General features: G+C 33.5%; 4 protein-coding genes and 3 pseudogenes across 4 annotated transcripts; 6 read left to right on the plus strand and 1 right to left on the minus strand.

Moving 5' to 3' along the window:
* Positions 1-3,447: 3,447 nt before the first annotated feature.
* On the plus strand, positions 3,448-5,016 carry LOC146906742 (uncharacterized). Its single transcript, XM_085727318.1, has one exon. It carries the CDS (start codon positions 3,700-3,702, stop codon positions 4,480-4,482), a length of 783 nt encoding a protein of 260 aa, XP_085583444.1. The 5' UTR covers positions 3,448-3,699; the 3' UTR covers positions 4,483-5,016.
* A 2,958-nt stretch (positions 5,017-7,974) lies between these two features.
* LOC146906743 (serpin-ZX-like) lies at positions 7,975-10,852 on the plus strand. The gene is made up of 2 exons (XM_085726698.1): positions 7,975-8,379; positions 9,928-10,852. Exons 1-2 carry the CDS (start codon positions 7,978-7,980, stop codon positions 10,714-10,716), a joined length of 1,191 nt encoding a protein of 396 aa, XP_085582824.1. The 5' UTR covers positions 7,975-7,977; the 3' UTR covers positions 10,717-10,852.
* A 601-nt stretch (positions 10,853-11,453) lies between these two features.
* On the plus strand, positions 11,454-18,254 carry LOC146906744 (protein FAR-RED IMPAIRED RESPONSE 1-like; annotated as a pseudogene).
* A 3,497-nt stretch (positions 18,255-21,751) lies between these two features.
* Positions 21,752-23,983, plus strand: LOC146906745 (serpin-ZX-like). Its single transcript, XM_085724812.1, has 2 exons — positions 21,752-22,152; positions 22,886-23,983. Exons 1-2 carry the CDS (start codon positions 21,752-21,754, stop codon positions 23,673-23,675), a joined length of 1,191 nt encoding a protein of 396 aa, XP_085580938.1. The 3' UTR covers positions 23,676-23,983.
* Positions 23,984-24,215: 232 nt separating this feature from the next.
* Positions 24,216-24,332, plus strand: LOC146906746 (U2 spliceosomal RNA; annotated as a pseudogene).
* Positions 24,333-44,668: 20,336 nt separating this feature from the next.
* LOC146906747 (serpin-ZX-like) lies at positions 44,669-47,022 on the plus strand. Its single transcript, XM_085726437.1, has 2 exons — positions 44,669-45,124; positions 46,072-47,022. The coding sequence occupies exons 1-2, from the start codon at positions 44,702-44,704 to the stop codon at positions 46,819-46,821; spliced, it is 1,173 nt and encodes a 390-aa protein (XP_085582563.1). The 5' UTR covers positions 44,669-44,701; the 3' UTR covers positions 46,822-47,022.
* A 23,277-nt stretch (positions 47,023-70,299) lies between these two features.
* The window catches only part of LOC146906748 (disease resistance protein At4g27190-like), a 6,212-nt pseudogene continuing 4,422 nt past the window's right edge, over positions 70,300-72,089 (minus strand).

A 72,089-nucleotide genomic window follows, 5' to 3' on the forward strand; every position in this document is an offset into this window, starting at 1 on the left:
CGAGCATTGCCTTAGAATTCTTGGCAAATGCATTTGTTCAGAAAAATGGGTACACTTATGTGCGTGGGAAGAAGGTTAGTTATTGTAAGAGGAACATTCAGCGAGTGCTGGGTTTGAGGGACGTGGAGAAGTGTGATGTTGAGTATCGGAAGGAGGTCTATGGTACTTTCCGAAGTCGAAGTGATTGGGATGGGTTGCTTGAAGGGTTGATGAGAGACGGGAAGGGATGGATAGGACCGGTGGTTAGACCTCAGAGGATTAACACTGTTGATTTGCTGCCAGAGTACAAGGCGTGGGCTTCGTTTATCTTGACTGTCATTGAGCAAACTTCGTCAACAGCTGAGATGATACGAGACCGGGTAATTATTTTACTTGCTATGATTGCTGATGATGAGATAGATGTTGCTGGATTGATGACTAATAGTTTGTGGAAGCTGATTAGCACTGATAAGAATACTTTAGGACATTGTTGTTTGATTAATAGACTATGTCAGGAAGCTCAGGTTCCGGTCGAACCGACTGATGTGTATGTGAGGTCTTTGAGGCCTATATCTGATCCTGTGTTAGAAGGCTTTGAGAAAGAACAGGAAGCTTATGATCGGAAGTTTAGGGAGGCGGAAGCTTATGATCGGAAGTTTAGGGAGGCGGAAGAGCATCAGGCTATGGAGCAAGATCACATCCCACAGGTGCCTCCACAACAGGTGCCACTACCACAGATGCAGCAGCAGGGTCTTCCACCTTATTTCATGGAGTATACCTATGCCATGGCCAACTGGGCCCAAGACATTTCTTCCAGAGATAGGATGCCGCCACCCGCATTCCCTCAGCCTTTCTACGAGGCAGCTGAGCTTTACCGCCAGAATGCTACTGCAAGAACTAATGCTTATGACAGGTTTGCTAGCCCACTAGAGATGGAGAATTATTTTGCTGAAGAGAGGCAGCGGGGACTCAGAGCGGAGGAGCGAATTAGAGCGGAGTACTTTCGGATTCAAGCTGAGAGGAATCCGGGGGCAGAATCACAGCCTCTCTACTATCCATTTCCACCTTCAGGACCAGGAGGGTCCTCAGGAGCACGACAGTGATTTGGGCACCTTGTCTAGCCCAAACAGTTACTATTTTATCGCTTTCAGTATTTCTATTTTTGTTATGTCATTTAGTACTTTGTTTCAGTTGTATTTTGATTTGAACATGAGTAGTGTCCCTTATTTGTACTTGTTCTTGAACTTGTTTATTATCAACGAATTTGTTTGTTTCAGGTGACCTATTCCAGTTTAGTAACAGTGAGTTGATGAAATGATATTCTGAAAGTTCAAACGGGGGAGTGACTTGGTTTTTAAAGGCGAAGTGTACGGCGTTGCTAGGTAGTCACAACTCCCAGAAATCTCAGCCATAAGGTTCATTGCCAAACTTTGTTTTTCAATTTACTTATATGATAGATTAGATTTCCATGCAACTACATTTCTAGAACTTGCATTGCTTCTCTACTGTTGATTGGTCTTTGTCATTTACACACTGAGGCAAAAGTGCTTGGTCCTGTGAGCCTTTTTGAAGCCTACCCTATTTTGTTTACTTTTGCTTTATCCATTTTAAGCCAATTTGAGCCGGTAGGTTTAGAACTTTTTGTACGGTGACAAACTACAAATGAAGCCTAGAGCCTTTTAGGATGATTAACCCGAAATTTTATTTTTGAGTTAGGCTATGTAGAATGTTGCTAAATGATAAGTTTGGGGTTGCCTTTGGAATTTGCAACCTAATAAGTTTGGGGTGGGGTACTAGAGAACAAGAAAGAAAGAAAAGAATGAAAAATACACACAAAATGGTGTATCTAAAAGTTTGAAAAAAAAAATGAAATGAGAAAAAAAGAAGAAGAATGAAATTGAAAAAAGGGACACACATTGCTATATCCGAGTAAACTTCAAACTCGAAGTGTCCCAAGTTTTGAAAATGTTCTCTAGGTACCTAGAATCGTTATTTCAAAGGGGAATTGGGGGATTGAATTTTGTTTATCACTTGTAGGAATGCCTAACTCAAATTTTGTGTAGCCTACTTATCCAAATATATCCCACCTTTTACCTAAGCCCCGTTACAACCCTAAAGACCTCGAAAGTGTGTAATGACTTTGACTTTGATTGATGTTTAGAAACTTTTCAAGCGTATGGTAATATGTAGACCTGCATGTCGACTGGTAGAACCCTATTTCATATGTTTGCGTGGAGTTGTGAATCGGTGGATGCGAACAAGTCAAACTAGCTCATCTTTAGCTAGAGGAGATTGAACTTTTGGGTACTATCATTTCATCAGGTACCTGTTATTTTACTGTCGTTTGTCACTGTTGCAAGTAAATTCCTTGAGGACAAGGAATAGTTCAAGTTTGGGGTTGTGATGACACTCTGTCATCCTAGTTTTTCTTAGGCATTTTTATGTCATTTTGGGTCATATTCATTGCAATGTATGGAGTTACAAGCTACAAAAGGAAAGAAAATGAAGATTTTGAAAACTGAAAATCGGCCACCGATTTGTAAAATCGGCCACCGATTTTTGCTGCAGTTTTAGGCCATCAGCTTCGAAAAAAATCGGCCACCGATAAGAGAAAATCGGCCACCGATTTTGGCACTTCTGGCACGCGTTTTGGAAAATCGGCCACCGATTTCTGGAGCACGGTGGCCGATTTTTAGCTTCTTATAAATAGAAAAGAGGTGTTTCTGAAGAAGGTATCACGATTTTTGGAGATCAAAAGGCCTAGAAACACATAGGAGAGCGATTTGGAGCAACTTGGAACATCATTGAAGGAGTTTTAACATGGTTTATTCATGAATTCATCTTGTAATTCTTCTTTTATTGTGTATTGCTCAATTATGTGTAACTAAACCCTCCATTGTTGGGGATGAATAGACCTAGATGAACATGTTTGTTATGACCTAGTTTATTTTATTGATTGAAATTCACATGATTGTTTCTCTTATTTCCGTTCTTAATGCTTTTTATTGTGTCGGCCGCCTTTAAATTGATTTACGGTTTATTTTGTGATACGGAAGTGGAATTGATAAATGCTTTGAAATAAGAGATCCTTGCCTTTGTAATCTAGGAATAGATACAAACCCTTGGAATCATTAAGAGAATTCTTGTTCGTTAATGCTTAACCCTAATCTTCAAAGTCACTAAGGAATTAGGTCTTTAGTTTAGGTTTAAAGTTTTTGTCACTAAGGAATTAGGGCAAGAATAAATTAGATAATTCGGTAACAATCATATGAGTCGATTCAATAGTTGAGACTAAGTTATTAGCGTTTCATGGTCATCTAGTGAAATTCATCCCTAGCATCTTTCTCCAATTAACCTTAATCATATTTACTTGTTTAATTTTTCATTATTGCATTGAAAACAAATCTCGTACCTTTTTGTTCAATTAAGTCTTAAATACAATTCGATAGTATAACGCGATCCTCGAGTTCGACACTCGGTCTTACCGTTTTAACTTTACTACTTGAACGGTTTCGTACACTTGCGAAATACGCCATCAAGTTTTTGGCGCCGTTGCCGGGGATTGCTAAATCACTGTTGAATTTTATTTTTGCTTAATTGAAATTTTTTGCTCTGCAATAAAATTTTTGTTTTTATTTTATTTTTATTTGTTAAGTTTTCTAATGTCGAGTTCTAGTGATTTTTTTTCTTCTCCGTTGAGATAACTAACCACCGCATAGTATGGAAGAATTTGATGATTATCTTCTTCTACAACTTTCGGAAGAAACTGAAACTTGTCTTCTAACTGCACAATGTCGTATATTGGAGGGGCAGATCATGAGAGATACATTTGAAAAGGACCTCCTTCGGTTTTTACCTCATAGATTTGATTTTTGTATAGAAGGGCATAAGAGTGACACTTTTGATTGTTATGTCTCACCACCAGAAGGTGAAGATCTATTGGTTTTGGAAGCACAAGATGAGTTTCTCATGGAAAAAAATAATTGGGAGCAAATTCTACCTATTCAAATTCTTCCCAACGAATCATATGACATAAATTTTCACATCAAGAATGTTTTGATTGAATTCATGAATAATAATCAAGGTTCAATTGAAAGATTTGAGAGTCAATGTGAAAGGTTATTTGAGCAAGTGGTTGAGTTTGAGAAGTTCAAGATTGTAGATAAATTCAGCGTTGTGGAAAAGAAAGAAGATGAGGGGGAATCAATAAACATTATGGATGGTCTTGTTGGTAAGGAAACTCAAAAGTCCCAACTCTGGAGAGATTTAGATGTCCAACCAGAAATTCCTCAACAAAACATTCCTCCAAATTTTTTTAGCGACAAGGCAGGGAAAAAGGAAGAGATTGATGAAGTCCTAGATGCCATTTATGCCTTGTTCATTGTTGTCCACTTGAAAAGGATATGGAAGCAACATCATCTATTTTTCAAGTTCATGGAGTTCTTACCCAACAAAAGGAAGAAGAAGGATGATGCGTTCTTTGTATCATATTTTCCACCTTAACAGTGGTTAATGCGTCAAGCTTAATGACGTAAAAGAAAGCGCTTGATGGGAGGCAACCCATCCATTTCCCTGCTTTGTTATTTGTCTCTGTTATTTCTATTTGTATTGAGTCAGACTTGAGAAGTGTCTTGATTATGATTATATGATCCCCCTATCTGTAATTGCATCTGAACTCGTTTGATTTTAATGAATTTACTTTTCTTGAATTTTACCAGTTCAGTAACAAAGATTTCACCAAAGGTTTGTCAAAAGTTCAAAGGAGGTGGTTGCTTGCATGATTCTTTGAGGGAAGTGTACGGCATGAAAGATGCTTAGGTAGCCACAACTTCCAGAAACCTCAGCTTGTAAGGTTATGGCCTAAATTTATTTTTCAATTTTTACAAATATGAGTGTTTCCATGTAGATGCTATTTCTGAGATTTGCGATTTTTCTTTGTAATTGATTGGTCATATATTGTACACACTAAGGCAAATTGCTTGTACCTTGAGCCTTTGTAGCCCACCTTTGTTTATATTGAATTATCCTTTGTTTAAACCAAGTTGAGCCACTAGGATTTAGACCCTCTTGTTTCAGTGACTAACCACATTACAAGCCTAGAGACCTTAGGAATGTACCCAAAATTTTGTTGGAGTTAGGCATGTTTATGTGTGTTATATTTGAAAAGTTTAAGTTTGGGGTTGCTTTTGGAACTAGCAACATTCTAAGTTTGGGGTAGGAGTACTAGAGAAAAGAAAAAAAAAAAAGAGATCACTTTGTGCTAAAAAAAATATAAGCATGATAAAAATAAGCTGAATTGTCAAATTTGCAGCTCAAAAAAAAATGCTTCAAGATAAGTGATCGGTTGTTCAAGTTATTAATAGTTCTCTCTAGTCCCGGATTTAGTTGTGAATTGGTGTTATGGTGTGTGGTGTGTTTTAGACTCGTAGGATGATGTCTAACTCCGTGTTTTTCTTAAACCTACTTTCCAAATTATCCCACCCTTAACCTAAGCCCCGTTATAACCTGAAAAGTTCTTAAAAGTGTGTACAAAATATTGACTTTGATTGATTCTTAGAAATTTTTCAAGTTTTGGTAATATAGTAGTTCTACATGTCGACTGAGTGAACCATATTACATTCAAAATTGTTGCGGGAAGTTGTGGAATGGATGTGTTACCAAGCAAGTTAGCTCATCATATTGCTAACAAGGAAGATGAACTTTTGACATGATCATTGGTGGGGTAAGTGTTACTTTTCTGTTATTTTTCATTTTTAGTTGGTTCCTTGAGGACAACTAACGATGCAAGTTTGGGGTTGTGATGACACTCTGTCATTATTACTTTTGTAGACACTTTTCCATGTATTTTTAAGGTAATTCATCAAGATATTCAAGCTGAAAGCACTCAAAAACGAAGATTTCAAGACACTGGAACACTGGAAAAATCGGGCCCCGATTTCATGAGTTCGGGCGCCGATTTTCGCAACAATGGAATGGCCAACTTTCTGGAAAAATCGGGCCCCGATTTGGTAAAATCGGGCCCCGATTTCAGGTTCGTCTGGACGCGTTTTTCTCATTTCGGGCCCCGATTTTGAGACTTGGTGGCCGATTTTTGGTTGCCTATTTATAGAAAAGTGCGTTTCTGAATTAAGGGTTCACGTTTTTGGAGATCTAAAGGCACAAAAACACATAGGAAGCGATCGGGAGCACAATTGGGAGAGATTCTTCAAGAAAAGTTCATGAATTATTCTTGTAATCTCTCTTTTACTCTTTCTTCTTGTTTAATTGCTATGTGTAACTAAACCCTCCATTGTTGGGGATGAGTAAACCTAGATGAATACCTTTGCCATGTAATTTGATTATGACTTTTGATGAAACTTATTGAATTGTTTTTCTTATCTCCATGCTTAATGCTTTTATTGATTGATCACCTTTAAATTGATTTACGGTTTATATTTTGAAACGGAAGTGGAATATATAAACGCTTGAGATAAGAAATCCTTGCCTTTGCAATTTAGGAATAGATGCAAACCCTTGGAACCGTTTGAGAATTCTTGTTTGTTCATGCTTAATTCTAATCTTCAAATTCACTAAGGAATTAGGTTTTTATTTTAGGATTAATGGTTCTGTCACTAAGGAATTAGGGCACGAATTTTGTAGAGAATTCGGTAACAATTAAATAAGTCGATTCAATTGTGATAATCAGGTTAATAGGTCTAGGTAATAATCCTGTGAAACTCATCCCCAACGCTTTTCTCTTATTAATTTGAACCAGTTTACTTTGTTTAATTTTCAATATTGCGATAAAACAAACCAACTTCGTAACCTTTTGTTTGATTAAGTTATAAATACAATTCAATAGTATAACGCGATCCTCGAGTTCGACACTCGGTCTTACCGATTTAAATTTACTACTTGAACGATTTCGTACACTTGCGAAATACGCCATCAATAATAATTCAAAAGAAATAACTATTAAAATTCTCACTCGATTCTCAAACCATAGTATCCCAAATAATCATAATTGTTAAAATCATTAAAATTAATACAAACAATTCTAATCCCAGTAGTTTCCATGAAGAAAGAAGAAGTTGAAGGCTGATTTACTACCAATTGAAATTGAAGTTCCAGGTTGATGAACATGGTGAGTGAACGAATGAAATTGTGGAGATGAACAGAGTTATGGAGAATTGATAGAATAAGGGAGGCGTGTGTTTTTTTTTTTTACAAGAAGGGAGGCGTGTGTTGTGTGTTCTTTAATGAGATTTGAATATTAATTTAATTTCTTTTAGCTATGATTGTGGGGAGAAGAAGATGAAATAGGAAATGAGTTTATGAGAATTGATATAATAAAGTGAGGTAAATATGCGACTTTTTAATCTCAACCATTTATTTTTGATCTAGTGGTTGATGATCATTCTCATCATTCTCATATAAAATAGGCATTCTCATAATAAACATCCTCTCTCTCTCTCTCTCTATATATATATATATATATATATATATATATATATATATATATATATATATATATATATATATATATATATTTTGAGAGCATTTGTGAAATATTTATTTATAACCAACTTTTTACCCCGTGCATTGCACGGGCTCTACACAATAAATTGAATAATAAAGATCTAATTTGATCCTTTACATTATCCTTGCGCTCCGGTTGATTATTGGACAAGAAATAATTCTCAAATTTGTCCTTATAAAATGTCATATACTAATCCAAAACGGGTGATTATTTTTATGATGAGGTGAATTGAACCACAGAGAAATTGTGAGATCTAAAACGGGTGTAAAGTGAGAATGGATACAAATCCAAACAAATCCTTATAAATTCAACGTCACACAGTCTCTCAAAGTCCTAAACCCTAACCCTAGCTACTACTCTATTTCTCTCTATCCCTCTTTGTTGGTTAGGTCTTCCATAGTCTATTAGAATTCTCTATCCCTCTTTGTTGGTTAGGTCTTCCATAGTCTATTAGAATTCAAATTCAAACAAGAAGAAGAATGGTGATGCAGAATCTCATCGGAAAATCATTCACAAACCTAACCAACGTTTCCATGAACATCACCAAACACTTGTTATCCAATCAAAATCTCAAAGAAAAGAACGTTGTGTTTTCACCATTATCGCTCAACACCGTGCTCAGTATGATCGCTACCGGGTCCGAGGGTCCCACTCAAAAACAACTTCTCTCCTTTCTCCAGTCTGAATCCACCGGTGATCTCAAATCCTTATGCTCTCAGCTTGTTTCTTCTGTGCTCTCCGGGGCTCGCACTAGTGGCCCTTGCATGTCTTACGTCAATGGTGTGTGGGTTGAACAGACAATTCCTCTTCAACCTTCCTTCAAACAACTTATGACTACTGATTTCAAAGCTGCTTTTGCTGCAGTTGATTTCGTCAACAAGGTACTCATGCTTTTATTTGTTCTCACAAGTTAGGGTTTGAAGTTTAGTGTTATCATATTTTATTTTTTTAGTAGAGGAAATGATAAGAAACTCACACACAACTTCTGGTGTTAGCGTGGTGTCTGCGTGTCTGTGACGTGCTGTTTTGTGTCCGTTTTTGTGCTGTCTTTCATTCATAGGTGTTAAAACAATTATTTATGAATTATTATAGAAATATAATATGGTCAATTGTTATTAAAACACAAATCATCGATGAATAGTCTGATTGTTATTTTTGAACAGACCATGATAGGTTGATCCATAATGTTAAATCTAACGAGTTCAATATGCTCATTCTATTAAAATAATGTTAAATCTAACCTGTTCAATATGCTCAATATGTAGGTCTGATTGTTACCGACTTACAAACTTTGTGTTGAAGATTTTAATCCTCTTTCTCAGTTGCTTGATTAATTGGTTAAAGAGTGACCTAAATATCAATATGCTCATTCTATTAAAATAATAGGAAATGCTAACTTGTGCCCTTAGGGCACATGTTAAGATACCAAAGAATTTTTGCATTGAAAATTGTGCCAATTTATTTCTCAAAAGATTGAAATTTAATTTTTCTCAATAAATACTTTCTTTTTTAGAAACCTTAACATGTGCTCTTAGGACAGAAGTTAACATGACCCTAAAATAAATTGTTACTAATAATGTCGGTTAGTACTATTTTTTTTCATAGCCATATTGAGCTTAAACCCATAGTACAATTACATACAAGTGTGCCTTTAAAGCACAATAATGGACTGATCTACCTATTAACATTACAATCCAATCATGTTTCTCCCTTACCAATTTCTAGATCAATCCTTTTACATATAACCTTGTTTCCAAACAGAAAAATTTAAGTTTTACAATTCCATATACCAAAAAGAATGCAGGTTCAGACTTCACCCTTTCCATGCTTTCATTTTGCGTGGGACATAAGTTAGTTTTCAGTGTTGGATCAATAAACCTAACTACTGGATAAAGTGAGATATTATTGATCCAATTGTGAAAAACAAACTTGTGTATATATAGTGCAAGGCTATCTTGTGCACATTAGAAAAAAATCAATAATGTGACTTTGGAATGTTTTACCACTTGTTTGAAAACTGTAGTTAGTAGCACATGCGAGGGAGTGACTTTAGTATTAATGTATTATGAATTGATTTTTTATTTTGAACATACAAACTTGCTACTGTCTACAAAATATGACAAGGATAATTAGGGCCTGTAATTGGTATAACCATTTTCTGAGACATTTAACCTTGGACTCATTTTGAATACAATCTCGTCATCAAACTCTCTAGCGCTAAAGATTACCTAATGTCTTGCCAATTAGCTGGATAGGTTTATTTTGCAACTCTGTTTCACCTAACTCTCTCCATATGTGGTGTATGGAAGCAACAAAATCAATGCGAAAAATATCAACAAAATGTTTAATTCTTCTGTTATAATGCCCATGAAAAAATTCAAATAATTTATTTTAACATGGTTAATTTTACAATTGATACTGATTTGAAGGCTGATGAAGTGAGAAAAGAAGTGAATTTATGGGCCGAAAAGAAGACAAAAGGGCTTATTCAAGATCTTCTTCCATGCGGGTCAGTTCACAGCTTAACGAGGCTAATCTTTTCAAATGCACTATACTTCAAAGGAGTGTGGGAACAACAGTTTGATACTTCGAAAACAAAGGACTATGATTTTGACCTTCTCAATGGAAAGTCAGTAAAGGTTCCCTTTATGACCAGCAAGAATAAACAGTTCGTGACTTCTTTTGATGGTTTTAAAGTCCTTGGTCTTCCTTATAAACAAGGCAAAGATGGACGTGCATTCTCTATTTACATTTTTCTTCCAGATGCAAAAGATGGGTTGTCAGCTTTGATTGATAAGGTAGCTTCCAATTCTGAGTTTTTGGAACACAATCTTCCTCATGAACAAGTCAAAGTAGGCAAGTTCAGGATTCCAAGATTCAATATTTCTTCTGAGATTGAAGCATCTGAGTTACTAAAGAAATTAGGATTGACTTTACCTTTTTCTATGGGAGGTTTGACAAAAATGGTGGACTCTCCTATAAGTAAAGAACTTTATGTTTCCGGCATATTTCAGAAGTCTTTCATTGAAGTAAATGAAGAAGGTACGAAAGCTGCAGCGGTGACTGTTGGCATGGCATGCGGGTGTGCTCCGTATAGACCCCCTCCGGTACCTCCAATCGACTTTGTAGCGGACCACCCTTTTTTATTTCTGATCAGAGAAGATTTTAGTGGAACCATACTCTTTGTTGGAAAGGTGGTCAATCCTCTTGATGGGTGATTGTTGAATTCCATAGTATTTTAAATATGTTTTCTAAGCAACCCATTTTTACGTCCAATTTCTTATTCTTATACTATCTGAAATATATTTTGTTTGACAATTTTTATATTAATTCATTATCTGCGTAGTTTTATAATTGTTCATATATGAAAATTTACTTTATTGATGAAAAATTTATTTATTCTGAAAATTCACTAGCTAGTAACATTTGTTATATGGTCATTTACTCTGTTTTGTACATGATGTGAAACAAATCAACCTTGTGAATCAAAAGAAAACATTGAATAGAGCATAAGTTTATTCATTGTTATTTTTACAAGAAAAGAAAGGAAGAACACAAATATAGTTACTTAATATCAAAAGCATCAGGGTTGAGTTTGAATTGATTTCAAATTTATGCATATTGATTAGAATTTAGCACAAGTACTTCTTCCGAGTTATTACCAAATCTTGCTTAGTGTTGCGTTCTTCCTTGAATGTGTAAAGTGTGAGCATACTTTGCCTTTTGACTAAGATCAAGTGTAATATCTAATATGTAGGCTATTAGCTTGAGTGATAACTGATTGGGGGGACAGAATGATTAAAGTCTCCCAATTTCTAACCTGAATTCTTGCCGCCAAATTTTTCGAGGGTCCTCTTTTGCAAGTTTGTTAATCTAGAAAAAAAATTATGCTGCTGAATAATTCACTCCATATGTGTATACATAAATAAATAGGATAATGATGCTGTGTGACGATATGGCAAAGAATTCACCAAATACTGTAAGTTAGTTAGTATAATACTATAAGAATTTAATCTGTGTAAAGAAACTTACAGTTTTAATAAATTAGAATCAATTTTGTGTAGTTTTAAAAAAAGAAAATAATAAAGTATGGGATTTTTAATGACATAACGATCATGATTGATGGATAGCATATAAAAACAAGGAAGCCTCTATAACTACATAAGCTATTAAGATCTAACTAGTTTAAATGGGGGAGGCAAACAACATTTGAAACATCTCAAATTCTCAAAACCATTGCATCAAAAATAAAGCATATTCTTTATCCACATAACACCATTTCCCTTATTTGATTTGCGTGTGTGTACTAACAGAAACTAAGGCAATTTATAAGGATTGATTCTGCATAGTAACAAGAAACTGAGCAATGTTCATGATATTGGTGGGACTTACAAGCTGCAGCATGTGTCCTACAACGGATAATAAAGAAAGAAACAAAATACATGTCAGATATAAAAACATGATCCACTTAAATAATCATATCTTTCTTTGCACTTATTAAGATCAAGTTTTGTATACGTTCTTATCAATTTAATTTATGATCAGTTTAATATTTGATATGTGGACTATTATTTCACAGAAGTGTGAGAGTCTGTATCTCGCTATTGGGATTCTGATGTGTTGCACTACATAGGCCTAGGCCTATGTAGTTCAAATGTTTTCTAACTTTTAGTCTCTGTGTTTTTTTCAATTTATTTCCCTAAAGAAGGTTATTTTCTTTGTATGTATTTTGAGCAATCTATCATTCTTGTAATTAAGCAAGTTTTGCTACCAGTTATGCTATATGGTGCGACAAGCACCCCACGAATTGCACGAAAGAATGACTGTCCCCACCATCGATTTTCCTTTTTATATTATTTTTTGATATTAACATTAAAATAAATAAATAAATAAATATTTGGAAGAGACAATCATGACACGTTTTGATTTTGGACAATCAAGGCACAAACTTCCTTCTCCATAATCTTATGTTCTAATTTTGTTCAACAACACAAACTCACCGTTACAGACATTCACCGTCGTTTTCAAAACTGAAGTCCGTCGCTACCATCGACTTGTTAGTTCGATTGTCGCTATTGTCGTATCGTTATTCTCTCAGTTGGTATTATCGCTCTCTTATCTCTATTGTCGTCCTTGTTGTCTCCATTCCGCAATCGTTGTCGTCATTCTCGTTGTGTTTGTCATCGCACAACTATCTCTGCATATCAACCTGCTACTGCCTCTGCTTATCAGCATTGCTACTCTAGCCTCAACTATCAATTGAAATTTGATTTTCCCTATTTTAGCATCCAGTTCAAGAGACAATAGTAAGTCTAATTTATCTATTTATTTATTGTTTTAGAATTAATCATGTTGCCTTTACTCTTAATTCAGTTGATTAATTTAAGTTTCTTTTTTAAAAAATTTGCTGCATTAGTGGAGAAAAGATTTACATCTTGTGAAGAAGAAGAAGAAGTGAGTGATCACATAAATGAAAATTGTGAGGATAATTTAACAGAAAATGAAGATGGTGAACCTAAGGTTGGCATGAAATTTAATTCTGCAGAGATGGTGGTGAACCTAAGGTTGGCATGAAATTTAATTCTGCAGAAGAAGTTGACAAATATTACAAGAATTATGCTAGATGTATAGGTTTTGGAGTTAGCAAAATCAGTACAAAAAATGGAGATGATGGAAAAAAGTTTTTTACTCTAGGGTGTAACCGTGCAAGAAGCTATGTGAGTAATTCCAAAAATATTTTAAAGCCAAATCCTAGCATGAAAACACACTGTAAGGCTAGAATAAATGTATGTGTGTCTTTAGATGGAACAATTACTATTTCTAAGGTTGCTCTTGAACATAATCATGACTTAATAAGTCCAAGCAAATCAAGATATTTTAGATGCAACAAGAATATAGAGCCTAGTATCAAAAGGAGAAATGTAAGTAGAAATTTTCGGTATATGGTTGTTGAAGCAAGTGGATACAATAATCTTACATTCGGGGAAAAAGATGTTAGAAACTACATAGACAAAGTGAGGCGGCTTCGACTTGGGACAGGAGACGCTGAAGCCATTCAAAATTATTTTGTTAGAATGCAAAAAAAAAAAAAGGTCAATTTTTTTATGTAATGGATGTGGATGACACAAGTTGTTTACGAAATGTTTTTTGGGCAGATGCGAGATGTAGGGCTGCTTATGAGTATTTTGGTGAAGTAATAACCTTTGACACCACTTACTTAACAAATAAATATGACATGCCTTTTGCTCCTTTTGTTGGAGTAAATCATCATGGCCAGTCAGTTCTGTTAGGTTGCGCCCTATTGTCGAAGGAGGATACTAAAACTTTTTCTTGGTTCTTCACTACTTAGTTAGAATGTATGCGTGGGTGTGCACCACAAGCCATAATTACTGACCAGGATGGAGCAATGAAGAATGCAGTTGAGGCCGTCTTCCCGGAAGCTCGCCATCGGTGGTGCTTGTGGCATATAATGAAAAAGGTTCCAGAAAAATTGAGTAGACTCTCTAACTATGAGTCTATCAAAATACTTTTGCATGATGCGGTGTATGATTCTTTGAGCATAAGTGAGTTCATGGAGAAGTGGGAAAAAATGATTAAATGTTATGAACTTCATGATAATGAATGGTTGAAAGGGTTGTTTGATAAGCGTCATCGTTGGGTTCCTGTGTATGTGAGACACATTTTGGGCTGGAATGTCCACTACACAAAGAAGTGAAAGTATGAACGCATTTTTTGATGGATATGTGAACTCATAGACAACATTGAAGCAATTTGTTGAACAATATGATAATGCATTGAAAGATAAAATTGAAAAGGAAAATATGGCTGATTTTAGTTCATTCAATAGAATTATTGCTTGTATAAGTCATTTTGGATTTGAATCTCAATTTCAAAAGGCATATACCAATGCAAAGTTCAAAGAGTTTCAAGTAGAAGTGGCTTCTATGATGTACTGTCATGCTTTCTTTGAGAGAATAGAGGCTTTGAACTTAACATATTGTGTTACAGAAAGTAAAAAGGTATTTGATAAAGTTAAAGACATAATGTTCAAGGTATTCTTCAATGAGAAAGACTTTGAAATATGTTGTACATGCTTTTTATTTGAGTTTAAGGGTATTTTATATAGACATATCCTTTGTGTTCTTAAGCTAACAGCTAAATCAGAGTTCGTGCCCTCTTGTTATATATTGCCAAATGGAGGAAGGACATTAAGCGAAGATATACACTTATTAAAAGTGGTTTTGATCATTTAGTCGGAAATGAAGAGTTGCAGCGTGTAGCTATAGCTTGTGATGCCTTTTATGAAGTTGCTTCTTCATGTATCCATACTGAAAATGATTTATTGAAAGTAATGGATTGAATAGAGAACTTAAAACTGGAGATGACATTGTTGAAACAAAAATCTTTTTGATGAATGTTTTAATGATAACAAACCTTATGGAATAAACACTAAGTTTTATGAATGGTGATCTACTGATGTTTGCACTTGAGTCTTTTCACAGAAGTTGAAAAGAAAGAAGTATCTTACAAGTGCATGTATATACTCATTGAAAGAATACTAAAACGGTAGTATCACATGCTCAAAGAAGATATAAAAATAATATTGTTTGAATCAAATGAGTGTCCAGTGAAGATTCAACAAGAAGATGAACTTTCTTAGTAATTGATTCATCATTCTCACCACATGGTTTTCAACAATGCCTTAAAGATTCAAGGAAGAAAAGGCATGCCTAAACTAAAACATCTCAAAGATACTCAATGGACAAGAAATATTGTGTGCAATCACCAAGAGAAATTATGAGATAAATCGCATCAACAACAAAATAATTCAAGGTTAATTAACCGATAATATATTGTCAGAGAAGAGAACATTATCAACTCCGATGAAAGAATGTTCTCATAACAAGGATGCATATTACACTCAAAATCAGTCTCATCATTTCATCAAAATGATTAGAATCAACTTTGAAGAGAAACCAATTCATGAATGAATTATTTATTAATTCACTCATTAATGATATTGGTTAGAGAAATAACAAAGAAGAAAATTCATGATCATATGCTTGGAGATTCTATCATAAAAGACTTATGATGGTCCAAGAATCTTCCATCACTATTCAAGATATAATTTGGAGAATAAAAATCAATCAAAGGAATTGTGCCTTTGAGAAAGGTTTCTCATGTTCTACAAATATCATTCTGGTCATACAAAGTGAAGAAAACATCTTCATTTGATGGTTTTAAAAGGTAACAAAAATATTACAATTATTATTATTTTGTTATCTACTAATTCATTTTGTGAGAATTTGTTTCATGAGAATGAACTGAGAACGTTCTGGCAAATACGATGAAAATGGAATAGTACATCAAAAGTAAACAAGTCTGCACAATGTGTAAGCATGGCTGGTTATGTTTTAATAAATGTCTATTGGGCCATAAGAAAAGCTTTAAGCCCATTTGGAAAAGAAAGCCCATTATTATCTCATGGATAAGAGCACATGGCTTATTAAAGCATGACATCACTAAAGCAAAGGACAATGACATCATCAGCATTGGGCAATAAGTTATACAGCTCATTACAGCTGGTTCTCTCATACGCAAGCAAGCAACAGTGCTTTCAAAGCCAAGCAAATCAGACAGAACATTCTGAGAACGTTCTGGGTATTTTAAAGAAGAAAAGAGAAATCAATTGAGACTTTGGACAGCTATCAAAAACGTGTCCAACAGCTCTATTTTCTCCCTTGATCACCAAGACACTCCTCACCAATAAATACAAGGGCATTTGAAGGTTATAAGCAAGAGTTTTGATAAAAGCTTTGATATCTCTCTCTCTCTCTCTCAAAGTTAAAGAAATCAATCTCTTCATCAATCTCTTTCAACAAACACAAAGCAAACTCCATAATCTTTCACTATATTTATCATCTTTATCTCATTCATTGAGAACATCTTTTTGAGTTTGTATTTGTAAAAGGATAGTTTGTTTGAGACACAAAGATCCAAACAACATCCTACATATTTTGTTTGAGACGCTAGATCCAAACTACATCTTTCTTATTTTTGTTTGAGACATTAGATCCAAACAATCATCCTACAAAGTGATAACTAGATCTCAAGTCTATTGGGCTTAATAGTTTGAGATAGAAAATACCAACCTTTCTTTTGCTAGTGCGCAAAGAATTGTAGAAGCCTGCTGAGGTTGATAATACAGGTGTATCAGACTGATATGGTGTGATCAAGACCTTATAGTGCTAGTCAGAAGTTTCTGTTAGCAAGACAACTATAGTGGATAATCTCACACGAGGTGTGGGGACTGGAAGTAGCCGGGTTTGGTGAACCAGGATAATTCTCCTGTGTTATTCTTATTCCCTTTCTCTTTTATTTAAAGCTACACAATATACACACACTATCACACTCATATTAATATTTATTAATCTCCAGAATATTCTGGTCCTATTTAATCATTACCAAATTAATCCAGAGTTCTCTGGTCCCAAATTAATCATTAATATTGTTGCATTATTTTATTCAATATTAACTGCCTCCAGAACATTCTGGTCCAAGATAAAACTCTGCATAAATATTTAACTAAAGTTTAAATTCAGCTTATAATATTGTTTATCATTCTGTCTTATATTAATCATTCTCCAGAACATTCTGGTCTGTGTTAAAATAACTTTTTATTTTAACTTAATATTGTTTTATCATTCTGCTTTTATATTAATCATTCTCCAGAACATTCTGGTCCTTGATAAAATAGTTTTCACATTTTATCTAAAATATCATTTTTCTCATTCTACTTATATATTCATTCTCCAGAACATTCTGGTCCTTGACAAAACTATTTAATCATTTATGGTTTATTTAATCCAGAACATTCTGATCGTGTATAAATCAATTGTTATATATCTAATACTCTAATCTTGTTAGACTAACATTTACCAAGAACCTTCTTGAGTATATATACTTATTTAAGTTGCAGGACTAAATTTTAAAAGGGTCACAATTCAAACCCCCCCTTTCTTGTGACTATTTCTTCCACTTCAGACATGTCAAGAAAGTTTTTCGGAGATCACTGAAGGAGATAACTTAGTTCAAAATCAGATGACTAAAATTCTTGATCCTGTAGCGACTCGAAGTAAAGGGCATCCTCCTTCAAAAAGGAAGGCTTTTAAAGTTGACCAAATTGTGAAAAAGAAGCTTGCTGGAAAGAAAGGACAAAAAAGCAACAAAAAAAGTAACACTTATCAAACTCAAGAAGAGGTAATCTTGAAATTTTCAAGTTTATTTTATCTCCTTTACGCGTAATAAAATGTATGTCTAATTTATTTATTTTTATGTAGGGGCCTAGTATATCTAAAGTTCAAGAAAATCAAGAGTTCTCTATATCTCAGACCATTGATCTTGATGTGATTGACACACAAGAGAGCATTCAAGTAAAACAAATGTTAGCTCCCTTCAATCCAAATCAAAAATATCTTGATGTTAATCAATTGAATATAGATTTCAACACTCTTCAATTTTATTTACACATATAAATCTATATTATGAAAATAACTCATTCAAAATCTATTGGTTTTAGGTTCCATATTATTCTCAAAGCATAGACCACGATGTTTCATATTTAGAACTTTTACAGGTATTGATTTATGATTTGTTTTGACAATATAGTCAAATCTCAACACAAGTCACTAATTATTTCATTCATGTGTACTTTTTGCAGGCACAACACCATATAAATGATCATCCATCATCATGATGGGGTGAAAATGGTTATTAAGCTATTGGAGTAATATTTGAGTTTATATTGTAAGGTGGAGTCCTATTGGTTCAACTGTGTAGTTTTCCTACATATTTGCAGCAGTATCTCTGTTATGGGGTGTATGTAAGTTGTAGGGCAGTGCCATTTCTCAGTTTGGTCTAGTTTGGTTTCATTTTGGCTTTAACGTTACTTAGCCTTCATTTATCATTTTAAACTCTTTATGTAATTGATTTTGTAACAGAGATTATCAATCGTGTTGAAACTTGATTTGGGAAAGTATCAATCTTTAATATATTAGATATTCAAATATTACAACAATCTTATTCTAAAGTATCAATCATGTTGAAACTTGATTTGGGAAAGTATCAATCTTTAATATATTAAATATTACACCATATATTGGAGAAACATTGAGTTTCTGTTAGCAGGCATAGGGAGAGAAATTGAGTTTATGTTAGTAGGCATATGGAGTTTATGTGAGCAGGCATATGGTAGCCTCATTTTTCTGCTTTGGTGCGTTTTGTTTTGCTATATCAGAGCCCTTTGTATTTTTGTAATTTGTGGCTGCGGGTTTTTGTTGTGCTTCTTGCACACACTCGACGTGAATAAATTTAGCCGTTTCTAAAAAAAAAAAAAAAAATCATGTTGAATCTTGATTTGGGAAAGTATCATTCTTCAATGTATTAAATATTCAAATATTACAACAAAGTTATTCTAAAAAAAACATTACAATTATGTAATTACATTAACAATATAAAGGGCACCATATATAGGTGGATCACCCTGAAAATCACAGACAGACAAATGTTTCTGCTCAATAGGAATAATACATCTATCAATCTCAAATAAAGCCGCAGAAGCTGACAAAAAAAATCGTGCTGAGCACAAACTGAATAAACCAAGAAAGCCGTCGGAAACCTCAAACAAAGCAGCAGCTGCAAACACATCACTCATAGCAGAAACAACAACAGCAGGTTGAGCAATAAGGTTAAAAACCGACAGCTGCAGCAACATTGGAGCAGCAGAGACAACACAAACACAAGTATGCACTAGACCATGATGCCATTACATTGTGTTTTTGACAGCACTTTCCCAAACACATGTACAAGATACCATTCCATATTAGGCCAGCAACACTATCTATTTTATCATTTCTCTTTAGCATCATTGTTTCTCTTGTGTTATTCAGCTACTGTAAACAGCTTTGGCATAATTTGATTCTCTTGTCCTATTCAACTTCTGCCTTCAACACAATATCAATTGAATTTTTAGCAAAGCGTAGGTTGTAATAGTTCTATAATTATCAACACAATAAAGTTTCAGGAGTATCATATAAAATGAGAAATAAAAATACCAAACAGATGCACAATATAATGACAATTTATTCAAAAACTTTCAATGTACACAATATGTGCAACAAGCTCTTTCTCTATGTTATTCTAACAAAATCTAAGTTGTCTCTCATAATGAAATTCTCGACCAGGTTTCAACTTGTACTCAAATTCTCATTCTGATTCTCATTAGCAACAAACCAATTACAATATAGGAGACATAGTAGTTACAATACAAAAGGAATACCCTTTTGACATGCAACATCTGAATTAGGAGAAATTTTGATGTTAGAACAAACAAGTAATTCCCCAAATTCTGTAACACACAAAAGACTCATATCATATTAGAACAACATCACACAGGCACAGCAGTGTTGTTTCTTTGTACTCTTGTCACCACTTCAAACCTGAAAAGGCCATCGCCAAGCATTCAAATGAAATCCAGCTTTGGGTTTCAACTTCAAGTCATTCCCGGCCTTGGCAATGATAGCTCTCTGTTTTCAACAGCCCCCTATTTGGTTCAAAGTATCATATTAGACACTATCAAATATTAATATGTAAATTAAACATTTTTGAAATCATTTTACGCTCTACATTATATAGCCAAGAACTCAAGGTGGAACAACTACATGATATTTAGCCAAATTATTATGTGACAAAATTTAATACTCAAATTGTATAGGAGCATAAATTCATAGCTCATCCTAATATCCCACGTTCAACTTAGGAATGCCATGTCAGAAGTTCTAAAGAAAAATTACAATTTTTGATAAACCTTAAACCCTGCAAAAAAAATAAAATACAAAAAATAAAGAGTAAATAAAATGAATGAGAGAAAAGGTTAAGAAAACACACAGAAATGTGGATGAAGTGGGAACAATCGAGACACACTGAATCATCCCATACACCAAACTAGCATCACAAAGCATCCATAAAAAGTTATATAGCTCTCTCTTTGGCATAAGGTTTGGGAACATCTCCATTTGATTGAGAATTAGACAAAATCTAATCTTGAATGAAATTGAAATCGTTGAGGTAGAGATGTCACCGAGAGAAAATTCGAGATTGGGGATCCGTGTTCTGATTGGTTTCCGGTGATAGAATGATTGGGGATTCTCGTTGAACGTCTTCGTTTTTCTGCATTGATGTTAAGACCAGAAGCTGCAGTAGTTGGACAAAACAAGTCTAAGGTTAATTTCGGTATTTTGCATGAAAAAGAGTGAGAACCTCAGTTGCCAGCGCATTCGTGGGATACGCACGATGGTTTTTGTCGCACAATTGAGCATTTTCCTATCTCAAATATGTCTTATAAGCATCCGATTTTTATATTTTAATACATAAATGGGGCAAATAGCGTCGTATTTTGTATTCTTATACTATCTCAAATTTATTTTGTTCGACAGTTTTTATATTCGTATATTACTTGCATATTCGTAAAATTGTTGATTTAGATGAGATATAAAGTTATTTATTCTTAAAATTCTCTCGCTAGTAACATTTTTTATATTGTCAGTTACTCAATAATGTACATGATGTGAATCTACAAACTATACCTTCAAAAGTGAACTTACCCTGATGTTACCAGGTGCAATCAAGTTGTTGCATCAAATTTTTCATTGAACTTTAGTTTAGATATATGATATTACATACGTTCAAATGTGAACTTGCTCTTCTGGTTACACTTTCTTGATTTTGATTTTCTTTCTAGCTAAATTATTTAGCTTCTATCAAAAAAATATTGACATTTCCTTTACCATTCACACAAACAAACGGTTGCCGAACTAGAATGTTATAGTTACAAATTTATTTTGCGAGCAACTAATTGATCATAATTGACCAAATTGATTTGTATGTACAAATTTTACTGTAGTATGCTCCAACCCAATATATTGTTGACACGTGGTTTTATTTTTGTTTCATATTTTTAGGTTAGTTATATTTTGTTTGCATATATCTTATTTTATAATAACAAATATATATTTCTGTTTTATTTTAGGCTAGAATCTAGGATAGTTTTAATTTTATTTCCAGTACAAATCCAAACAAACCTTTATAAATTCAACGTGTCAGCTCTCAAATTCTAATTCTCTCGCTTTCTTCCTCTTAGTCAGGTCTTAGTTAGGTCTTTCACAGTCTATTAGAATTCAAACAAGAAGAAGAAGAATGATGCAGAATCTCATTGGAAAATCACTCACAAACCTAACCAACGTTTCCATGAACATCACAAAACACTTGTTATCCAATCAAAAACTTCGAGAAAAGAACGTTGTGTTTTCACCATTATCCCTCAACACCGTGCTCAGTATGATCGCTACCGGCTCTGAGGGTCCCACTCAAAAACAACTTCTCTCCTTCCTCCAGTCTGAATCCCCCCGTGATCTCAAATCCTTATGCTCGCAGCTTGTTTCTTCCATGCTCTCCGACGGGGTTCCCGCTGGTGGCCCTTGTTTGTCTTACGTCAATGGTGTGTGGGTTGAACAGACAATTCCTCTTCAACCTTCCTTCAAACAAATTATGACTACTGATTTCAAAGCTAGTCTTGCTGAAGTTGATTTCCTTAACAAGGTACTCTTTTTCTTTCTTTTTCATTCTGAATCCATGTGCCATGCTTTTATTAGTATTTTATTTGTCATTGTTAATTACATGTAAGTTAGGGTATAAAGTGGCCTAAATATCAGTATTCATTCTTATCTCATTCTATTAAAATAAATTGTTACTAATAATGTGGGCTAGTACTATTTTTTCATAAGCAGATTGAGGGATAAGAGGTTACTTAAACCTGTAGTACAATTACATGTAAGTGTGCCTTTAAACACAATCAACTCATGTTTCTCCTTTCCAAATAGCTAGATCACTCCCTTTATATATTAATTTGTTTTGACACGGTTTTGAAATCTGCAACAGCACCTTCAAACAAAATTTAATTTTTATAATTCCATATACCAACACAAAAACCAGCAGGTTGCGTGAAAAATAAGTTTCGCATCATCCACAAGTTAGTTTTCACCAATTGGATCAAATGAGATATGACAAGACCTACACATAATGCAAGGCTATCTTGGAAGGTTTGAAAACTGTTATTAGTATTATGAATTGATTTTTTATTTTGATCATACAAATTTGCTACTGTCTACAAAATATGACAACAAGCATAATTTGGGCCAGTAATAACGATTCTCTGTGACATTAAACCTTTGACTCATTTTGAATAATATCAACAAAATGTTTTATTATTCTGATATAATGCTCATGAAAAAATTCAAATGATTTATTTTAACATGGTTAATTTTACAAAAGGGCTGATGAAATGAGAAAAGAAGTGAATTTATGGGCTGAAAAGGAGACAAAAGGGCTTATAAAAGATCTTGTTCCACACGGCTCAGTTGACAGATTAACCAGCCTCATCTTTGCTAATGCACTGTACTTCAAAGGAGTTTGGAAACGACCGTTTGATACTTCAAAAACGAAGGACTATGATTTTGACCTTCTGAATGGCAAGTCAGTAAAGGTTCCCTTTATGACCAGCAAGAATGATCAGTTTATAAGTTCTTTTGATGGTTTCAAAGTTCTTGCTCTTCCTTATAAACAAGGCAATTATGGGCGTGCATTCTCCATTTACTTTTTTCTTCCCGATGCAAAAGATGGGTTGTCAGCTTTGATTGATAAAGTAGCTTCTGATTCTGAGTTTTTGGAGCACAATCTTCCTCGTAGAAAAGTGGAAGTAGGCAAGTTCAGGATTCCAAGATTCAATATTTCTTTTGAGATTGAAGCTTCTGAGTTACTAAAGAAATTAGGATTGGCTTTACCTTTTTCTATGGGAGGTTTGACAAAAATGGTGGACTCTCCTATAAGTCAAGAACTTTATGTTTCCGGCATATTTCAGAAGTCTTTCATTGAAGTAAATGAAGAAGGTACGAAAGCTGCAGCAGCGACCGCTTGCATAGGATTCGGGTGTTCTCCGTATAGACCCCCTCCGCCCCCTCCAGTCGACTTTGTAGCTGACCACCCTTTTTTATTTCTGATCAGAGAAGAGTTTAGTGGAACCATACTCTTCGTTGGAAAGGTTGTCAATCCTCTTGATGGGTGATTGTTGCATTCCAAAGTATTTTAAATATGTTTTCTATGCAACCCATTTTTATATTTTAATATATAAATGGGTTAAATTACGTCCTACTTCTTATTCTTATACTATTTGAAATATATTTTGTTAGGCATTTTTTATTTTAGTTCTTTATCTGCATAGTTTTATAATTGTTCATATTAGAAAATTTACTTTATTGATGAAATGTTATTTATTCTGAAAATTCAGTAGCCAGTAACATTTGTTATATGGTCATTTACTAATGTACATAATGTGAAACAAATCACCCTTGTGAATCGAAAGAAAACATTGAATAGAGCACAAGTTTATTCATTTTATTTTAACAAGAAAAGAAAGCATACTTGCTTTGTAGTTACTCAATAACAAAAGCATCAGGGTTGAGTTTCAATTGATTTCAACTTTATGCATATTGATTAGAATTTAAGACAAGTACTTTTTCCGAGTTATTACCGAATCTTGCTTAGTATTGCGTTCTTCCTTGAAAATGTAAAGTGTGAGCATACTTGCTTTGCAGGTATTATATTGATACCTTTCTCCGCCTTTTGACTAAGATAAAGTGTAATATATGTTCTTAATAGTTTAATATCTCATATGCAGGCTATTAATTTGAATAAAATCTCCAAAATTCTTAGCAGAATTCTTGCTGCCAAATTTTTCGAGGGTCCTCTTTTGCAAGTTTGTTAATCTAGGAAAAAATTATGCTGCTGAATAAATTCACCCCATATGTGTATATATAAATAAATAGGATAACGATGGTGTGTGACAATATGGCAAAGAATTCACCACATACTGTAAGTTAGTTAGTATAATACTATAGGAATTTAATCTGTGTAATGAAAATTACAGTTTTAACAAATTATATGTGTAGAAATGACATAGCGATTATGATTGATTGATAGTGTAGAAATGTTTACACATGGTAAGATATTGTCAATATAATAAGATGAAGAAAAACAAAAAAGCCTCTAGTTTAAAAGGGGGAGGCAAACAACATCTGAAACATCTCTAATTCTCAAAACCATTGCATCAAAATAAAGCATAGTTTTCATCCACATAACACCATTTCCCGTATTTGATTTGCGTGTGTGTACTAACAGAAACTAAGGCAATTTATAAGGATCAATTCTGCATAGTAACAAGAAACTGAGCAATGTTCATGATATTGGTGGGACTTACAAGCTGCAGCATGTGTCAGATATAAAACCAATAATGATCCACTTAAATAATCATATCTTTCTTTGCACTTTTATTAAGATCAAGTTTTGCATACGTTCTTATCAATTTAATTTATGATCAGTTTAATATTTGATATGTGGACTATTATTTCACAGAAGTGCGAGAGTCTGTATCTCACTATTGGGATTTTGATGTGTTGCACTACATAGCCCTAGGCCTATCTTTATCTTTATATAATACAAAAGGATACTTCTATGAGCATAAGTACACGTGGCGTCTCATTTTGCTTCTAGCATTTAATGCTCCTCAAACAATTTTTTTGCAATGCATTAGAACTTTGATCAAGAAAGTTGACTTAATTATGTATTATGTATTATGTATCCATTGCATTTAATATTTTTATCACTCATAATTTTTTTTCTTAACCAATCAAAATAGATCATGACTCATTTATTTTTTATGAGCCAATCAAAATTGATCTTGACATGATTTTTTTCCTATATATAGACAATTTGTTTTTCATTATCTTCATCTACCATCTTCCTCTCATAAAATAAAAGACATTTTGTGTCCATAATTTAGGTTTCGAGTATACTTTTTATGAATGTTTTTCATTGTGGTTGTATTTATGTGATTTTTGTTATAGCATGTAGTTGTGAAAATTTTGTATTTAGTTTTCCTTCATTTTTTTTTAATCCAGTTCCTTTTTTTTTCTTCAAATTAACTATTTGCATTTTCAGGGTAACAAAATTCATGCTATTGTATGAAGAAATATGATCTATAAATTTGAGAAGGATTTGAAGGAAGGAAAGGTTGCGCTACAAATCTTGGATCTTATCAAACAACGAAACATGACTACAAACAAATTTTTTAGTTTAACACAAAAAGGAAATTATGCGGAGTGAATAGTGTACCTTCAGATATTTCAGTTCAAATATTGATTTGGTGTTTCTTATTATGTCATTTATTTGTATAATACTTTTAGTTTGTTCGTATTAGTTTTTTCATCACATCATTATTTTCGATCTTAAAGAGGTAGTACAATCAATTTGGAGGCTTTGATAAACTTTTTTTTTTTAAAGAACGAGGCTTTGATAAACTTGATCATTTGTTATTTACACATGTACAAAAAAGCAACCATTTTTAGAAAACTCCAATATTGTTTTAAACAATTGTAAATTTGAAACAATTAATTGGACTCAAAGTGGTTAATGAGTTCTACTAAAAGATGAATTATTTAAGAAAAATAATTTTTGTTAAGACTTTAATTTCCTCTTTGCTCGAATTACCCGGGTCATTTTCCTCTGGGACCGGAGGGTTAACCCCAACAACAAAAAAACATATTAGATTTTTTCCACTATATTTTTAAACAAGTCTATAATAACAAGATAAATGATACACATAAATGTATCAATCATGCAAGATAAATGTCTTTTGTTACTAAATGATTAATGATACACATAAATGCATCAATCATGCAAGATAAATATGGAAGCTATTTGTTTGACCAAATAAATGAAGGATATTTTTTTTTTGACAAAAATAAATGATATTCATTCATTCAAATTGATAGAGTACATTGATACAATGAAAATTCGCTATAAACAAAAAGGATGAATCTCTGAACAAACTCACAACATCCATGTTAATAGCATAAAACGGCAAAGTATTAAAGCCTACACATATGACTATATTTAAGTCTCCGGAATACCCATGTCTCCGGATCTGCAATGTTGACGTCTCCAATGTCATTGATTTGATCTGCACTGGATCGAAGCTGGTCTGACAATCTGAACCGAATAAATACCTGAACGAAACAAGAAAAACAAACAAAGTCGCACAAAGACGACGAACAAAACAACGTCGCACTAAGATGACGAAATCACGAAAGGAAAAATGAAATAGATGTGAAAATCACTTTTTTAAACAAAAGGGAAATAGAAATACGAGTTAGAGGGGTGATTTTGGGTCAAAAATTGACTCTAAATCACCCCTCTCTAGTGGATGAAGGATAAGAAACTAGGGTTTTGGTGACGGATAAATGAAGGATATTATTATGAATGTGTTATGAATAATTGAAAAAGACATTGTCATCACTTATATTATAAGTCATTCAAATGTTAACATATGTCAATGATAATTTCCAAGCCAAACAGATTCAAACACTTTAAAAAGGAACAAGTTGTAAAAAAAAATTAGCATTTATCTACAATATTCTTTTCTTTTTTTTTCCCGGATATTACAAGTTTTTTTATGGTATATCAATGTATGCAACAAAATAATAGTAAATGCAAAAAAAAAAAAAAAAAATATATATATATATATATATATATATATATATATATATATATAATCAAAACCGTGTATATTAATGTATATGCTCTTTGCTAAAACCATTTATTATTATTGAATGAATATGCATTTTTTTTTGCTAACGAAATTTTTATTTTGTTTTTTGTTACTGCTAACGAATGAATATGCATGTTTGAACCCAAAAAAGTAGTATAGAATATGAAAGGCCTAGACATTTAAGAAAAAAATCGTATACTATCTATAAAAATGAATGATAGAGCTTTCAAAACCTCTATAAAGGTAGTATTATAAAAAGAGAAATGATAGCAACACACACTTTTCAACATACCTTTTTTATTGGTTGCAATTCGCACGGGTTCCACCAAATCATGTGAGACCATATAAATTTGGTGGAACTCACGTGAGTTTTAACCAATCAAAAGAGTGTGTTAAAAAATGTATATTAAAATGTGTGTTACTAGCATTCCTTATTATGCAAAAGAAATGAAATTATTTTCCATGAAAACCGGTAAAGGTTATTGTCCCCTTTTTCTTATTTGATTTCTTCAATTTAATTGCAATCAACATTTGGTCTTCACAGTTTTTTTGCCAATCATAGACATTGATAAAATCAAGTGTATGTATTTTCCAAATGGAAAGGAATTATTTAGGAAAAACCTTGCATTGAATTATATCATCAGAATAAAAGTTGGAAATTAATATATTTTAATGTTTTTATAACAATAAAAAATAGCACAAGAAAAAAGCGCACCATACAAGTATATTCCTTTTTTTACTCATATAAACATACTATCTTTTCCCCTAAAAAACATATTCGTTTTTTTTTAATAATTTTATTTAGGTGAGATTTTTTTTTTGGTCAATATCTCTCTTTATTTAGGTGAGTTGAGTCCAAAGAGAAAACCTCATGAATCAAAAAGAGATTACAATGTATTATCCATCGAGGATGTCCTAACGCTGGTATTGAGAATTGTACTCACACTTTAATGGGGGCTGGAGTCAATTTATTATCAACTAAATCAACATATATCGACAATATAAGCACATTCTCAATCACACCACAGATCTTTATATTTTTATCTTTATCTTTATAATAAACATTTGTCTTACATTACATATAAAGTACACATGGCGGTCTCTCATTTCCTACCTCATTTCATGCTATGATATTTCATTTTTATAAAACAAAATATTCAAATAAATATTTAAAATTTTCCATGATGATTATGGTACCATTCTAAATTAAATGTTTTTATATCAGCATTTACACAAAAAATCAATTATGTCTTTATTTGTTTTTTTTGGGTCAAGTTATGCCGATATATGTTAATTGTGGGTGTTTACTAATTTGTTAAATAAATGTCTTTCAAGTGGTACTAACATGTTTTCCTAATTCAACTTTCAATTTATGGATTTCTCCCATTTAGTATCGAAAACATATATTCTTGCTCAATGAAGATTTGGTTCAATTGTTGTGAGTTTAGCTTTTACTGCTAACGTGAAAACTTCTTGATGGGTGGTACGTAAGTATCTCGATTAGAGCTCAATAAATCTCAAAATCTATCCTAATTCAGATGAGCCCTTGGAGTCCGACTCACTAAACTTTCACTTATAAAAAATAAATAAATTAAAAATAACAAGTTTTCTTTGTGAGAAAAACATCCGCAATGCAAAATATATTCTTTTATTTTTTTCCAAATGTATTTGGTAGTTTTGAATATGTCCACCAACAAGCATATTTTTCTTTTGGTGAATTTTAATGGAATGCTTACTAACAAGTATATATACATCATCGTTCATAAAAAAATAAATAATACACATCATCGTAAATATAGATATTTTCTTCAGTTTGATGTAAATATGATTTATTTTCAATTTAAATGACTGAATAAGTATACCACTTCTTTTTACGATCACACCCCTTAATTAAGGGAATGTTTAATATGACGTTTCTTTTTACCATTTCTTTTTTACTTAATTAAAAAAATATCACATCATTTAAAATGTTAAATAAATATGTAATTTATCAGCTCAAGTAACACATCAATATTTTTCCATGGTTACTTTCCAGCAAATACCAAAAGTCTTCTCATGGATAATCACATTAGGCTAAGAGAGTAATCACAAAGATGAAATTGACACCACATCGCCGTCCTAATCTTTAACGCACTAGGTATATAAGTCATCTCATTTATATGTTTCTCACCACATACTCTTGCATCCAATATGAAGTTTTAACTCATATATGACATATTAACATATCTCCTTTACGTGTGAGACTTTGTACATTTGTAATCTGGTAACATAACCAAACAAGATTAGAGAAAACATAACATGCTATAAAAGTGGGTTGGTGGTGATTTAATGGATGAATGTTTTTATTCTTTTCATTCATGTGAAGAGAGAAAGTAAATTAGAAAAAGATAGAAGACAAAAAAGCAATTCAAACATGAGAGAGATGATAAGAAAAAAAGAAATGTTTGTGCTTTGTCTATGAGAGTATATAGAATAGAGTGAATTCCTGGTGATTTACGAGTTTGTTGAAGGAGTTCGAAATTTTTTAGTATATATTTTACCAAAAAATTAAACTAAATAAAAAAGTCACATTGTTTTAATAATAAATAGAACAACCCTTTATTTTGTCAAATTAGCAAAACACATGCAATTTTTCATTGTCAAATCCAACCAAAGATCAAAAGTGAATGAATTTGAAATAATAGAGGTTAAATAAAAGATATAGCATGAAAGTGAATAATAACCAATAACAAAAATTTAAGATAAAAAATTAACAAATGTCATCCAATACCTAACAAAGTAGTTTATCATAATTTTGGGATAATATTCAGACTTTCAGATGAGCCTACATTGAGTTAGATCACCATATTAGGTTAAAAGCAACCATATAAGTGAGATTTCCACACCACATATTCACAAAAAATCTTAAGTCATTAAGTATATGTGTCATCTCACTTATATGCTGTTCAAAATCTACTATTTTATCCAATGTAGAACGTCAACTCACACTTGATACATTAACATATGTTAATCAAGTGTGTGACTATACACATCCGTAAATATGTGACATACTTAAATAAGGTCAATCGTAGGCACATCATGTTCAAAAAGGTAGTTTGATAGTGATTTCATGGAGGCAAATTTATGTTTATTTATTTCATGATAATAAAGAAAGGAAATTAAAAAGAAAAAATAGAATACGAAAAAAAGAATTTGAACATGATAAAAATGATTAGGGAAAAAAATATATGTAGCATGCTTTATCCGAAAAATTATTGGGAATAAACTGAGTTGCCGGTAATTATATGGGTTTGTTGAAGGGGTTGAAGATCTTTGGGTAATTATTTTACCAAAAAATTAGACTTAATTAACAAAGCGTCACGTCATTCTCAAATGTCTAATAAGCATGTGCTTTGTCAACTAACATAACACATCTGCATTTTTCCATTGTAACATCCCACTAAAGACCAAATGTAAAGTAATTTTAAATGATAAAGGTTGAATAAAAAATGGCATGAGAGCGGATGACATCCAAAAATTATATTTAAGTTAAAAAATAAATAAACAAATGACATCTAAACACCAGCAAAATAGTTCATCTTAATGTTGGGACGACACAGGGAGCCTATATTGTGTTTGATCCTCATATTATGCAAAGAACAATCACACAATGGAGATTGACACCACATATCGACTTAAAATATCTAATGAGCTTATGAGCATGTATTTTTTTCAACTCAGCATAACACTTCTACATTTTTCAATTCTTAGATCCCACCAAAGACTAAAAGTAAAATGGTTTGAAATAATAGATATTGAATAAAAAAAACAGCATCAAAGCAAATGACATCCCTAAACTATAAATTTTAAGATGAAAAAATTTAATAATTGATATCCAAAACTAACTAAATAGTTCATCATAATATTGTGTCTTCTGAGGGAGCCTTTTTTTTTTTTTTTTTATAAAATCAGTTTAGGGTAAGATCAACCACAAAAGTAAGATTCACATCACATCTTCATCTAAAATCTTAAGACATTATGTACATAAGTTATCTCACTTATATTTTCCTCACCATCTACCATTGAATTCAATGTGAAACTTTAACTCACATATGACACATTAACATCTCTCTTAAATGTGAGACTTTTTACATGTGTAATATTGTGACATATCCAAATTATAAGGACAAACTGAGACCTAACATGAAAAAGGAATTTTTTACATGAGATAGATGGTAAGGAAAACAAGTAAGGGGGTGTGTGCTTTAACCTTTAAAGTATAGCAAATGGATTGAGTTGCTTGCAATTTTGTAAGTATGTTGAAGGATTAGGAGATTTTGGCGTAATTACTTTACAAAAAAAATTGACTCAATTAAAAAACGCACATCATTTTAAAATTTCTAATAGGTATATTTTTTTGTAAACTCAAAATAATACATTTATCTTTTTTCATTATCAGAATTCACAAAAGACCAAAGTCAAAGAATTTGAAATAAGGAATGCTGAATAAAAAAACAATGAACGTGAATGAAATTCAATAACTAAAATTTAAGATAAAAAAGTTAAACAAATGACATATAAAAACTAACAAAACAGTTCATCATGATTTTGGGACTTCTAGGGGATTATGCATAGAGTTGGATCACCATCTTAGATTAAGAGAAACCTCACAAGTGAGATTGATATCATATCTTCGTCCAAAACCTTTAGGCATCAGGAGTCATCTCACTTATATGATGTTCAAAATCTATTATTCCATCCAATACAGAACTTTAATACACACTTGATAAATTATCAATCAACTATCCACCTTCGTAATTACATGACGTATTTAAATATGGTCAATTGAAATCACAAAATGTTAAAAAAATTTGGTTGGCGGTGGTTTCATGGAGAGGGGTTTATGTTTCTTTCTTCCATGAGAATAAATAAAGAAAATTAAACGCAAAAAAAAAAATCAAAAAAGGAATTAAAACACAAGGGAAGATAGGCGAAAGAAAATAAGTATTGTGCATTTTTTTGGTGAGAGTATAGAGAATAGTGTGAGTTGCTGGTTATTTTATGGGTTGGTCGAAGGAGTCCAAGATTTTTGGGTAATTATTTTACCAAAAAATTAGATTCAATTAAACAAACGTCACATGATTTTTTTTAAGGAAAATGTTACATGATTTTAAATTGTCTAATAAATATATATTTTTGTCAACTCAACATAACACATCGACAATTTACCATTTTCACCTGCCACAAAAGTCCAAAAGTGAATAAATAAAAATAATAGACGTTGAATGAAAAAAAAAAACATATGGAAGAGAATGCCATATAAAAACTAAACTTTAAGATGAAAATAAACAAATGACATCCAAAAACTAAAAAACCGGTTGATAACAATATTGTGATTTTCGCATAATCCTACATTGAGTTTGATCATCTCAACATACAAAGATAATCCACACACGTGAGTTTGACACCACATCTTAACCTAAACCTTAAGAAATTATGTATATGGATCATATCACTTATATGTTGCTCAACATCTACTCTCACATCCAATGTGAAACTTTAACTCACAGTCAACACATCAACATATCTCACTTAAGTATAAGACTCTCCGCAACCGACATTTGTCACTGGGATTCACCCATGCTTCATTCGCAAAGTCGAACCGAGTTATAATATCATCATTGGATCTTATGAAAAGAGCCAGCGCACTGGTGTTAATCTACTCATTAGACATATATAGAGCAACCACATAAATGAGAATAATACATCTTCATCTAATGTTTTAATTATGACGAAATTCTAGCCCGTGCTTGGCACGGGTGTCCATACTAGTGTAGTTCAAATGTTTTCTAACTTTTAGTCTCTGTGTTTTTTTCAATTTATTTCCCTAAAGAAGGTTATTTTCTTTGTATGTATTTTGAGCAATCCGTCATTCTTGTAATTAAGCAAGTTTTGATACTAATTTAGAATATAGGAGTACTTGCCTGTAAAATTTTGATTCATTTTTTTTTCGGCTACTATTTTAGGTTATTTTCATAGTATCTCAAATATGTCATATAAGAAACCCATTTTTATATTTTAATACATAAATGGGGCAAGTAGTGTCGTATTTATTCTTAAAATTCTCTAGCTAATAACATTTTTTATATTGTCAGTTACTCAATAAGGTACATGATGTGAATCTATCAACTATACCATCAAAAGTGAACTTACCCTAATTTTAATAGGTGTAATCAAGTTGTTGCATCAAACTTTTCATTGAACTTTAGATGATATTATATACGTTCAAATGTGAACGTGCTCTTCTGGTTACACTTTCTTGATTTTGATTTTCTTTCTACATAAATTAATTAGCTTCTATCAAAAGAGTATTGATAGAAGACAAAAGGGTGTTTTAGTAAAGTACAAGTAGGTGCAGCTTGTTAACTTGCACCTTAGTGTTTTTAGGTGGGTGCAAGTTAACAGCCCCCTATATATATATATATATATATATATATATATATATATATATATATATATATATATATATATATATATATATATATATATATATATATATATATATATATATATATATATATATGGGTTATGTTACAAGCCACCCTTTGGTGGTGTCTTTTATCAAGTCACACCTTAAGGTGTGATTTTCACTTTTTAGTTATAACTTTGATAAAAGACACCTTCCTAAAAGTAAGTTGGTGTCTTTTCGCAAATGCTCATAGAGTAACTTGATAAAAGACACCTTCATAAAAGGTGTCTTCTATCATAACCCTATATATATATATATATATATATATATATATATATATATATATATATATCCTAACAATACATTATTATAGTAAATTTGAAAACGGTATAAAATATTTAACCAATCTGCAGTGAGATCTAATTATGTCATGGATTTTTTTTTTATAGTATTGAGTTAGTGTATTTTTTTATAAGTATTGAAATATTGTTTATAATTGTAATTTCATTTTATTTTTTTGCAGGCGTCAGATGTAGGAAGTGAATCTTGAACATCTAGTGACATAATTAGATCATCATATGCAAGCAATGCACATGGAGCAGATCTTTAGAGTCCTGATTTTAGTGACATTTGAAGTGTATAGTCATTTTTATGTTTTGAAACTTGTTATTTTGAGAATACCTGAAGATGGTGGCAATGGTTTGTGTAATTTGATGTTCATAGACTTGTTTATTTTGAGAATGGACATTTGTATCAAACTCTATCTGTTTTGAATTATAATTGAATGATAGTATTCTTAATATTTGTCATTTAATATTGTTAAAATAAATTAACGGTATTCATACACTATAAGAATATTATAGCAAATTTGGAGCATTATGGCGGTTTTTCCTGTTAATTGTGGCAGTTATTTTAGTAAATATCAAAGAGTAAATTGTGGTGGTTCGAACCGATATTATTTGAGGTATATTATGGCAGTTTGAAATACCATATATGGCAATTGATTTTGTTTCTGTAAATAAAATGGGGTTTAAAATGCCGTTTTAACAAAGGAAAAACTACCATTTTAAACAATGTATAAAACAGAAGTAGTCACAACTATTACCTACAAACCGTCATTTTAAACTTTGCGGCAGGCAAAATTACGACAGTTTTGAAATTGCCGCAATGGTTTATAGTGGCGGCTAAAACCACCGTAACATGTTGTAGCCACCGTAGTAATCATGTTTTTTTTCTTTCTTTGTAGTGCTCGTCTTATACTTTTATCTAGACTTTGACTAATCGGACTAACATCTTCCACGCTCAACAAAGTCTTGACCAGAACCGATGAATCAACATTCATAATTTCCATCGAAGTAAAACCCAACCTCCATGCACACTAAATGCTTTCATACACCCCTTAAAATTTCGCGACATACACACCATGCATTTACAGACACTTGGAAAATGCACCATTCATTACACACACTTAGAAAATGGACCTATCCATTCATGATCACGGACTAGGATTCTCTCCTGTGTCCTTTTCACTGGACATGGTGCAGTGGAAATCTCCACCGTCCAAATGTTTATTTAATAATTTTGTCCTGCACTGTAAAGTAAAACGAGTGGCTAAGATTACACTGGACTCTCCAGTCACTGCAGGGGATCTGTTCCCCATGATCACTTCTCCTTATCCTCCCCATGCTCTGCTATCATATTTTCGAGCTTTAAAGGTAGTTGAGATTCATTTAATGGTGGGTATGTGTCTAATATGACCTCTCAAAATTGAACCAAAAGTAGACCATTCATATTTGTAGTAAGAAAAATATAAATTATAATAATATAAATGGGTGAATTCTACGGTGGGGGATCAATTAAATTCCTCACTGGTGACCATGAAAGTAAAACCGTTAGATTTAATTAATGATTTAGATCTGTTGAAAATAAAAATGAGAGCATCTATAATTTTCACATTGTATCACGCCCCTACTATCTCTACCTCTCCCATGGTGATTCAATTCAATGGCGGAATTTTGAAATTTCCAATTCTAAAATCTCTGATGGCTATCATATCGTCAACAATACATTTTTTTTGTGTGGTGAACATCATAATTTACATGTTTAACTGCTCTTGTTACGGCAATTGCATCTACTACCAACTTATAGTACTCATAATATCTTCAATAAATAAATTCTTTCTCGTCAAATTTAAAGAGCCCTCGAGAAATTGAACCATTGAAGTACCTTGCAAAAAATTTGGAAAGTTCAATTAAAGTTCTTCCGATTGAACCACAACATGTACATGATAGGGAGAGGTAAAGGAAGAGGTAGGGTCGTCTATGTCAGTAGGAATTCTGTCTTCGAAAACATTCTCTAGTTGCATGCTTAAATTATTATTCTGAATAACCAGGCTAAGAGAAGTAGTGACTACCAAAGGTGTCGGTATGGTTGCAGGAATAGCATATGTGCTTTCATCGTTGTTAATATCCTGTGTTTCAACCGGTATTGCTTCTGAATGATCAACAGTGCTCTCCCTTTGGTGCTGGTTCGGTAAATCAAGCTGAGGAGCAGACTGCACTGGCTCCGCATCTGTTGTCTTTTGTACGTGAGCAGCTGAATTATGTTGTGGTTCAGCTTCAATTTCCTCTTCAACTCGTACCTGTTCGGGAATAGTAGTGGCACGAAAAGCTAGTGAGGAGCCAGCAGCTGAGTTATTTTGTGGTTCAGTTTCAAATTCCTTTTCAACTCGTGCCGGTTCTGGAATAGTAGTGGCAGCAAAGACTAGTGAGGAGCCAATGCCCGTTGGATTTTCCTTTATAGGAGCCCACACAGTCTTTGTTATAGGAACCTGCTTCTTACCCTTATCAATTCGTTCCTTAGGGGCAGATGTTTCCTGCCTGGGGTATAGTCTTCTGCAGACCATGATGTCGTGACCAATATTCTGACAATGAGAACAGAAATCAGGCAACCATTCATAGGCCACCGCAACCGTGAAGGCAAACCCTTCCCTTTCTACAACAATCTCATGAAATAACTTACGTGAGAAATCCATATCAACAAGAATTCTTGCTTAATGTCCAAACAAACGCTTTGTCGTCGCGTTGTCTATCACTAGAGGTGTCCCCAACGCTCCTGCAATCTCTCGAAGAGTCCGTTCCACCCAGTACTCCTGAGGTAGTTCGAGAAAGCGAATCCACAATTGAGCATGTGAATTACGCTGAGTGTGCATATTGAAGTCTTTGGACCACTCAAACAGCCGAAGGACACCCGGTTTCAAGTTTACGGTGCCTGCTGCCCACACAGTACGCATATCCATCTCTGAAGCAAAGAAAAATTCGTAAAACCCTCTTCCTAAAGACATCATGCACCAGGCACCTGCTGTCTTCCATAGCTTTTGCCAAGGTTTTAAATAACGGTAACGGTTGCGGTCACGGTCGCGTTAAGGTTTTCACGGTTTCGGACTGTCACGGACGTTGCGTACATATTGCGGTCGTCGCGGTGTGAATTAATCACAATGTTGCACAAAACCACAAATCTTGTTAAAAGTCAATAAGTTAGTGACATTCATTAGTTTGGGATTCCCTCACCTAACCCAACTACGCCCAATTCCTCTCACCTCACCTTCTTCTTTCTTCTTCTTTCTCTCTTCTTTCTCACAAAACAGAAGCAAGCAGCCACATATTGACACAAAATGAATATTTTATCTGTGGTCCAAACTCTCATACACAGATTCCACACAAAGACACAATCAACTCAACTTAAAGTCCCATTTTTTCCCCTCTAAAATCTCATCTCATCTCTGATACAAATTTACAGAACAACACCCAAATTAAGAGTGAGAGTGAAATTAGTTAGAGGAGGCCATGAAGATTGAAGAGGAGGCAATGAAAATTGAATAATGAAGCTAAAGAAAAGAAACAGATGAAGTTTTTGCATCCGTAACTATGTTTCGCGGTTGTAACAGTCCGTTTCGCGGCTGTAACGGCGAGCTTTGTGGTCGTAACGGTGTTTCGAGGCTGTAACGGCGTTACGTAACGACGTTTCAGTGTGATTTTTCTTCTCAGCGTTAAAACGGCAAATAACGGTAACGGTGATGACCTATACTGTTTTGTAACGGCCGATATCGCGGTAACATTCCTGTATTTAAAACGATGGCTTCTGCAATCGCAATTCAATTTCCCTCGTAGAAAATGGCTTGATATTAGAGATACATAGTTTAGTTACAAAGAGTACTAGTCCTATTAGTATATATAGGTGTAACCTCCCCATAAGTGGGTTAACTTTCTCGTATTGTAACATTTCATTTTCCATCAATAGAAAGAATTCACAAGTTTTTCTCTCCTTCATCAATGGATGCCATGTTTCATAACATGGTATCAGATCAAATTTGGTATTCTCCTTGAAGGATTTTTCCGCTGCATTTTCTCGAGAAAATTCAATTTTCTCGTTCTCTTTTCCTTTTCTTCCTCACTCTGTTTTTCTCTTTCTACTTCGATCAATTCCAATTTGTGATTCGTTACAAGTTCGTTTCGTTCATTTCGTTCTCACTCTGTTCTTTCTTCTATTTCCTGATTCAATTTCCACCTTTCTCTCTGCTTGCGATTCCTTAACACTGTTTCGTTTTGATTTGTTCTTGATTCTCAACATTCATCTTCACCAAATTCATCTTTCATGATTCATCTTCTTGTTTCTCTCGCGTGATCACTTTTTGCGATTCTGTATCGTAATTCTTGTTCGATTCTGCTTCAAATTCTAGATTGGAATCCAAATTCGAGTTCAGTTTCATGTTCAATTCATCTTTATATACCAAATTCTTGCTCGATTAGGCTTTGTTCTCATCACAAAAATTTTCTCAATTTTCCCCCTAATTTCTAGGGTTCCTTGATTTCATGATTTTTTTTCTTCTTCGTTTTTTGCTCTGGATACTGTTTCTACTTCAGTTTATGTGATTGATCTAGATGTTAAGTTGAATTTCAACATGATCGTCTTATTTTGATCTCTAACAGAATTTTCCTTCTCATGTTCACTTTATTTTGCGATTTGAGTTCATCGGTAACAGTGGAGTTTCTTGTTCACCACATTTGATTCGGTTCATATCACTTGGTTTCTAACATGAAAACAAGAAGCTTCAACTGATTCAGATTTTGGAAAAGCTATTTTTGAAAAGGCGTTTTGCATAAGCTCTTTTAGTGCAGAAGCACGTTTGCATAGTTGAAGAGGATAATTGCAAATGTTTCTTCAATACAAGCCTCATAATCACAGTGATATTGTGGAAGTGTTCCTTCGTTCTTGCTGTTTTGTTCAAGCTTGGATTCCTTCATTCTTGAATACTGGATTATCTTTGAGGTTACTTTTGGATTTGTATGCGGTGTTGTTGGTTTTATGCAATGTCTAGCCGCTAATTCGTTTGTTCGTAGTATTGGTGCGGATTGACGAGTTTCCTTCTGCATCATTGTCTTCACAAGTTGTTTGTTGAAAGTTCTCATTGGAAAACAGTTTGTAGTTGGGTTCAATTTGGCGGTGATGGTTGTTGCTAACATTTGTAGTTGATTTGATGCATTCAAGTATTCTGGTATGGCAGTTCCTACCTTTTGTTAGGCTGCACGTATGCATATTGGAAGCTCTTGTCCTGGATCATTTGTGCAGTTTTTGATTAAGCTCCTACATTGTGTTGGATTTATTTTGAGATGTTGTTGGTCACTGCGTGCATTTTGTTGTGAACCTCTTCATCTCTACTGCATTTTTGGAGCAGTCCATGTTAAGTGCTATGTGTATTGCCTTCCTTGCATCTCAGATTGAAATTGTCTTTGGAATATACTTCATACTTCAAGACACATATTGGTTTGGATTTGCTGCTAGCTTTCTTATAGTGCATTGGTACCGAAGAATAGGATTGGCATATTGTTTTCTTCTGGTTTGACTACAATTGTGAAGATTTAAGTTTTTTTTTTTTTTGATTTGTTGGCCTATGATTTGAAGTTGCATCAACATGGATTTGTTTTCTATGGTTTGAAGACACATCACATGGCTATGCATCTCTATTGGCTTGCTTTTGGTTTTTTTTTTTCTTGTCTCGGCTTGGCATAGGAGGGCATCACTTTTATCTTTGGAAGCTTGGTCTTGTTGCTTCATGGTACCTTTGGTGTGAAGTTTGTTCAACATTTGACCTCCTTCCATTGTAGACTATGGCTCTTCCTTGCATTTGGTTTTTTTCTTGTCTCGGCTCGGCATTGATGGGCATCACTTTTTTTCTTTGGAACCTTGGTCTTGTATATAACCTCCTTCCATTGTAGACTATGGCCCTTCCTTGCACTTCTTTTCTTGTCTTGTGCTTCTATCTTGAGTGATTGAACACTCTTGATGGTTAAGCGTTGTGCCTTAATTGGCTTTGTTGATATTGGCTTCTACCGGATGGTGGTTAAGCGTTGCTTTGATGCTCCTTCCTTCCATTGGTTCAACCTTGAGTTGTGGTTGCTTCTTGTTGGATGAGCACTTGTTTGATATTTTCTTAGCCGATGTATTTCCGGCATCTTTCCTTGTATCTTCTCATTTCAAGTTGGATGTGTTTTTGAACACCTTCCAACTTGAGGGGGACTATTAGAGATACATAGTTTAGTTACAAAGAGTACTAGTCCTATTAGTATATATAGGTGTAACCTCCCCATAAGTGGGTTAACTTTCTCATATTGTAACATTTCATTTTCCATCAATAGAAAGAATTCACAAGCTTTTCTCTCCTTCATCAATGGATGCCATGTTTCATAACACTTGACCCCCTTGTTCAACACAATTCTACCCCTCAAATTTGACTTACAAAAGTCCGTTCCTCTCGGTCGTAAATTTCCTGGGTGATTTTAACAATGAGTGTTTCTCCACGTATTTTTGGCTGTGGCAAATTATCATTGGAAGCCGCCCTAGTTGACCCTGTCAGAGCTTGAGCAAAGGAAACCACTTGCTGAGTGGAAGGCGGTTGTAAGGGTGGCCATCTCAGCCTGTCAGTCAAACATGGCAGCTGAGAGCGTAGGCACACTTGAAATAAACAAAGCAATCCACTAAATCAATGAATTAAATAATATTAATCCAATCCACCGTAACCAATGGATTAAATGAATTGAAGCAATTGATTAATCCAACCAACCGAATTGTGGCTGATCAGTGGGAACGAAGGCAATCAATTCACACAAGCGAACAATGAAATTATACAAATCAAACCTGAAATAAAACACTTGAAAGATCGATAGATTGAATCTTTGTGTGTTTTCATCAATATTCAATATTACCGCCACCACAAACAATACATTTTATGAAATTTTTATTTTATCTATACTATATATAAAAAAACTACCCCTTTCAGCACATTTTGGGTCGGACTTTTCATTCCAAAAATACCATTAATTTTTAATTTTAATTTTAAATAAAAATAACACATGTAACAAATAGATAAGAATAAATTTAATTTAAGGAGAAAACTTACGCACAATTCCTTATGAACTGTTCTTACTGTTAGCCAATTATAAAATAACAAGTGAATTACTAATCCATATCACTAATCGTCCCCATTAACCCTCTTTTATCTCCGTTAACCACAGATCAAACTCACATAAAACTAGCACAAAGCAAAAACACATGTTACTTTTTTATCAGTCGATTTTATGTTGTACATCTGTTTGTTCTCCTCAATACAACCGACAAAGATTGTCATGTATTTTCATATCCCTTTCACAAAAAACAATATTTCCATATTATTTTATTACTTCTACAAAAATAAAGTATTTTCATATTATTTTATTATTTTATTAATATAGGTTACTCTTCCTTAGCCTTTGATCAATTTTAACAAACGTGAGCAAAAAATAATGGTAACGATTGGACTTTAAATGCTCTAAAAAAATATTAGTAACAAACGTGAGCAAAAAATAATATTAAAGATTGGACTTTAAATCCTCTAAAAAAAAGATTAGCAACAAACGTGAACAAAAAATAATGTTAAAGATGGACTTTAAATCCTCTAAAAAAATATATATGTTAAAGATTGGACTTTAAATCCTCTAAAAAAAGATTAGTAACAAATGTGGCCAACAAATATTGTTAAAGATTGGACTTTAAATCCTCTAAAAGAAAAGATTAGTAACAAACGTGAGCAAAAAATAATAATGTTAAAGATTGGACTTTAAATACTCTAAAAAAAATATTAGTAACAAACATGAGCAAAAAATAATGTTAAAGATTGGACTTTAAATCTTCTGATAAAAAGATTAGTAACAAACGTGAGCAAAATATAATGTTAAAGATTGGACTTTAAATCCTCTAAAAAAAATTAGTAACAAACGTGAGCAAAAAATAATGTTAAAGATTGGACTTTAAATCCTCCAAAAAAAGATTAGGACTCAAAATATTTTAGAAAAAGATTTGTTAGCACTATATTAAATATTAATAAGTAGGGTTCTCACAATTAATAATTCCCGCATTGTTTAGTTTTTCTCAACCTTTCTGAACCCTCTGCATCAGAATTCAGAATTAACCTGTTTAGTTTTTTTCTTTTTCTTTCATGTTACAACTAATCAAAATCGATTAATTTTATGGATTATATATTTGACTTTTCTGGTTTATAAGCGATTATGATTCAAATTATTTACGATAAATTTTAAGAAATATTTGACTTTGCTGGTTTATAATTGCTTATACAAACTATGATAGCAAGAATTTTTTTTATATAAAGAGAACCGTGGTTTTTTTTTAATTATTAAATAAAGGAAAAATAAGCAATAACATCCCCTGCCTTAAAGCTCCCTCCACTGCCGTTTAAAGGAATAAAAGCATTGCTTTTTTCTTTGTGATTCCAAACGTTTTGCATGTATACAATTGATAAACTGCTCCCATAGCCCCTATCCAATATCCAACAAAATATAGTGAAATCAAAGTATTAAAACCATTTAAACAATTTAAAATTGTTAAATGATAATCACACTCATGGTACCAACAACTAAAAACAGAAAGACTAGAAAGCTTCAAACCACCATCTTTTGTTTTTGGTTACATTCAAACCACCATCTAAGAGGCCATAAAAAGAGAGGGACGCTAAGAAGTATGGATACGAACACCGACACCAGATACAACACGGATATTGACACGCCAATAACGTTGATAATTTGAGAAAATCACATAATTTAGGATAATTATATTTGTGGATGCGGATGAAACACGTGTTCAGACACATCTAATGTGAGGAGTGTATGTGATTCATAGGCGATGAGTAATATCATAATTCATATATGGTCGAAAGAGCCATAATTACACCTACAAATGATGATGTTCAAAAATTGAATGACATAATTATCAATCAGTTTTCATGAGAATAACATAATTTGTTGTCATTTAACGAGGTTGAAGGGGATACTCATAACTTATATCAACAGGAACTCCTAAACTCAACTTCTTAAGGAAGTATCCCACCACATATTTTAAAGGTAAAAAAAAGGTGCACCTTTGATGTTGTTGCGAAACATAGACCCTAGATATGGCCTGTGTAATGGAACACGATTGTTATGTCGTGGTTTATTTAAAAATATGTTGGACGTGGAAATCCTAATAGGAAGCAAGGCTGGAAAAAGAGCATTCTTGCCCAGAATTAAATTAAAAACAAATGCGAGTTCATGACTTCCCTTTGTGCTTAGTAGAAAACAATTTCCCGTTAGACTAAGTTTTGCTATTACCATAAATAAGTCACAAGGGAAAACCATTCCCAAGTCGGAATCTATCTTCCACAGCATGTTTTCAGCCATGGTCAATTATATGTAGCTTTATCAATAGGAGTTTCTCATAATTCAACAAAAGTTCTCATTAAAGAAGGGAAAATAGAAGGGGAAGATAGAGACTTTACGAAAAATGTAGTTTTTAAATATATTCTTTTATCGCAATCATAGCAACAAATGTTTCTTTTACATAACATGTCATATATACATTTATGTTATGATGTTGCTAATTACTATTAGAATAAACTATAAATGATCAATATTTTATATGCAGACAAACTAAAATATGTTGAATTCATAAATAATTTTGTTATATGCCTTGACAATATTTTGTTTATAAATAAATAATTTCCATTAATATTTTAAAATTTTAATCAAATCACATGCGTTAGCGCAGTAGAAAAAGCGGACAGACGGACACGATAGTGCCCGTCTTTCAGCTAGTTTTATAATAATACATATAAATATGCAAAAAATTAATGTATACTAATAAGCTTAAATTACTGAAACAATTAACATATTTTTATTTTAATTAAAAGTAAAAAATATAATATAATAATAAATAATATTATCCATATTTACTTAATAGGTCGGCCTAATAGGCCTAAGAGGCTTTTTGAATGGCCTCCGGCCTGACCTTTTAAGCTAAATAGACTTCTAAAAAAGCATAAGCCTTCTCTATTTTAGAAAAAAAAACCTGGCCTGGCCTGACATGTCGTAGGCTAGGCCGTAGACCCCTATAAGCCGGCCTGGTCTATTCCCATCCCTATGTACTGCTTATGCCCCACTGTTGAAATATTGACTTGATCAACAAGATTTAGTTTTTAGTAAAAAAAACTTTCACCGTAAAGTAAACAACTTTCATCGTGTTGACTTAGTTAGCAAGATTTAGTTTTCAATAAAATAAGGTAAAGTAAACTTTACTTTTTTATATTAAATAAAATAATATTGCAACATATTATAAATTGAATAATTAAGACCAAATTTGATCCTTTACAATTTTTTTTGGTTACGATTTGATCCTATATAATTTAACACGTACATATATATAAAATATTATAGATTAATTGTACCAAAAAAAAAAAAAATATTATAGATTAATATACGATTATTCTTTATCATGAAGTGAATTGGGCCACACAAAAATTGTTAGATCGGTCCTCTAGTCTAAGTGAGAATGGATCCAAATCCAAACAAATCCTTATAAATTGAACGTGCCACCTCTCAAAGTCATAAACCCTAATCTACTTAGTTATTAGTTAGGTCTTCAAACACGTCTTAGAATTCAAAGAAGAAGAAGAACAATGCCTCCTCAAAAAAGAAAAAGAACAATGAAGAATCTCATCGGAAAATCACTCACCAACCTCACCAACGCTTCTCTGAACATCACCAAACACTTGTTATCCGATCAAAAACTCAATGAAAAGAACGTTGTGTTTTCACCATTATCGCTTAACACTGTGCTCATTATGATGGCTACCGGCTTCGAGGGTCCCACACAGCCACAACTTCTCTCCTTCCTCCAGTCTGAATCCACCGGCGATCTCAAATCCTTATGCTCTCAGCTTGTTTCTTCTGTGCTCTCCGGGGCTCGCACTGGTGGCCCTTGCTTGTCTTACGTCAATGGTGTGTGGGTTGAACAGACAATTCCTCTTCAACCTTCTTGCAAACAACTTATGACTACTGATTTCAAAGCTGCTTTTGCTGCTGTTGATTTCGTGAACAAGGTACTCATGCTTTTATTTGTTCATAAATAACTCACAAATTAGGGTTTGATGTTTAGTGTTATGATATTTTTTTCTAGTCTACAAACCCGTGTTATCTTCTGGTGTCGATCTCTGTTGTTTTGTGTACGTGTTTGTGTCGGTCTTTCATAGTCAGGGTTTGTAAGTTTAGTGTTATGATATTCTTTCTAAGTTTAGTGGCCTAAATTATACAATTATATAATTACATACAAGGGTGCCTTTACAATTAACTCATGTTTCTCTTATACAAATTGCTAGATCACTTATATATTAATTTTTTTCCAAACAGCAAAATTTAATTTTAATAATTCCATATACCAGAAAGATTGCAGGTTCAGACTACACCCTTTCCATGCTTTCATTTTGCGTGTGACATGATTTTTGCATGATGCTTTCAATAAATCTCACTATTCGATAAAATGAGATATGAGAAGACTTATTGATCCAGTTGTGAAAAACAAACTTGTGCATATATAGTGCAAGGCTATCTTTTGCACATTAGACAAAACCAATTAATAATGTGACTTTTGAATGTTTTACCACTTGTTTGAAAACTGTAATTAGCACACAAGAAGAGGTTACGTTAGTATTATGAATTTATTTTTATTTTGACATACAAACTTGCTACTGCCTACAAAAAGCATTATTGGTAATTGGTATAACCTTTGACTCATTTTGAATACAAACTCATCTTCAAACATTCTAGCACTCAAGATTACCTAATGTCTTTCCAATTATCTGTATATAGGCTTATTTTGCAACTCAGTTTCTCCTAACTGTCTCGGTATGCGGTGTATGGAATAGATTTAGCAAGAAAATCTGTGCCAATAATATCAACATAATGTTTAACTCTTCACTTATAATGCTCATGAAAAATTCAGATGATTTATTTTAACATGTTTAATTTGATAATTGATACTGATTTGAAGGCTGATGAAGTGAGAAAAGAAGTGAATTTATGGGCTGAAAAGAAGACAAAAGGGCTTATTCAAGATCTTCTTCCATGCGGGTCAGTTCACAGCTTAACGAGTCTAATCTTTGCAAATGCACTATACTTCAAAGGAGTGTGGAAACAACAGTTTGATAGTTCGAAAACGAAGGACTATGATTTTGACCTTCTCAATGGCAAGTCAGTAAATGTTCCCTTTATGACCAGCAAGAATAAACAGTTCGTCACTTCTTTCGATGGTTTTAAAGTCCTTGGTCTTCCTTATAAACAAGGCAAAGATGGGCGTGCATTCTCTATTTACATTTTTCTTCCTGACGAAAAAGATGGGTTGTCAGCTTTGATTGATAAAGTAGCTTCTGAATCTGAGTTTTTGGAACAGAATCTTCCTCGTGAAGAAGTCAAAGTAGGCAAGTTCAGGATTCCAAGATTCAATATTTCTTTTGAGATTGAAGCATCTGAGTTGCTAAAGAAATTAGGATTGGCAAAAATGGTGGACTCTCCTATAAGTCCCACCATATTTCAGAAGTCTTTCATTGAAGTAAATGAAGAAGGTACGGAAGCTGCAGCAGCAACAGCCCGTAGCAGGGCAGGCGGGTGTGCTCGGTATAGACCCCCTCCGGTCCCTCCAATTGACTTTGTAGCTGACCACCCTTTTTTATTTCTGATTAGAGAAAATTTTAGTGGAACCATACTCTTTGTTGGAAAGGTGGTCAATCCTCTTGTTGGGTGATTGTTGAGTTCCATAGTATTTTAAATATGTTTTCTAAGCAACCCATTTTTATATTTTAACATATAAACGGGCTAAATTACGTCCTATTTCCTATTCTTATACTATCTGAAATATATTTTGTTTGACAATTTTTATATTAGTTCTTTATCTGCATAGTTTTATAACTGTTCGTATTAGAAAATTTACTTTATTGATGAAAAAGTTATTTATTCTGAAAATTTACTAGCTAGTAACATTTGTTGTATTGTCATGTACTCTGTAATGTACATGATGTGAAACAAATAAATCACCCTTGTGAAATAAGATTTTATGAGTGATTGTTTATACTTTCTGAAAACATTGAATAGAGGACAAGTTTATTCGTTGTATTTCTTCAAGAAAAACAAGCAAGAACTGTTTTAGTTTTTGACTATAAAAGAAACAGGAATACAAATATAATTACTAATAACAAAAGCATAAAGGTTGAGCTTCAATTGCTTTCAAGTTTAATCGTTTCCATCCATTATAATTTAACACTTTTTTTTTTCTGAGTTATTACCAACTCTTGCTTAGTATTGCGTTCTTCCTTGAATGTGTAAACAGCCTGTGAGCTTACTTGCATTGCAGGTAGGAAAATTATGGATTATGTTTTGGAAGTACATATGTTTTTCTGCATATCTTGGTAAATTTATTCAGATATGATTTACGACAAGAAAAATCATACATTTTATTTATTTATTTAACCTTTTAAATAGAGATAAAATGCTCTAATTAAATTCCAACTTACAGACAAAACAAAAGCCAAAAGGGAAGATTAAGTTACAAGCTGCAGCATGAGTTCCACATTGGCGAATCAGGAAAGAAACAAAGTAACTTTTAGATATTAAACCAACAATGAGCAACTAAACTAATGATACTTTTCTCAAACTTTTGGCTAAGATCAAGTGTTCTTATCCCTTGTATTATTGGTTACAACGGTATTGGTATGAGGTTTCCACTGTACTTAACAGTCACTAATCTCTGTCGGGGAACCACTGAGGCATACGAGGTGATTTTGTCTCCTCCCAACAACCGAGGAACCTGTAAGGCACACAAGGTGATTTATCCCCTACCAACCAGATTTTTTCCATATGCAAAAGAATACAAATATAGTTCTTTTATTTTTGACTCTAAAAAAACAAGAATACAATTATAGTTACTTATTAACAAAAGCATCAGGGTTGAGTTTCAATTGATTTCAACTTTATGCAAATTGATTAGAATTCAACTACCGAATCTTGCTTAGTGTTGCATTAATTCTTCCTTGAATGTGTAAAAAGTGTGTGAGCATACTTAGCAATATTCATATTAATATTAATAACAGGACTTACTACTTAAGAACTGATTCTCCAGATATACTCGAATTCATATCTATATAAATAATAAATTTGATTACAAGTATTGGATGTACAGATTTCTTTTTTTGAAGGAAGTATTGGATGCACATGTCTTGGTAAATTTATTCAGATATGATTAACGACAAGAAAAATCATACTTTTGTTTTATTTAACCTTTTAAATTGAGATAAACATGCTCTAATTAAATGCTCACAGAATCAAAGTCCAACTTAATGAAAAAAAACAAATGCCAAAAGGAAATAACAGTATGTTTTAAAGAATGAAATAAAGCTTATAATCAAAGCCTTGACATGCATTAGAATTACTCATAAATTGTACGTACATTTTGGTTTTTGATTTATTGTTGTTGGAATATTTTACTGGTTGATGAGATCTCTCGCTTGAAGCTAACTTCCAAAGTTGATATCATTAACAGAAATGTAATTAAAAAGGTGTCCAGCCGTGGATAATGTGATTAATTTATCGTTCAACTTAGGGTTCCCTTTTTGGAGATATATATACTATTAGCAACCTATCTGGAGATATAATCATACTAAATATAATATATTCTAAAGGGATGTTTGGAGTCAAGCTGGATTCTATTGAAGGTAGCTCACCCTGTCATGGAACTATGCTGTAGGAAAACAACCGGATATGGTCCTGTATTTAAACTACATAAATTATGTAACAATTTTATGTTTTATGTGTTCTGATATGGTGTTAAAGTGTTTTATAATTAAATGGAGTGGATGTTGGTACTAATTGGCAAGGAACCATAGTTGAGTAAACTCAGCCGACCTTGCTTACTTTGAGCTTCCATCAACAAATTTGGCACGTAAGGTGATACAATACAGACTTTGCAACTAAAACATTCATGTTCTAAGGGTTGGAAAGAGTCTCAAAAGTATGGAACAACCAGTATGGACACTCTCAACCGAGCGAGCCTTTGCGAATGTTGGAAATTCCAACTTACACGGCTCATTCTACAATTTCTAAGGTATAACTAGTTGAAGCACTTGAAACAATGGTGAACTGTACCTCGAGCATCCATATGGAATTCCCCGAACTCGAGTCCAAACTCACCAAGATTTTCAAAAACCCCAAGACAATATGTGGCCTTTGTCATTGAAAAGAACAACCTTCTCGTCTTATACTTTTAACTAGATGTTGACTAATCAGACTTAAATCTTCCACACTCAACAAAGTCTTGACCAGAACCGATGAATCAACATCCAGAGTTCCACTGAAGTAAAACCCATCCATATTTAATGCCTTCATACACCCCCTAAAATTTCGCAACATCCACCAATCCATTCACGATCACTCCTCCTTGTGATGCCTCTCCAGGCTGCTCTGCCATCTTTATTCCAAGCTCCATTTGCTTTGACCTTAACCCACCCAATATTTACTAATCTTTAAAGTTAATTGAGATTCATTTAACGGTGGTTGTGTCTAATATGAAACTCTCGAAATTGAACCAAAGGTAGACCTTTAATATTTTTATTAAAAAATATAGTTTTAATGATATAAACGGAGGATAAAATAATATTTTATTGAAATTTATTATTAACAAGAGGATCTAACTTGGATAGGATCCATATTTGACAACCCTTTTAATGGCTAATATTTTCCGGCAAATATTTTTTCAAATATTGGCAAGGATCGAACTAAGGAAGAAAAAGATTGAGAAAATCAAATATCTACTACTTATACCTCACCGTTGAAATATTGACTTGATCAACAAGATTTGATTTTTAGAAATAAAAATTGATATTCATAATGATATATTTGAAAAAATTGTTGACAACAATAATTCAATAGAAAAGTAAACAACTTTCATCGTGTTGACTTGATTAAAACAAAGTAATGTTTTTATATAAAATAAAATAATATTACAAAAAATTATAAATTGAAGAATAAAGATTTGATTTGATCCTTTACATCTTACGGTGTGAGTTAATTGCGGTTGATAGCGAGTGGCGGTTAACTTGCGCCGAGGTTAATTGGAAAATTTCAGAGTGGGAATGAGCAAAAATGAAAAAGAGAACAATTTTCAAGCGAGAATGGATCCAAAATTCAAACAAATCCTTATAAATTGAACGTGCCACCACTCAAAGTCCTAAACCTTACTGCTCTATTCCTTTCTATACCTCTAGTTAGGTCTTCAATAGTCTCCTAGAATTCAATAACTTGTTTCCATGAACATTACAAAACACTTGTTATCCAATCAACTTCTCTCCTTCCTCAAGTCTGAAACCACTGGTGATCTCAAATCATTACGCTCTCAGCTTGTTTCTTCTGTGCTCTCCGATGGCGCTCCCGCCGGTGGACCTTGCTTGTCTTACGTCAATGGTGTGTGGGTTGAACAATCACTTCCTCTTCAACCTTCCTTCAAACAACTCATGACTACTAATTTCAAAGCTACGTTTTGCTGCAGTTGATTTTGTCAACAAGGTACTCCTTTTTTTTTTTTTTTTTTTTCAATCTTAAATCCATGTGCCATGCTTTTATTAGTATTTTATTTGTCATTGTTAATAAATGGATAGAATTTAGGGTTTCAAGTTGAGTGTAATGATTTTTTTATTTCAGGCAAATAATCATTTTTGTCATTGAATCACTCAATGTATGGAAATTCCAAAATAGTTTATGATTGTGAGTTGCTAAAATGCTTCGTTAATATATCAGTCCCGCATATCAATACTGTCATATAAATCCTTATAAGAAAATATCAATTGTTGCTTACTTTTAATACTTTAAACAACAACATATAGTTGACCATTAGTAAAGAATGGTTCGGATGATACAACCTAAAAGCTGATAGTGCATGAATGTGAGATTTGTTAATTGTCAAAAAATTGAATATTGAAAATTGTATTCTTTTAAACTTGAATGGTAGATTAAGGTTTTATGTACATGCACATCCACGGAAGAAGAACAATGTTTCATATTTTTGTCTCAGACAATGATATCAACCTTCTTTCTCTTTAAGCCCAACCAAGCAATTCTTGGATGGACATCCATGATCGGACCATCATGATTCAGAGTACATGTCTTTCACAATACCATATTCAGAGGTATGTTGTTGTGTACACAAATGCATATTTTCCCCCCAATGTGCACTTGAGTTTATCTCCTCCCCTACAAATAAATTAAATTATAAAACACAAAATTTGATTAATGTAGAACAAAAACATGAGAATAATATTTATCCAAGCTCATCTAAGTTCAGAGGCGTATGATTAGTTGATTGGAGACTCCTTTTGTGTTTTGTGAGTTTTCCCTTCAGAGGCGTATGATTAGTTGATTGGAGACTCCTTTTGTGTTTTGTGAGTTTTCCCTTTGAAACTAATGCTTCAATAATATTTAAAAAAATATGAATGGTTAGGTTAATATCCAATGTAAGAAAAAAACTATAACAAATGAATATACAATAGATATACGAATTATCTCTTTAAAAAATATACATTAAATATGAATCTTTCAAAAATTTGATCATATATGTGAATTTGAATGCATAAAAAAGAACAATTTAATCATGATCTAACTTCACGGTGGTCATATTCTTAAAAAAAATAGTTTGTATTCATGGCAAGTCTGTTCGAATTTATAGTTATTTTAGACATTGAGATATTTGTTATATGGTACAACATTCCCTCAACCAACATAGATTGATATTTTGCAAGTTTGTCACTTCACACAGTGTATTGAATTTTTCTCCCTATAATATTAGAAACAATAAAAGTCAACAATTTGTTTAGAATAACTATGAATACAAATATTCTAAAAACAATAATAAAATACAACAAATAAAATTTGCAAAGATTAATTATCATAGAAAACATAATTTTAAAAAATGTAAAATTTTGTTAGTTTGTAAAAGTAATAATTTATATAAAATGTCAAAGACAAATTTACAATTATTAATTGGGCCACAAAGAAATTTTGAGGTCTAAAACGGGGTCTAGTCTAAAGTGAGAAGAAAATTGCTCTTCTCCCATCCAAAATTGCTCCCTCCTATACAAACTGACGAAAATATCCCTACATGACTTAAGTCACGTAAGTGTTATACCCAGCGTGACTCAATTCATGTTGAACTCAACGTGAGTTAACTGACACTCATTACAGGTCAACGTGACTTAAGTCACGCTCTTCTCGTGTCCAGTACCAGAACAACAGAAACACATTTTTCCCTAATTTCCTTCATTACTTCATTCATTCATACATCCATTCATTCATTTTCATCATTCATTCAATCATTCATTCATTCATAATTAAAATACGCATAATGTAACAGTCCGACTTTCGCTTGATTTATTTTATTATTTATTATGTGTGTTTATATGTGCTTGTTTGTGATTATTTGTCTCTGTGTGTATTTTATTCCGAGATTAGTGATTTTGGCTTACGGATGGTATTTTAGTCATTTTAGACTCAGGGGCATTATGGTCATTTGGTGAGCAAGGATAAAATAGTCTTTTGGTTACCAGAATTATTTTTAGTGTTTTAAGTGGGAATCACTATTTTACTAAGTTACTAGTAAAGCGAAGTAATAAATTAAGAGCCGATAACTATTCGTTATTTTATCCGTACAAGTGAGTATAAACTTGGTGAATTAGTTAATGAGAACTTTGAGCCCATTAAGACATTTGAGAGTTGAGCCCATTTGTGTAGAGCCTATATAAATTATAGTCTTTAGTGAAATTAGGTCATTTACACACTTCACAAACTTTTGAGAGAGGTAGTGAGAGAAAGAGCAAGAACAAGGGTTAGAGAGGAGAAGCTTGGGAGAAGAAGAAAAGGGTGGAGATTCAAGAGGTAGTGTTCTTTCATAATTTAAGCTAGAATCTCCTTTTCTACTTAATTTCATAAGCACTTATTTTGTGAATTGGGATTTTTGTGGATTCAAAGTATGAATTTCGTGTACCCATTTTGATACTAAGTTTATGTATGTGAAATTGATGCTAAACATGTCGTTGTTGTTGAATTTGCATTTTCAATAGTGGTTATATGAAACTTTGTTGATTTTTCTCAAATTGGTGTAAAATGATGTTGTGGTTGTAATTGTCGACGAATTCATGGTTAAATGATGTTTTTTTTTTGAGAGATGGTTAAATGTTGTTGTTGTTGTTGTTGTTGTTGTGATATGTTGTTGTTGTTGTTGTTGTTGATTTATGTCATGAGAATTCATAACTATGAAGTTGTGGTGTGATTTTGAATTGTTGTTGAGAGTTTTATGAAAAATGGGCGAATCAATGATTTGTGTTGGAATGGTGTTTGTATTAGAGATATAGTTTAGCTTCAAGTAAGTACTAGTCCTAGAGTAGTATATATAGTTGTAATCACCCCATTAGTGGGTCAATTCAATCATTTTGTAATATCACTCTTTAATATCAATACAAGTTTCATAGCTTTTCTCCCCTTCATCCATGGATGCCATGTTTACTAACATGGTATCAGAGCGAATTTGGTACCCACCTTGAAGGAATTTTCCGCTGCATTTTCCAGAGAAAATTCAATTTTCTCATCTTCAATTTCTCATTAGTTTCTTGTTCATAACTCATTATTTCTCCTTCGTCTTTTGAAGAAAATCCTAGCATAATCTTCTGATTCAGTTTCTTTTCTTGATTTGTTCGATCGATTTCATTTTCGATCCTTATCTCAATATTATCTAATTCAGCTTGTGTCTTTTCCCCAATTTCTAGGGTTTGCAATTTCGTGTTCCTCTGTCTCTTGTTTCTGCACTAATTTTTTTTTTATTCTTTTATGTTCAATTTTTAGTCCAATTTCATGTGCGATTCATATCTCATGTTCGAATTCTTGATCGATTGAATTTCTAGTTTATGAATCTTTCCATTTCGTGATTTAGTTTGTTCTGTTCTTGCGATCGCGATTCTGTTTCTATTGCATTTCATTACAGTTCATGATTTCGCTTCAGTTATGCAATTCGGCTTCTATTATTCTTTGATTTGATATCGATCTGGTTTATCCTATGTCTGTTTGTTTTTTTGAGCGATTGCTTCCCTTCGCTCTTGTTCGTTGATTTCTTTTACCCCAAAATTCTAGGGTTTCATTGTTCAAGATTCACTGCAATTGATAATCTAGGATTGATTATTGCGATTCGAATTCCTCATTTGCTTCTCCGCAGCATCACATTGATATTCTCATGGATCTTCATATTTCTGATGTCTTTAAGCTTCAATTCAGCTTCAAAGCAACCAGGTTCTAATATTTCTTTTCATACATGTTTCTTTTGGGGTTTACATGTGGAATATGCAGTGAAGATTTACATTGGTGTGAGGAGTTGTGTTTATGGTTTCTACATTCTGCTTCTGCGCCACGGTTTCTGCTTCGGAGTCGCTATATTGAGCAATTCAATTCTGAAGCCTCATTATTTGTGATTTGCAACTTGAAACGAAATTGGATGTGATTGAGAAACTTGTTAATGCTTGTTGTTGGGTAAACTTGTTGCTGCTATTTCAAAGAGTACTGTTTGTGGCATTTTGATTTTAGTTTTTCAACAAGGGTACTTCTTTGGATTACAAGATTCACACTCTGACCTTGATATTTTTTTCTTATACTGGGATTTGATGCATTCTAATGTTCTGCTCTGAGATGTAGTTAATGTCAACAACAATTGGTCCGTTCTCTTCGCACCATTGTGTATATAATCCATGATTTTGGGTTACGCTTGTTGCTTAACAGAACATGGAATTGTTTATGCTCTAGTGCATTGAATATCTTTCCATTCCATCATGCAAGTGATTTGCCAGATTCACACTTAGTATAAATCCCAACGTTATATGGCTGGTTGTGGCATACTTCTTTGTTTCTTTTATGGTGTTGCTATCCCACTTGGTAGTCTTATAAGTATTGCATCCTGTTGTGCTAATTTTTGGCATTTGATTGTTTATCATGGTGTTGGATTTGATATGGTCAAGAATTCTTCAATAGTAATTGAACAAACTTTTAGTACAATCCAAGTTGTTCAGATAGTTTCTCTATATTTTTGTGTGTGAAAGGAACAAAAAAATGAAATTGTGAGGCTGATTTGGATTTATTAAAAGCTTTTGCCCGTTCAATTTTCTGCTATTTTGTTAGTGTTGAATGCTATTCCAACACAATACATTGCTCCTTATTGCTACTGCTTTTTGTTCATTGGCTATGGATTTTGGAAGATGTACTTGGTATGAATTTTCATATTGCTTGCTTCTGGTTTATCACATACTGGCTTATAATTCTCGGGTTTCTGTTGATGAAGATTGGGAACTATCTGTTGGTTCTTTCTTAAGCTTCATTGTTGGAAGTATTCTTTTGTTGGCATATGGTTTGAATGCATCAACATGGATTTGTTTTCTATGGTTTGAAGACACATCACATGGCTATGCATCTCTAGTGGCTTGCATTTGGTTTTTCTTGTCTCGGCTCGGCATTGGAGGGCATCTCTTTTTTATCTTTGGACCCTTGGTCTTGTTGCTTCATGGTACCTTTGGTGTGAAGTTTGTTCAACATATGACCTCCTTCCATTATAGACATTGGCCCTTCCTTTCACTTATTTTTCTTTTGGATATCATCATTGATTTTGGATATCCTTGTTCTTCTTGTCTTGTGCTTCTATCTTGAGTGATTGAGAACTCTTGATGGTTAAGCGTTGTGCCTTTTAAGGCTTTGTTGATATTTGCTTCTACCGGATGGTGGTTAATCGTTGTTTTGTTGCTTCTTCCTCCAAGAGGTTAAACCTTGAGTTGTGGTTTCATCTTGTTGGATAAGCATTTGGTTGTTGCTATTCTCTTGGACGATGTATTTCCAGCATCTCCTCTTGTATTTTCCTTTGTTTGATATCCTACTGTATTGTTCATCCCAAGTTGGCAGTGTTGAGATATAATTTAGCTTCAAGTAAGTACTAGTCCTAGAGTAGTATATATAGTTGTGATCACCCCATTAGTGGTTCAATTCAATCATTTTGTAATATCACTCTTTAATATCAATACAAGTTTCATAGCTTTTCTCCCCTTCATCCATGGATGCCATGTTTACTAACATGGTATCAGAGCAAATTTGGTATCCACCTTGAAGGAATTTTCCGCTGCATTTTCCAGAGAAAATTCAATTTTCTCATCTTCAATTTCTCATTAGTTTCTTGTTCATAACTCAGTATTTCTCCTTCGTCTTTTGAAGAAAATCCTAGCATAATCTTCTGATTCAGTTTCTTTTGTTGATTTGTTCGATCGATTTCATTTTCGATCCTTATCTCAATATTATCTGATTCAGCTTGTGTCTTTTCCCCAATTTCTAGGGTTTGCAATTTCGTGTTCCTCTGTCTCTTGTTTCTGCACTAATTTTTTTTTTATTCTTTTATGTTCAATTTTTAGTCCAATTTCATGTGCGATTCATATCTCATGTTCGAATTCTTGATCGATTGAATTTCTAGTTTATGAACCTTTCCATTTCGTGATTTAGTTTGTTCTGTTCTTGCGATCGCGATTCTGTTTCTATCGCATTTCATTACAGTTCACGATTTCGCTTCAGTTATGCAATTCGGCTTCCATTAGTCTTTGATTTGATATCGATCTGGTTTATCCTATGTCTGTTTGTTTTTTTGAGCGATTGCTTCCCTTCGCTCTTGTTCGTTGATTTCTTTTACCCCAAAATTCTAGGGTTTCATTGTCAAGATTCACTGCAATTGATAATCTAGGATTGATTATTGTGATTCGAATTCCTCATTTGCTTCTCCGCAGCATCACATTGATATTCTCATGGATCTTCATATTTCTGATGTCTTTAAGCTTCAATTCAGCTTCAAAGCAACCAGGTTCTAATATTTCTTTTCATACATGTTTCTTTTGGGGTTTACATGTGGAATATGCAGTGAAGATTTACATTGGTGTGAGGAGTTGTGTTTATGGTTTCTACATTCTGCTTCTGCGCCACGGTTTCTGCTTCGGAGTCGCTATATTGAGCAATTCAATTCTGAAGCCTCATTATTTGTGATTTGCAACTTGAAACGAAATTGGATGTGATTGAGAAACTTGTTAATGCTTGTTGTTGGGTAAACTTGTTGCTGCTATTTCAAAGAGTACTGTTTGTGGCATTTTGATTTTAGTTTTTCAACAAGGGTACTTCTTTGGATTACAAGATTCACACTCTGACCTTGCTATTTTTTCTTATACTGGGATTTGATGCATTCTAATGTTCTGCTCGGAGATGTAGTTAATGTCAACAACAATTGGTCCGTTCTCTTCGCACCATTGTGTATATAATCCATGATTTTGTGTTACGCTTGTTGCTTAACAGAACATGGAATTGTTTATGCTCTAGTGCATTGAATATCTTTCCATTCCATCATGCAAGTGATTTGCCAGATTCACACTTAGTATAAATCCCAACGTTATATGGCTGGTTGTGGCATACTTCTTTGTTTCTTTTATGGTGTTGCTATCCCACTTGGTAGTCTTATAAGTATTGCATCCTGTTGTGCTAATTTTTGGCATTTGATTGTTTATCACGGTGTTGGATTTGATATGGTCAAGAATTCTTCAATAGTAATTGAACAAGCTTTTAGTACAATCCAAGTTGTTCAGATAGTTTCTCTATATTTTTGTGTGTGAAAGGAACAAAAAATGAAATTGTGAGGCTGATTTGCATTTATTAAAAGCTTTTGCCCGTTCAATTTTCTGCTATTTTGTTAGTGTTGAATGCTATTCCAACACAATACATTGCTCCTTATTGCTACTGCTTTTTGTTCATTGGCTATGGATTTTGGAAGATGTACTTGGTATGAATTTTCATATTGCTTGCTTCTGGTTTATCACATACTGGCTTATAATTCTTGGGTTTCTGTTGATGAAGATCGGGAACTATCTGTTGGTTCTTTCTTAAGCTTCATTGTTGGAAGTATTCTTTTGTTGGCATATGGTTTGAATGCATCAACATGAATTTGTTTTCTATGGTTTGAAGACACATCACATGGCTATGCATCTCTACTGGCTTGCATCTGGTTTTTCTTGTCTCGGCTCGGCATTGGAGGGCATCTCTTTTTTATCTTTGGACCCTTGGTCTTGTTGCTTCATGGTACCTTTGGTGTGAAGTTTGTTCAACATATGACCTCCTTCCATTATAGACATTGGCCCTTCCTTTCACTTATTTTTCTTTTGGATATCATCATTGATTTTGGATATCCTTGTTCTTCTTGTCTTGTGCTTCTATCTTGAGTGATTGAGAACTCTTGATGGTTAAGCGTTGTGCCTTTTAAGGCTTTGTTGATATTTGCTTCTACCGGATGGTGGTTAATCGTTGTTTTGTTGCTTCTTCCTCCAAGAGGTTAAACCTTGAGTTGTGGTTTCATCTTGTTGGATAAGCATTTGGTTGTTGCTATTCTCTTGGACGATGTATTTCCGGCATCTCCTCTTGTATTTTCCTTTGTTTGATATCCTACTGTATTGTTCATCCCAAGTTGGCAGTGTTGAGATATAATTTAGCTTCAAGTAAGTACTAGTCCTAGAGTAGTATATATAGTTGTGATCACCCCATTAGTGGGTCAATTCAATCATTTTGTAATATCACTCTTTAATATCAATACAAGTTTCATAGCTTTTCTCCCCTTCATCCATGGATGCCATGTTTACTAACATGGTATCAGAGCAAATTTGGTATCCACCTTGAAGGAATTTTCCGCTGCATTTTCCAGAGAAAATTCAATTTTCTCATCTTCAATTTCTCATTAGTTTCTTGTTCATAACTCAGTATTTCTCCTTCGTCTTTTGAAGAAAATCCTAGCATAATCTTCTGATTCAGTTTCTTTTCTTGATTTGTTCGATCGATTTCATTTTCGATCCTTATCTCAATATTATCTGATTCAGCTTGTGTCTTTTCCCCAATTTCTAGGGTTTGCAATTTCGTGTTCCTCTGTCTCTTGTTTCTGCACTAATTTTTTTTTTATTCTTTTATGTTCAATTTTTAGTCCAATTTCATGTGCGATTCATATCTCATGTTCGAATTCTTGATCGATTGAATTTCTAGTTTATGAATCTTTCCATTTCGTGATTTAGTTTGTTCTGTTCTTGCGATCGCGATTCTGTTTCTATCGCATTTCATTACAGTTCACGATTTCGCTTCAGTTATGCAATTCGGCTTCCATTAGTCTTTGATTTGATATCGATCTGGTTTATCCTATGTCTGTTTGTTTTTTTGAGCGATTGCTTCCCTTCGCTCTTGTTCGTTGATTTCTTTTACCCCAAAATTCTAGGGTTTCATTGTCAAGATTCACTGCAATTGATAATCTAGGATTGATTATTGTGATTCGAATTCCTCATTTGCTTCTCCGCAGCATCACATTGATATTCTCATGGATCTTCATATTTCTGATGTCTTTAAGCTTCAATTCAGCTTCAAAGCAACCAGGTTCTAATATTTCTTTTCATACATGTTTCTTTTGGGGTTTACATGTGGAATATGCAGTGAAGATTTACATTGGTGTGAGGAGTTGTGTTTATGGTTTCTACATTCTGCTTCTGCGCCACGGTTTCTGCTTCGGAGTCGCTATATTGAGCAATTCAATTCTGAAGCCTCATTATTTGTGATTTGCAACTTGAAACGAAATTGGATGTGATTGAGAAACTTGTTAATGCTTGTTGTTGGGTAAACTTGTTGCTGCTATTTCAAAGAGTACTGTTTGTGGCATTTTGATTTTAGTTTTTCAACAAGGGTACTTCTTTGGATTACAAGATTCACACTCTGACCTTGCTATTTTTTTCTTATACTGGGATTTGATGCATTCTAATGTTCTGCTCGGAGATGTAGTTAATGTCAACAACAATTGGTCCGTTCTCTTCGCACCATTGTGTATATAATCCATGATTTTGGGTTACGCTTGTTGCTTAACAGAACATGGAATTGTTTATGCTCTAGTGCATTGAATATCTTTCCATTCCATCATGCAAGTGATTTGCCAGATTCACACTTAGTATAAATCCCAACGTTATATGGCTGGTTGTGGCATACTTCTTTGTTTCTTTTATGGTGTTGCTATCCCACTTGGTAGTCTTATAAGTATTGCATCCTGTTGTGCTAATTTTTGGCATTTGATTGTTTATCATGGTGTTGGATTTGATATGGTCAAGAATTCTTTAATAGTAATTGAACAAGCTTTTAGTACAATCCAAGTTGTTCAGATAGTTTCTCTATATTTTTGTGTGTGAAAGGAACAAAAAATGAAATTGTGAGGCTGATTTGCATTTATTAAAAGCTTTTGCCCGTTCAATTTTCTGCTATTTTGTTAGTGTTGAATGCTATTCCAACACAATACATTGCTCCTTATTGCTACTGCTTTTTGTTCATTGGCTATGGATTTTGGAAGATGTACTTGGTATGAATTTTCATGTTGCTTGCTTCTGGTTTAACACATACTGGCTTATAATTCTTGGGTTGCTGTTGATGAAGATTGGGAACTATCTGTTGGTTCTTTCTTAAGCTTCATTGTTGGAAGTATTCTTTTGTTGGCCTATGGTTTGAATGCATCAACATGGATTTGTTTTCAATGGTTTGAAGACACATCACATGGCTATGCATCTCTATTGGCTTGCATTTGGTTTTTCTTGTCTCGGCTCGGCATTGGAGGACATCTCTTTTTTATCTTTGGACCCTTGGTCTTGTTGCTTCATGGTACCTTTGGTGTGAAGTTTGTTCAACATATGACCTCTTTCCATGTAGACTTTGGCCCTTTCTTGTACGTCTTTTTCTTTTGGATATCATCATTGATTTTGACCTTGTTCCTCTTGTCTTGTGCTTCTATCTTGAGTGATTGGGAACTCTTGATGGTTAAGCGTTGTGCCTTTTAAGGTTTTGTTGATATTTGCTTCTACCGGATGGTGGTTAATCGTTGTTTTGTTGCTTCTTCCTCCAAGAGGTTAAACCTTGAGTTGTGGTTTCATCTTGTTGGATAAGCATTTGGTTGTTGCTATTCTCTTGGCCGATGTATTTCCGGCATCTCTTCCTGTATTTTCCTTTGTTTGATATCATATTGTATTGTTCATCCCAAGTTGGCAGTGTTGAGAACACCTTCCAACTTGTGGGGGACTATTAGAGATATAGTTTAGCTTCAAGTAAGTACTAGTCCTAGAGTATTATATATATTTGTAATCACCCCATTAGTGGGTCAATTCAATCATTTTGTAATATCACTCTTTAATATTAATACAAGTTTCATAGCTTTTCTGTCCTTCATCCATGGATGTCATGTTTACTAACAGTTTGATTTCAAGTTTGATATGGTTTTGATTCCCTTTTTAAGTTCACAAATGTATAAACAAACTTTGGGGACGAATTTAATTTGGGTGTTGGGGAATCAAAATTGGGGATTTTGGGTGGAAAATAGTGAAAACCCTTAAGAGTTCAACAGAACAGGGAAGCTGATGCTTAGAGCGAGCAGCCGGCGCTCAAAGCAAGCAACTCTTTGGAGAAATCTCGCTCAGAGCGAGCAGCTGGCGCTTAGAGCGACCTATTCAGTAACAACATTTCTTGTTTTAGTGTTCCGGACATCCGGGGTCGATCTAAGTGGTTCCAAACTGATTCTTCTGATGTAATTAAATGTAATTGAGCTTTCTAAACCTTTGGTAACATCAATTGAATTAGATTGGACTTGGTTTTGTGAATCGTATCATAACTTTTTGAAAATAGTTGAAGAACGTGAATTTTCTGAAAACTCGATTTCTCAAGGGAAAAGTGTAGAACTAAAGTTGTCTAGCATTGTTATGATTTGTAAAAATGTTTTGGATGGGATTCATCTACTTTAAGTTGGTTTTGTCTTGAAAACTTGAATTTCTTTGAAAAACGGTAAAATGGTATGAACTTTGCAAAACTTTGGAATTTAAGTGATTTGACCTATGAGACGTTGATGTATACACTACTGCACTCATATGTGATTTATGTATATAATTAGTTGAGGCTTCTCAATGTGTTTGTTTTGTTTTGTCGGATAACTTGAAAATGAAAGGAATGTGAGAGCTTGTCGTAATTTTGTGATTTCTTAGAATTGGCCTAGGATACTCATATGCCTAAGCTACTATGAACATATGTGAGTAGTGCATATGTTTTCTTGGGGCAATTGTATATGTTTTCTTAGTTTTGGTTGAAAATGTTAACTTTGACTTCCCTTGAAAATGTTAACTTTGATGACTATGTTAATGATGTTGAACTTGATGAGGGTGTTTATGTCGTTGTTTATGTCGATGAATTATGGTAAGATAATCACATTGTTAGTTGTTGATGGTGAATTTATATATACATGCTTAATATTGATATTTGGAGGTGGTGATTGCATGTATTGAATTACGTTGTTGAATTCTTATATCAATTTGATGAAGATAATTGTGGTGCTTACATGTATGAAAGGTGTTTGTCTTTGGTGATGATTATTTGATGAATGATTGGTGATAAACATGTTTATGTTTTCATGTTGATTATCTCAATGATGAATTATGTTGTTGAATTATTACATGCAAATGATAGTGATGTTGTTGGTGAATGAATGTATGAAAATGATGGTGTTTGTTGTTATGTGCATAGTGTGTCATATGTTCATGCATCATAAGTTGTGGATATCTATATCCAGTTGAGGTGATCGAATACTTTGTATTCAAATGTTGGTGATATGATGTTTTTGTTGCATCAGAGGTGACAACCTTGTTGGTGATTGGTACCACATGCATATAGGTGTCGTGTTTAGGTGCATTGCATTTTTTTGTCATGAGTGATAATTGCTCATGTGCTTGGTGGATGTTGTGAATGGTGAATTATGTGGTTTAGTTGAATATGTGCAAGGTGATGTATGTGCAACGATGAACTTGGTGAATTGTGTACTTGATAATGTTTTGTTTTACTTCTACACTTGGTGATTGTAATTGACGATGTTTATTTCGGTGAAAATAATGAAGTATGATTTATATGAATGTGATTTTATGATCTTTTGATGACGATGACTTTCTTGCTTATACTTTGAAATGATGAATTGTATTTGTTAAGTTGATTAGGCTAAATGAAGAATAAGGTGAGTAATCCTTTCATTGATTGATGTTGACAAATGATGAGCTTATGTTGATGAATTGATTAGAGATTCAATATGCTTGCCATGCTATGTTAGAATTGTGATAACATGATGTGTATGGAATGGGGGATAATATTCATGTGATGGTAGTATTTTAGGAGGGATGGGTATGTATATGTGTCTTGCGTGAAATCCTTGAATGCTTATGCTTGTTTATGCTTAATTATGATGATTTGAAGCTAACCCCCAGTGGTCATTTGGTTGACCGCCTACCTATTTGTATGAATGGGTAGACGGCGTGCAGGAATAGTTTGTTGCTTGCTTGGTGAGTGCTTGAGGATAGTGGGAGCTACCTCCGTTATCTATGTTTAGAGTCTTTAGTTTGGGCTCTGATTTAAGATGTCGGTCTTTTATTTTATTGACTATGTTGTTGAGATTTTACTCATGTGTTGAGATTGGAGATTTACTAATGATGTATGTATATTGCTTATGACATGGCTATTTGGAGATGTATGTTATTTATCCGCTGCGACGTTGTGAAATTTCTTGTATGCATGCTTTGAGAACTATTGAAGACGTGATGTCTATTTCTTGAATATCTGTATTATTCGCGTGTTTTATCGCTTCATTAGAGGTAGGGCGTTACACATAATAAAACAAAAAATTGCGCAAAATATCATAAAAAAACGCAAAAGCGCAGGTGTAAATATATTACATTCATATCTGCCAAAATGTCATAAAATAACTACAAATATACAAATATCATAAAATAAGACCCTACTTCTCTGGACTTTGGCTCTTAGTCCTCCTCCACAAAACCGCCTTGTCCTGGATAATGTTATACTCCGACTGGATGCCCTCTATAATGTCGGCAAAGAGAGGAGATATAAACACGTCAGGATGCGACATAGCACTATCCACTATGCACCTGATGTTCTCAATAACCATGAGTGGGCGGGAACCTGTCTAGCCCACTGTTGCTCAAAAATAACCTCCTCGTAAGGAGGGACAAGAGCTATGTACTCAACAATGGGAGCAGGCTCGCTGAACATAGGACATGGACCCTTCGGTGTCTGCCGACCCCTCTCAGCCTGGGTAAGGACATGGACCATAAAATCCTAAAAGGCCACAACCACATCCGCTAGATCAAGGGCTCCAATCATCGTAGGAGATCTTGGAATGGTCAAGATATAGTTGTACTGCCTGAGAACCCACTCTGGAAAGTGAAGCCACATTCTTTGCCGACCATGATCCAACCAGAGTATTAGCAGATGTCGTGGAAAGATGGGATGTCTCACCGTTTCTCGTACGACCTCTGGATGACAGCAACATTCACCATCAAATCAATGAGGCCTCTATAGTGTCCAAGATCAGAATAGCCCCTTGGGGGTTTTCATCTAGCCGCAAGCAGGTGAGCATGCTCGTATCCATTCAAAAGCTTCCTCAGAATGAGCTTCCAGAAGTGCTCCAAAACCCATCCCTAGAAACACAAAGAGAAACAATAATATCATCATAAGTATCATGCATGCATATACAAACACAATAATATCGTAAGTTATTTATGATCCGCTAAAAAAATATTACCTGAAGTAAGGTCATTTAACCACCAACAACGCTAATCTTTGAGTCCGAGGTAAGAGAAAGTTGGGAGTACATAAAATCAAGTGCCATCCCACCCCAGGACCACTCGCACAGCGTTTCCAAGTCCTTTAGCATCGTCAGCCATATCAGATGAAGGTTTCTACTGTTCTTGTTGGCAAAAATGGTGAGGCCAATGAAGAGAAACAAAAACACCTTAATGCAGGCGTTCCTAGCAAGACCCTTCTCCTCCTCCTCCTCCTCCTCCTCGTCATCAGCAGACTGCTCCAACTGATTACACCTATTGAGTAGTCTTTCATAACACTCCTGTAGGAGAGTTATGCTGACATACCCACCCCACTGTTTAGTAACCTCAGATTGAGCCTCCTCCAGCGTAAAACCCAGCTCGGTCTGCAACAACTGTATACTTTCCTCATACTCTATATCCTGCTTAGCAATGAGCCTCCACCCGATGGGGATGTCTTGAAGACACGACAAATCATCTAGTGTGACGGTCATCTCCCTAACGGGAAGATGGAAGCTGCTGGTCTCTGAATGCCATCTCTTTGACAAGGCGGTGATGAGGCCATGATTTATGTTCTCGTACCTAGTCTGAAGAAGGGGGCAAGACCAGATGGATGTACCCGCTACCAGAACCATGTATGTCCCTGTCTCAGGATTTTGAAGCTCTCAGCATTAAGCTTTTTCCCGTGCGAGACATCGGTCAACTTATACATCTTCTGAAACTGAAATACAAAAAAATAAAAAATAAACTAACCACACTCCGTTAAAAATATAAATATTTTAATAAATAAAAAAAACATAAAAATTTAATCGTTAGGAAATGAATTAATTTTTCTTAAATGGTGGTTCAAAATTAATGTATATCATAAAAATATTTATTTATGTTAAAATAGATTAAAGTGTAGTGCACATTTAATTATTAAGGGAGGGGGTTGTAATTCAAGCATCTTATAAGGGAGGGGAGTATAAATTTTACTCTTCAAGGGACGGGAGTGTATATTTTAACATAAGAGGTGATGAGAGTGTAATTCAAGCATCTTTGAGGGGAGGGGGGGGGGGGGGGGGGGGGGTGTAATTTGCTCTTTTTTTTTTGAAGTAGTGTAATTTGCTCTTTAATTATTCAGTTATGGAGTGTTTTAAATTTGCAGACAAGAGAATAGGGAGAAGAGTATTACTTTTCCCACCCTATGGCCTCCTCGCGCGCCCTGTAAAAATTCCAAAAATACCCCTGGTCCGGATTACATTTTCCGGACAAGATTGTTAGAGTTTCCGGATTAAACAATCCAGACCAATTCGATAGGCATATTTTGTGTCTTTCTTTGATGTCAAGTGTCTCTGTTGACCGTTATACGACCCCCGCATAAGCTGAAAAGCAATGCAGGGGTCGTATGAGCGGTCAACAATGACCATGACACCACAAATCTCGTAAAAAACTAAATACATGCGACGGAAATTGAAGAAAAGTGGTGAAATGTCTTCCGGAAAACAGAATCCATAACAGATGCTATACGCTTTTTTGTGTCTTTCTTTGATGTCAAAGGTCTCTGTTCAACGTTATATGAACCCCACACAAGCTGCAATGCAATTGCAGGGTTCATAGGAACGGTCAACAATGACCATGACACCACAAACACTCCTACAAAACTTAAAATTTTTGAAGAGAATGGAAGAAAATAGGTGAAGTGAAGAATGATGGTGTTTGTTGAAGATGGAAGCCTATTTATAGCCTTAAACAAGTCCTAGGTCATTAATACAGTCAATGAAAACGTGTTAGTGGTTGTAACCGTCCAACCACTAATTGATGGCACTCTTTCAAAAGAAGCCAAGCAATCTTTCAAAAGAAGCCAATGCTGAAGCATTCCGGATTATACAATCCGGAATGTCGTTCGCCCTACAAAGAAGTGCAAACATTCCCCTCGTTCGCCATAAGAGCACCATAATCGCACTAATCCGGAAAATATATTCCGGAATTTGATGGATCATTCCAGATTGTATATTCCGGAACGCCTCAGTGCCATGGCCGGTGGTCTGCCACACACGTTTTTTACTGTGGTCAAGTCAAAAACGTGTTTTACCACGTTTTTTGACTGCATTTATTCCTTCCCAACCGTTTTTCACCCACCCCTCCCTATAAATACCCTTCCAAACCCCACCAATTCTCACACCATCCCTCTCCTCCTCTTCTTCCTTCTACAACCATGGTTTTCCATCGTTGGCCTTTCATAGATAAAGGCCTCGTTGAAAACTTTCAGGGTTTGTATGAACGGTCAATGAGGATGGAACCGCGTTGCAACAAAGCGCGGTTCATCTGAGGGTCATGTGGGTCAGTGTGGTTATTAGCTTCGCCTGCCTGGGCGTAAGTGTGAGCACCTTCTTCCCTCCTCCTCCGGTTTTCCTCCAATAGCCAAGTTACTGCTATGTCCGATCACATAGCAGTGGTTAGGCTCTTAGGAGATTAGAATTAGGCTCTTAGGAGATTAGAAATAGGCTTTTAGGAGATTAGAAATAGATTTAGGATGTTATGTAATAAGCTTAAAAAGCTTGAAAATTATTGTAATGTATTGTTCATATATTAATAAAATGAGTTGTTTTTATGTTTGTGTCTTTTTATTAATGTTTTTTATTTTATTCGCATATTATTTTACGAATTGTAGAGCTTAAAATTGCAAAAGTTCTGCTAAAATACATATCCGGATTTTAAAATCCGGAGACATCTGAAAATTACTAACAATAAATTCCGGATTACGAAATCCGGACAAGGGGTAAAATTGGAAAAAAATAGGGCGCGCGAGGAAAGACATAGGGTGGGAAAAGTAATACTCTAAGGAGAATTATGATATGATCATGTTTCTGATTTGGATTTTGTAATCATTAAAAACAATAATAGTGTGTGATTGAAAAAAAAGGATACACAATAAATGAAAGACTTATTAACAGTTTTGGCCCCCTATGTTTCAAGAAGTTGCGATTTTGGCCCCCTAACAAAATAAAATACAAAACTGCCCCGTAAGTATTGCACATTTTGCAGTTTTGCCCCCCAGACCAATTTTGACCAAGTCAAAGCTGACGTGGACGCCACGTGTGTAAATTTTGTTTTAATTATTAATTAAATAATTTTTTTTTATTTTTATAATTAAAAAAATTACACACGTGGCGTCCACGTGTGCATTGACTTGGTCAAAATTGGCTTGGGGGCCAAAACTACAAAAGGGGCAATACTTAGGGGGCGGTTTTGTATTTTATTTTCTTAGAGGGCCAAAATCGCAACTTCTTGAAACATAGGGGGCCAAAACTGCTATTAAGCCTAAATGAAAATCAGAAAAAATATCATTATTAACAATAATTAAAATATGTTCCTTAAAAAACAATAATTAAAATATGTGATAATGATCGTTATCACTCACGGTTACGATGAATCAACTAAGTTTGTTCTCCAACCACTCCTACAGAAGCATGTGAAACGTCAAACACCATTTCTAAGCATCAATAATAATATTTTCTCAAGATTAAGAACTCATTCTAACTCTTCTCTAACTATAGATAACCATAAAATCCCCATCTATCTATCTATCTATATATCTTTGTAAAGGAAACTTGAGTTGTTCTCATGCAAGCTTTGTGATGATGTGGCACTCTAGAAAAGCTTCCTATCATCTCTTAAATCACTCTTTTGAACTTTGCAACTTTCCACTATATCAATTAAATGTCTATCCTCTCTTAAAACCTTCCAATTCTCCACTATACTATATCAACTTAATGTCTATCTAATTATATATAAAATAATGTCATAGTTGCCCCACTGTTTATTGAATGTATAACTATTCGGTCTCCAATCCAATAGTATATATTTGTTTCAACATCAAAGAAAAAAAATTGAAGAGGTACACATTAATAATCTTTATAGATGTTCTAATGGGTACACTCTAAGAATTCCAACGTATGCAATTATTTTAAGAGATATATATTGATCATTTTAACTATGGCTTAATGGTCACACTCTTAAGAATTCTAGCCTCCACACATCCACACAATTGAGTAGAAATACAATCCTCTTTATATTGAGTTTAGCTAGAATTGGATAATTTTGTAAAAAAAAGAAGAAGCAAGAATTGGATTATAAAAAAAGGTATGTTCGGTACTGATTGTTAGAGGTTTGGTTTCAGGTGTTTGAAAATTTGCAGTACTATTATTGTTTCACACGACTCTCCCTCCATGCAAAAATCTTGGAACCACGAGAATTAGAAGGTATGTATTTTTGGTTGTTTTTTTATACATTTTCTTCATATAACTGTATACCGCTATAGAATCAAATTTATGATTATTTCGTACATGACTATATGATTTTATGCATGATGCTAATAATTGTAGGAAAAAAATATTGTAGATCATGGTGAGTTTCCAACCAACTATTTGGTGCTATAAATTTTGATTTTGTGTCGTGGTTTTCTTTCTATGTTTCGATAGGGACTCAAGGTTTCTCTATTGTATTGGTCATACATTATATTCATGTTGTTTTATCACTGGCTTGGTATTGATATAATTTTTGTTAATTTACTTTTATAGCTTTCTTTTTATTTTGTTTCTTAATGTAAATATAGGCACTGTGATCTTTGTTTTTGTATGCATGACGACAAGGGTATAAATGGTCTTTGTTATGGCAAATTCTATGGTACACACAAAGATTTGAGTGTATTGGTACACCAAATCAATAAATTAATAGTTAAATGTGTTATTTTTTTGAAGAGAAACATTGTTTTCTATCACTTATAATTATAATAATTAAATCTTATTTACCAAAACCGTCAACGGAATATAATTTAATTTTTCTGAATTTTTAGTACTCATAATAGAGAATTTTGATTATTTTTTACAATAAAATGTAAAAAAATTAGTATGATTTTTATAAACAATGAAATGATGTTTTTTCTTATGAAATGGGATTTTCTAAAATATAAATATCAACAAATAGTTTTTTATTCCATAAAAATAATAGTTAATTTAAAGATTTTTGAAGTAGGAGTACCGGTACACCTTAATTTGCGGGTGTACCGTAGAAGTTCCCCTTTGTTATACCATTGCTGCTCAAGAAGTCCGTGGAAAAGGGAAACTCATGTGAGTATATCTTTAAACTAATATTCGTATCAAATTATAAAAAATGGAATTTGTAATAAGCATGATTTACATAGTTTTCTTTACAAAGATATATAGATCTATAATTTACTCTTAATTTTAATAAAATAAAATTCTCACATTCATGAGTTATCCTCCACTATATATCAATTTATATCTAATTAATGAACCACTACTACCCTCAAAGTGGAATCGATAGAAAAATTAGTTAAAGCTTTGACATAATGATATGTTGCGATTTATAATGTCCGTTTAAAAACCACGAAAATTTATTTGATGAGATTGTATATATGTAACCGTCAAGAATATGTAATGTATTGTCGATTTATATTACTTAATAGTAGTTCCTCAAACTTATAAAGACAATTTGACTGTCCCTTCTTCGAAAAAGTATCCAAACATGTCTTTATCACGTAGCTCCGTCCAGTTCAACTTCTCAATCTCAGATCTTTGCAATTCCACTACAAAATATTCATTTAATTATCTCGATTATCCCTAACTGTATCGACTAACTTGTATTCCAAAAATAACAAATTAATGGCTTGCTCCTAATCAACTATTAAAATTATTATGTTGAAACTATTTAAGTGTACTGGATATATCTTACAAATGCTTTAAATCTTTGTATATTGGCATTCATGTCATTCTTATGTATGTAGCTGCTCCTCATTGATTTAATCTCCATGCTGATATCGTTAAGCTGAGGTGTACTACAAAATCCTCGTGAAAAAAGTTCCATATTGGGACAATCTTTGATGTCCACTTTTAATTTGTAGTGATGGAAAATGAAGATTATAGGGTCCTTTGAAGAAAGCATTAAGGTTTGGAAGGTTTTCAAGAAGCAGATCTTGCAATGCAGGGAACACAATATTTTCTTCACTTGATTCTGATTAAGTTTTTGCAATTCAGTATGTGTAGCTTCTCTAGATGCTCAAGCTATCTCATAGACGAAAAAGATAACAAGACACTTATTTTGTCACAATTCTTTACATAAAGTTCTTCAAGAAGAGGTGCACCGCCCAATTCTATCTTGGGTTTCCTTTCAGAAATAAAAGGAGCCTAATCATGAAATAAAAGTTGTGTACAATCTAGTTAAAATATTATTAAGAAATAATAATCAATAAGTAAATTATATCTAGGAAATATAAAAATAAAAATATATGTGTGACAAACTCGTACCTTGTTGATTTTGCTATTTTTGTTGCTTTGTCGGATCAATTTAGAACACAACGGAGTACAACCAAAATGAAAATTTGAAGATCTTGGCTTGTTTTCTTCAAAATCGCTAACACCAGTGCCGTCGAGATTTGAATATGATGCAACAAAATGATTGCTTTGCTTTGTATATGCAGTTAGCAAAAACAATGTATCTAGCTTTGGACAATTACCAATTACCAACTTTCTTAAGGATGGAAATTCTATCTCGTAAGAATTCGCAGAAAAACATGTTATGCTTGGGAGTCTTGAAAGTGTTAAGGAATGTAATTTTTCAAACGAGATAATCTTTACGTCCTTTTTATTAATATGGCCATCTTTATCATCCGTCACTAAATACTCCATCAACTTACAAGAATTTATCTCCAATTTCTCAATATTGGTGATTGCTCCAATAATAGCTGGAGTAAATACTTGTCTCAGAGAGTCCAAATTTGATATTGTCAAAGTTTTCAAGTTTTGAAAACCTTGAACACGATGCAGAACTTTACTCCAGACTTGTGTTAGTTGATTAAGGTGAAATATTTTCAGTTCTTTCAATTGAGGAAATACTTGGCCATCTAAATATGAATATCTTTGAGTGTCAAAAACCACATTAATAGAAGAACACTTTTCTAGCAAGATTGTTTCCATTTCTGGGAATTTTTGTATCCAATCAGATGAAAACAACTTGCCATTCATTGATAGCTCACCTTCCTCTACCTGAGTTGGTTCAGATTGATCACGACTCATTCTTTTTACCTGTACAAAACAATTGACTATTTGATGATCGTGTAAATAAAAATTTAGATAAATTAAAACTGGTTAGTGTACAATCAACTAATATATATTTAAATTCTAATGAACAAATTATGCATTTCAATAAAGTCTTGATAATAATCAATAATCACCGAAAAACATAAATTACTTACTTGATTGAGCTCTTTCAG

This window comes from Medicago sativa, chromosome 7, assembly GCF_051527215.1.
Source record: "Medicago sativa cultivar Bolivia chromosome 7, Bolivia_mono, whole genome shotgun sequence".
In the NCBI taxonomy this organism is placed as follows: domain Eukaryota; kingdom Viridiplantae; phylum Streptophyta; class Magnoliopsida; order Fabales; family Fabaceae; genus Medicago; species Medicago sativa.

What these genes read in the sequence shown, in the direction of transcription:
- LOC146906742 (XM_085727318.1), top strand. Translation starts at nt 3,700, where the DNA reads ATGGAAGAATTTGATGATTATCTTCTTCTACAACTTTCGGAAGAAACT.
- LOC146906745 (XM_085724812.1), top strand. Translation starts at nt 21,752, where the DNA reads ATGATGCAGAATCTCATTGGAAAATCACTCACAAACCTAACCAACGTT. An exon ending in GAAGTTGATTTCCTTAACAA is followed by an intron (nt 22,153 to 22,885) that starts GGTACTCTTTTT and finishes ATTTTACAAAAG; the next exon opens with GGCTGATGAAATGAGAAAAG.
- LOC146906747 (XM_085726437.1), top strand. Translation starts at nt 44,702, where the DNA reads ATGCCTCCTCAAAAAAGAAAAAGAACAATGAAGAATCTCATCGGAAAA. An exon ending in CTGTTGATTTCGTGAACAAG is followed by an intron (nt 45,125 to 46,071) that starts GTACTCATGCTT and finishes ACTGATTTGAAG; the next exon opens with GCTGATGAAGTGAGAAAAGA.
- LOC146906743 (XM_085726698.1), top strand. Translation starts at nt 7,978, where the DNA reads ATGGTGATGCAGAATCTCATCGGAAAATCATTCACAAACCTAACCAAC. An exon ending in CAGTTGATTTCGTCAACAAG is followed by an intron (nt 8,380 to 9,927) that starts GTACTCATGCTT and finishes ACTGATTTGAAG; the next exon opens with GCTGATGAAGTGAGAAAAGA.